Below are 63,235 nucleotides of genomic sequence, written 5' to 3'. Positions count from 1 at the left end.
TCCAGGTGGCAAGCAGACCAGAAGCAAAGGCATGGGCTTCCGTGGGAAACAGTTTGGCCCTTTTGTGAAAATGGAGGTAGCATGGCCAGAGGATGGGTGTGTGTGGCCAAGTGATGGGCCACGAGGCAGGGATCGGATCATGCAGGGCCTTGGGACCCGTGTGGAGGAGTGTGGACACATTATTAAGCAGTGGGAGACACCGAAGGATTAAGCAGAGGGAGCCACCGAAGGATTAAGCAGAAGGTGACGTGATCAGATTTGTGAGTTTAGAACTGGGGCTGGTGGATCAGAGGGGAGCCGAGCAGGAGGTAGGGAGGCAGATGGGAGGCTATTTGGATAGAGCAGGTGAGGGGTGATGAAGCAGCGGTAGCCTGGAGGATGGAGAGACATGTGGGTGCTGGGAAGGAGCCTCAGCATGGCTTGGGAACTGACCAGATGTGCCACCAGGATGCTTTCAGCCACCAGCCACCAAAACCATTGCCTCAACTGGCCTAGCCAAGGAGGGCATTTACCCACTCACATAACAAGACATCCAGATGTGAAGTGGCTTCAGGGCTGGTGAAGAGGGTAGGAGGAGAGGAATTTACAATGAAGTGCAGATTTCAAAGGGAGAGATGAGGAGTCCATTGGAGGCCCGCTGGGGGCCAGCAGGAGGAGGTGCCAGGCTGGATGTGCCATGTGTCAGTCCCATGCCAATGTGCCAGGCACTGGTTCAGGGGTGACCCCAAGCCCAGGCCTGTGAGGAGTCTGGTGGGGGGAGATAGACCACAGATAATCACACAAGGAGAGCATGAATCACCATTGACCTAAGAGCTGCCAATGTTGTGGCTGCACATGAAGGCGAGCCGTGACTTGACCGCTCTGGGGCCGTCAGGGAAGTGGGACCAGAAACCACGGAAAGGAGGTGGATGGCGGTTATTCTCGTGGCAGAGAAGGGCACGGGGAGAGGTGCCTGCTGTGAAAGGCAAACAGGGCTGCAGACCAGGCCCTGGAGAAGCAGCATCTTCCAGGGGCAGGAAGGAGGGGCTCACAGAGCAGATGTAGAGAGAGTGGCCGGAGGGGGAGGCCACGCTCTTCTCCTGAGAAGAGAGGCTGTGGCCGTGAGATGCTCGAGGGAGGGTCGGCTGCAGAGGAACCACTGGGTCTGACTGATTGGGGCCTCTGGTGCCTCTGGTGCCTCTGGTGAGGGCAGTTTCCATGGGTGCTGGGGCCCGAGCCAGACTGTTCATCTCTGGTTATCTGTGGTTCCACTTGGGCGCCTGCGAGGGACAGAGGGGGCAGCATCAGGCCAGAGGATTGTTGCCAAGCGGGGCAAGTGAGCTGGGAGGGCGCCGAGTGGCCGTGGTCCCGCCAGGGCCATCTGGCACGTCAGTGTCTTCTGTTTGGGCGTGGACGTGAGGCCAGTGATGGGGAAGGAGGAGCGGAGGTATGTGGCACGTGGTAGGTGCGGCTGTGAGGTCAGCGTGAGGCGTGGTTTCAGGCTGGGCGTGCGCTCTCGTGTGTCTGCGCTCGTGTGTACACGTGTGTGTTCGTGCACACACACTCCCACGCACACGATGGGGCCAATGAGCAGCTGAGGGACGGGGTCAGCAGGAATGAGCAGAGTCATCCCCGTGGAAACACGACTCCCCGGGAGGGAGCAGCTGGGCAGCCAGGCAGGGGGCGTGGCCAGCTCTGCCCAATGGCTCCGGCCACTCCCTGGGCCGCCCTCCCCACCTGTTGACCAAGTCTGAGGAAGTGCCTGCACTGGCCAGGGCAGGGGCACTGCTCAGGCTTCTGGGCCCGCTGTGACAGGGCTACCCTCCGGTGTAGCCCTTGGTGTCTCTGGGGGCTCTGTCTGAGGCCCTTTGGTGGAGGGGTGGTTCCGGGGCATCTGTCCGTGTGGGCCTAGTGATGGCTGTGTGTGACCAGGCTGCTGTGGTGTCCCTGTGCCCGCCTGCTGATGGGGGTCATTCCCCAGGGCCTTTGCAATAAGTGACCTACCGCCTTGCTTCCACAGGGAACAGGCTCAGGAGGGCTGCGCAGCTCTCACAGGCCTCTACAGCTCCTGGTGGGGACCCCTCTACCAGCCCAGTTCATACTGGGACCACCAGCCAAAAGCAGTCCCTGGGAGCTCTAGCCCTGCCCCCACCATTGAAACTGTCCATCTCCTTGTCTCCAGGACCTTTCCTGTGTGTCCTTCTCTTCCACGTTAGCATCCTCAGGCTCTCCTGACATGCCCCCCACACGCACACCCTGCATTTTCCCACTCCAGCTCCCCCTGCCTGCCCATGGGTTAGGTCCCATGGGTCCTGGGGGAGGGAGCTGGTGGGATCCTTGGCGGTGCCCGGGAACCTTCCTTCTTCCCTCTCCCCGCCCAACATCACACCTCCCCAAAGCTCAGGACAGGGTACTCCATATTCCCACATCTTCCTTTTCTCTTCCCTCCAGGCCAGATGTGGTGAGTACAGGCAGGTGTACCACATTCTCCTTTCTCGTGCCCCTGGCAGACATCACTAATCAATCACAGCAGTCTTTTTGCACTGAGTCTGGCTGCAATCTTTTTTTTTTTTTTTTCCAGGCTGCAATCTTGATAGTCTTTGCCCACATCTCCAAGCAGCCAATAGCAGCTGATCCAAGTCAGCCCTCCAGATGTAATCCGTTTGCCATTCCTGCTTTAGGCCGACCCCATCAGGCCCCTCACCTCGGCCCATCCTCAATCCACCCTCACATTTCACTTCTGATTCTTTTCTGCCTCACTGCTGGATAGAGGTCACATGGGCATAGCCAGCAGTGGTTTTCTCTGTCCCCATAGGCTGAAGCCACACAGTCCCCAGAACTTGGACCCAGGAGGCGGTTGAAGGCACTGGGGCATTGGCCCCAAGTCTCGAAGGCGGAAGAGGATCTGGTTGGTTTGCTGTCAGTCCAGAGGGCAGCCAAGCCCTTGCTGGGGAGAGTGTGGTGCGGGGCTTGGGGGTGATGCTCTTGTGTCCAGCACCTGTGCAGCAGCACCTGGGCCCTGCAGGCACATCTCCCAGCCCCAAAAGGGCCTGCACGCCGACCTCCCTGCCCTGGCCCCTGGTCAGGCAGGAGGTGAGTAGCGGACAGCAGGCCCAGGGCGGGGTGGCCGCCCAGCACCCCGGGGGCTGCGCGCTGCAGCTGTCCCGGCTGCCTGCCGCCCTGCTGGCCCCTGAGCCCAGGATGCGAGGATGGCCAACTCATCTCAGCCCACGGTGGTGCCTCTGGGCCCTGAGAGCCTGCGCCCCTTCACCCGGGAGTCCCAGGCAGCCATAGAACGGCGGGTGATGGAGGAGGAGGCCCGGAAGCAGCGGAACAAGCAGATGGAGACTGAGGAGCCCGAACAGAGGCCGTGCAGTGACCTGGAGGCTGGCAGGAGCCTGCCCCTTGTCTATGGGGACCCCCCGCCGGAGGTCATTGGCATCCCCCTGGAGGACCTGGATCCCTACTACAGTGACAAGAAGGTCCGGGCCTGGGAGGCTTCCCTCCACCTGTCTGTCCATTGTCAAGCCGTCTGCCTGTCCCAGGCCTCACAGCTCTCTCCCTGCCGCAGACCTTCATCGTGCTCAACAAGGGCAAGGCCATCTTCCGCTTCTCCGCCACACCTGCTCTCTACCTGCTGAGCCCCTTTAGCACCCTCAGACGCTGCGCCATCAAGGTGCTCATCCACTCATATCCTGCCCGAGTGGGGCGAGCGCGGGGGCGGGGAAAGGCAGGGAGGGGCCGGGGGTGGGCGGGAGGCCCTCTCGCCACCTCCCCTCCCCACCTGCCCCCTCGCTTTCCTTGACTCTCCCCCCAACGCTGTTCAGCATGTTCATCATGATCACCATCTTGACCAACTGCGTGTTCATGACCATGAGCGACCCGCCTTCCTGGTCTAAGCATGTGGAGTAAGTCTCCCCTCCCCCGTCCCCCCGGTCCCAGGTGTCTGCCCGTCCCAGGTGTGTACTCTGAGGACGCCCCGAGTGAAACTGCTCTTGTCTTCCAGGGAGACAAACACTGTCACTGCCACCCCCATCAACAAACACCTTAAGTCCCTGGAATGGCACACACTGTCACGCTCACCAATGTCCTCAGCCCCTGGGTGGCATATGTCATTTCTGTGCCCTCCTTCCCAGGAGGTCCGTCACTGCCACCCACACCCCGGCCCAGGTGTGACACGGCTGGCCCTGGCCGGCCCTCTCCCTGCCAGGTACACCTTCACAGGGATCTATACCTTTGAGTCCCTCATCAAGATCCTGGCCCGAGGCTTTTGCATCGAAGACTTCACATTCCTCCGGGACCCCTGGAACTGGCTGGACTTCAGCGTCATCATGATGGCGTGAGCAGGGCCCTGAGGGCGTCCTGAGGCTGATGAGGGTGAGGGGTGGGGACCAGGCCTCAGAGAGGGCAGCTGAGTGGGCCAGCCCTCAGAGAGTGGACTGCAGGGCTGTGGGTCCAGCTGGCAGATAGCGGGCTGCACAATCCTAGGAGCTGCCATTCCCGGGGTCTGGCTGCGAGGCTGTCCCGGTGCCCCTACACATAGCACGTATGACCACACACAGCAGCCCTGAGCCCTAGTCCCACGGGCCCCCACCCGGGAGAGCTGGGCTACCCTTGCTAAGCCCACTCCTCAGCAAAGCTCCTGCACTGTCTTCCCCACCTCTCAGGCCCCGATAGGAAATTTGCTGTGCCTGACCTGTCCCCCTACATCTCCACGGTAACCCCAACTACGAGGATTCCTTGGGAATCCTCATTCTGGGCCTGGAGAACCTGTGACTTCTGCCCTACCGCCCACCCCTGGCTCTGACACAGCCCTTGCCCCAACCTCCCCACCCAGGTACCTGACGGAGTTTGTGGACTTGGGCAACATCTCAGCCCTGAGAACCTTCCGGGTGCTGCGGGCCCTGAAAACCATCACAGTCATCCCAGGTACTGGGGAGGATCAGGGACCCTCTGCCCAGGCCATCAGGCCTCCCCTCCTCACCCAGGCCTGGAACCAGGCACTCAAGTTCTACGGCTCAGGGTCACAACCCTCCCAAGTGGTGTAGGACCCACACAAAAGCCTGGACATAGAGAGGCCCCTGTGGCCAGAGAGGAGAAGGGGCCGCAGGTGGGAGGATGGGTTTTGAGAGGCAGCATAGCAAGGTGGTTAGAGCACAGATTCTGGAGCCAGACTGCCTGGGTTCAATTCCCACCTCCACCACTTCCTAACTTTGACCTTGGGTAAGTGGCTTCCCTGTCTGCCTCAATTTCCGTATCTCTGAAATGTGGATAATAACAGTACCACTCATCCGGTCGTTATGAGAATTCAAAGCCTTGATAGCAATAAGGTGCTTAGAACAATGCCTGGCACAGGGTATGTGTATTCAATAAAATAAGCAGACTGGGCAGAGCAGAGACCTCCACCTGAGAGAGACACAGAGAAACAGTGATGGAAAGTCCCATCCCCATGGGCTCAATAATGAACACGCCACATACCCACTGAGCAATCAGGCCAGGGCAATTCCAAAGTAATGCATCAAGAAGCATGAAATAACTAGAATCTGGATCATCCGGACCCTCAAAAAAGCATGTGGAGAAACTGGAGAAGGTTCATGAAAGGAGAGAAAGATGATCTGAAAAGGCGTGGAGAACGGACTCTGGGAGGAGGGAGAAATTGTGAAGTCTTAGTGCTAGAAAATACCTTAGTTCTCCTCTAGTCCAAAGCCCTCGTGAATTGCAGTTGAGGAAGGAGGGACCCCGGGAGGGAAGAGCTTACTGAAGGCCACACAGCACGTTGGCCCCTGAGTCAAGGCCACAATACCTTCCCTGGTGCCATGCTTCCAGCATCCTCAGAGCTCAGAGGGCTTTTATAAGGAGGCTGCTGAGCATCTGTTTTCATACCAAGACAAGAAGAAGAAATAAACTAATACTGAAGCAAGAGACACACTGATTAGGCCCAAGGAAGAAGTTATGGTGCTTCTATAAACGATGGAATCTGAGCCTGGAATTCCATATGATTTGGCTATGCCTTTGCCCGTCCAGAGGAGTGGAATGCAATATTGCAAAGTCAGCCTAGAGCCTCTCAGAGTGAACCCTGCTGTTCCTTGGGTGTTAACAGGCACTAAAAGAGAAAGGGGGCTTCCCTGGTGGCGCAGTGGTTGAGAATCCACCTGCCAATGCAGGGGACACGGGTTCGAGCCCTGGTCCGGGAAGATCCCACATGCCGCAGAGCAACTAAGCCCGTGCACCACAACTACTGAGCCCACGCTCTACAGTCCGCGAGCCACAACTACTGAAGTCCACATGCCTAGAGCCCGAGCTCCGCAACAAGAGAAGCCACCGCAGTGAGAAGCCCACAAGCCCGCGCGCAGCAACGAAGACCCAACGAAGCCATAAATAAATAAATAAATAAATAAATAAATTTATTAAAGAAAAAAAGAGAGAGAGAAAGGGTTCTGTGTCAAATAAGGTGAAACGTGGCATTAAAGTTTTTGTTTCTGTAGGACTTTTCCGAGCCTTTGATAGGCTAATCTACACAAGGACCCTCCAAGAGAGCACTACAGAGCTCAGCCTTCCCACCATGATTGAACCCCTTTTGTGTAGGGCACAGCTTGCGAGATGAGCGTTCTAAGGAAGACACTTTGGGAGTGCTGACTTAGTGACACTTATTAAGCTCCACTGTGTGACTGGGTGTTGCTCTCTGAGTCGGGCAACACACTGTGAAGGCTTCATAGTCCCTTCTTCTAGTGGCTGAGGTTCGGTGGCCATTCAAGGCTCCAGATGGAGGTTGTAACCAGAGAAGGATGGGGCTAATTTGGGAAGGCTTCGGGCAAGCAGTGCCCCAAGTAAGTCAAGGCTTGAAGGAGGTGGAGTAGGCAGAGGCTCGGAGGGGCTAAGTCGGTGAGTTACCCCCTGCCCTGCCCAGCCCCAAGCTCTCACCCTCTCTGTGATCAGGGCTGAAGACCATTGTGGGAGCCCTGATCCAGTCGGTGAAAAAGCTGGCAGATGTGATGATCCTCACCGTCTTCTGCCTGAGCGTCTTTGCCCTGGTGGGGCTGCAGCTCTTCATGGGAAACCTACGGCAGAAGTGTGTGCGCTGGCCCCCACCCTTCAATGACACCAACACCACGTGGTACGGCAGTGACACCTGGTACGGCAATGACACCTGGTACGGCAATGACACCTGGTACGGCAATGACACCTGGAACAGCCAGGAGAGCTGGGCCAGCAACATTACCTTTGACTGGGATGCCTACATCAATGACGAAGGTAAGGACGGAGGGTCGGGAGGCCAGTGGGGTCTTTCCCAGCCCCGATGGCAGCCCCTTGTGAGACAAAGAACATGGAGAAGACCTGAGTGTAAATCCATCACTTACCAGCTGGGGTAACCTCTGACAAGTCACTTCATCTCTCCCTCCCTCAGAATCTTTACCTATAAGATGGAGACAACAATACCTTTCTCAAAGGGTTTGTGTGACAACAAACGCCAAATTGCTTTGAAAATCCTAAAGCTTTTGCTCTAAAAAGCAGCAGTCCATAGTCCCTAACCTACGTACTCCTTGTTCTCCATCACACCACATGCTCGCACCCTGGCAGGGCCACCACCAGGCCCCCGCATCCTATTCACATACCCAGACTTCATAGCCTCACACGCACAAGGCAACATTCTCATGAAGCCGCTATTACTTCACACTGTGCCTTCTGGCAGCTGAGAAAACGGTACCCCTCCTTCAACCTGGCATCCTGGATTCTAGCTGCATCCCCCCTTCAGCTGAGGGTCCTGCACAGGCACATGGTAGCCCCATCCACACGCATGCATGTCCCCCACCCCGTATCCCTCTGTGCCCCTGCTGCACCCCACACTAGGCACTGAGCTGACAGCAAAGTGTATCTACCCAGAGACCTTGGAACTTGGAGCTGCCCTTAAAGGAGAGGGAAAGGGCACCCAGAGAGCATCCATTTGGTGCGTGTGGTCCACACAGATGTGTCCACAGGTGCACAGTGGGTACTGTGCCCACAGTGTCCATGTGGTGACATGTTTCCTTTGTGGCCTCTGACTCCCAAAGGGAACTTCTATTTCCTGGAAGGCTCCAATGACGCCCTGCTCTGTGGGAACAGCAGCGACGCTGGGTGAGTGACACTGGCGGGGGAGGTGGGGTGGTGGAGGGCAGACGTCCCAGGGTTGTCAGAAGATGGGGGATGATTAGGGATGAGAACCTGGGGTGGATGGAAACGTAAAGAAAATTCATGGGTATGGGGGGAACACTTTCCATTTCTCGGGATGCAGACAAGACGGAAGGATATTTTTCTCTTGGGATCCCCCCATCTATCTCCCGGCTGGAGCTCTCCTTTCTCCCTAAAACCAGCCCCCATCCTATCCCCAGGCGCTGCCCTGAGGGTTACGAGTGCATCAAGGCCGGGCGGAACCCCAACTATGGCTACACCAGCTATGACACCTTCAGCTGGGCCTTCCTGGCTCTCTTCCGCCTCATGACACAGGACTATTGGGAGAACCTCTTCCAGCTGGTACAGCGGCCCCCCGCCCTGCCCCTCAGGCCCACGGCTACCTCCCTCCATCTCCACAGCCTCCTCCGGGCTTGGTGGGGCCCCTAACAAGGCTGTCCCCTCCATGGTACCCCCTAAATGCCCCTACATACGGGTTCTCAGAGCCCTCTGACGCTAGGTACCTGCCCAGATCTGAGCCCCAGCCCTTTCTTCCTTTTCCTCATTTGACTTAAGAGCTGAGGTCTGAGCCGGGCACAGACTCCCAGGCCTCACAGTAACCGGTAGGGCAGCTTAGACTCCAACTCTGCCCATACACAGTTATTTACCTTCTGCTGTTTGCAGGTGGGCAGGTTGGGTCTGGAGCAACAAGGCCTTCTGGTTCCTGGCGATGTTTCTGACATGATGATGTTAATAATAATATTTAGTAATAATAATAATGGCTACTATTTGCTGAGCTCTTACTAGATGCCAGGCACTCTGGGAAAGCTAGGATTCAAGCTGATCCCAAAGCCCATATTCACCAATTTTTATCCTGGTTCTCTGATCTCGAGTTGTCTGGCTGAGGTCCTCTGGGCTTTCTGAGCCAGGAGACCAGGAAGGTCTGGGTCCTGAGTATATATTTTAAAGCACCCCAGAATGTGGCTTAGCCTGCCAAGGGTGGCCATACCTTGCCTCCAAAGCCCTCAAACTGCCTGGCTCTGTGAAGGACCCTCTCTATTTACCTATCTGGGCAATGGATGTATGGAGATGGGTGTGGGTGAAAGCAGGCGGGTGCCATGTGACACTTTCCCTCCCTCCCCCACTCCCAGACCCTTCGAGCAGCCGGCAAGACCTACATGATCTTCTTCGTGGTCATCATTTTCCTGGGCTCCTTCTATCTCATCAACCTGATCCTGGCAGTGGTGGCCATGGCATACGCTGAGCAGAATGAAGCCACCTTGGCCGAGAATCAGGAGAAAGAAGAAGAGTTTCAGCAGATGCTGGAGAAATTCAAAAAGCAGCAGGAAGAGGTGGGGAAGGTCTGGACTCAGGGAGAGGAGGCCGAGGACCCAGGGATCTCCCTGCCCCTCAGCCTCGGTGCTCCTGGGCAGGCTGAGGGGGGTCGGGGGAGGCATGGGGTAGGGCCTGCGAGGCAGAGGACGGGGAGCAGAAGGCCCAGGCTGGAGCTTTGGTGGGGTGGGAGGCGTGCAAGCAGTAGAAAGAGTATTTCTCAGCTCAGTGCCTCAGTTTCCCCATATATAACAAGGAATCTGGAGTAGTTAAACCTGATGTAGCCTTCCAGCTCAAATTCCTATGGTTTTATGATTCTTTATGGGCAGCGTACAGGTCCAGGCTGAGGGAGAGGTGGGTCCTGATGAGGCCCCAGGGAGCAGCTGTACATTTACCCATCATCTCATGAAGGGTCATTCAAGGCTTCAGAGAGTGAAGGGTCTTCAGGATGTGTGTCCTCAGTCACTTTGGTCCCTACCCTGTCACCCCACCACCACCGAGGTTGCTGCCCCTGCCCACAGTAAGCTGGGTGCAGGCCAAAAAGAGGGGGCCCCAGCCTGAAAGACTCAGGAAGAAGCTCTGAGAGTCCGTTAGTCCATCACCATGGCTCAGCGATGGACTTTATGTCCGTCACCCTTGCTGGTCCACAGGCCAAGACCGCTCAGGGGCTGGAAGGTAGGGAGGCAGACGAGGACCCAGCCCACGGCAAAGACTGCAACGGCAGCCTGGACACATCGGCGGGGGAGAAGGGGCCCCCAAGACCCAGCTGCAGCGCAGACAGCGGCATCTCAGATGCTATGGAAGGTGAGTGCCTGGCACCCCCATACCCACCCTACTCTGCCTTTCCTGCCCATCAGGCCGCTTGGGCTCCTGGGGTGGGGGCCGGGAGGGCCTGGCTGGGCCCAGCTTCAGGACAGTAACTTAATATTGGCATCGAAGAAATGGCCGTGATAAATATAGTCCTGGCTTACTCTGGCCCAATTCTGGCTGCAAGGCCAGGCTGTGGCGGGAACTGGGGGCTTCCGGGAGGCCTTGGGGGCTGCCAAGACAATGGGGAAGGACAGGATAATAATACTAACCAGGGAGGCCCGATGTTCCGGAAACTGGAGATCCTGTTCCTCAAATATCACCTCGGTAAAAGTTAAACATCAAAGGTCACCCTGCCCAGATAGAGTCACAGACTCCCCCAAATCCCTGTGCTGCCCCCCAGGCCTCAGTGGGAGACTAGGATAAGGTAACGAGGAGAGGGTGGATAGACATACAGATGGATGGATGGATGGATGGATGGTTGGGTGGGTGGGCTGAAAGATTAATGAATGGGAAGAGACATGGGTGTGTGGATGGATGAGAGGGAGGGAGGAAGGCAGTAAGCAAAGAGGGAGGAAAGGGGGAAGCAAGGGAGGGAAGATGCAAGGAAATCTGACATAGAAGGGATCGGGTCCCCTCCCCAGGTGGCTCGCCTTGTGCCAGGAAGGACTTGGAGGACTTTGCAAACCTCTAGAGGGCCCCATCCCAGCTGACCTTGTGTGACGGGCATCCAGGTGTCTGTGTGCCCTGCCAGAGAATGCCCCAGGGAACGCTGGGCAGCGCTGGCCGAGGAGGTCACTCAACGCTGTCCTTGCTGGGACTGTGGTGGGAAGTTTGGGGCCTCAGACACAGTTTGGGGCACCTGCAGTTAGCACCCGGGTTGGGGGTAGGGGTGTTGCTGCCAGAGCAGAATCTGCAGCCTTTGAGAGGTCCGGTTTACTAATTCTTGGATGGGGGTGCGACTCAGCCGCCCCCAGCCTCTGGGGTGCCCCAATCACGCACTCACACCCAGGTGTCTATGGGGCTGCCCCCGGCTCCAGTCCTCTTTCCTCATCTATGGTGTGGGGGCACTCATATACTTACCTCATCCATTTCCGGTGGTAATTAAATGAGAGCACGCCCAGGCTGAGAACCCCCATGGGCAGCAGAGGCCTGGAAGACCAGGAGGAGAAGCAGCGTCACCCATGGGCCTTACGGAGCCCCAGGGGTTTAGAGCTGGAGTGGCAAGAGCAGGGGATGTTTCCCAAAAGCTACCCTGGGGGGAAAGGAAGGACTGGCTGGGGACAGTCTGGAGGGGCCGGCGTACTGGCAGTGGGAGGGAGAGCCCTCGGGGGGAACCATGGTTTGCTCCTGAGTGGTGCTGGCCAGCAGCAGGTGGAACTGGGACCGAGCCCCCCTGCAGTGGCCTCCCGCCTCTCCCTGGGGGCCCTCGGGCCCCTCCCCAGCCGAGATCGCAGCCCTGGGCCGTAGGCAGAGGACGGGAGTCACCCCATCGCGTTGGGGGGTGGGGAGCTCCAGGAAGGCGGGGCTGAAGTAGAACGCTGGGAGAGGAGCTTGGGGTAAGGCTGCTGAGGGTGTGGCTTTTTGAAGGTCAGCTAAGGAACAGCGCGTTGGGGGGCGGGGCACTGAGGGGTGGGGCCATGTGGGCGGTGTCTAGAGGGATGGGTCTTGAGGGTGACCCACTGAGAGGCGGGGCTTGGAGTAGGCCTCCCTGAGGGGGCGGGGCTTGAGGTGTGATGCTCTAGGGGGCGGGGCTTGGAAGGTGGGACCAAAGATCTAGGTGGAGGAAGGAGCATGTGAGGGGGGGACCCTCATCAGGTATCTGTTTCCACCCTGCTCCCAGAGCTGGAAGAGGCCCACCAGAAGTGCCCACCATGGTGGTACAAGTGTTCCCAGAAAGTGCTCATATGGAACTGCTGCGCCCCGTGGATGAAGTTCAAGAATATCATCCACTTGATCGTCATGGACCCCTTCGTGGACCTGGGCATCACCATCTGCATTGTGCTCAACACCCTCTTCATGGCCATGGAGCACTACCCCATGACGGAGCGATTTGACAGAGTGCTCAACGTGGGCAACCTGGTAGGGAGCGGACGAGGGAGAGGCTGTCCTTCCCGCGCAGGACAGGAGAGGGGCCGCGGGGCCCGACGGGCTGTGTGGAAATACGGGGCACGAGTAGGGGGCATAAGGGGACAGGCCGGGGTTATTTTCCCAGCATATGGGTATGTGGGGGCATGAGTTGATGTACCAGGGATGTACATGGGGTGATCCATGGGATGTGGAATTTGGGTTTCAGGGTACTTGGGGGCAGATAGAATGGGGATGAGGTGCTTGACCTCTTATGATCAGGATTTCAGGGGCTTTGGGGTCCAGGCCATGCCCTGGAGGCAGAGATGGGGGAGTGAGAGCATAGAGGGATGGGGGGGCTGGATGGCAAGTCTCTCCACTTTCAGAGGTTGTTGTGGGCCTAAGAGGGACCAAGGGACCTGGAAGTGGGGGCGTAAAGCCATGGACACCCAAGCTCAAGGGGCCCCAGCTCACCCTGGAGGCCCCAGGGCATAGTCCCCCAGCCCTGAGCCCCCCTGCCCGTGGCCACTTCTCCGGCTCGGCCAGGCCGGCTCCCCTCTCCAGCCCTTTCTGCTCTGCTATTGTTGACACACACTGATCCGCCTGCTTATCCCTGCCCATTAGGAGCATTATCACCTCGTTGCCAGCCCCTGTGGAGCCTGACAAAGGGCAAAAGCTGCCTCCTTCTCCAGCCCAGCCCCACCCTTCCCAATTGCCTTTGCAGGATGGCGAATGGGCAAGACGCTCTCCCTCCCCTGAGGGCGTGGGGAGCCCAGGAAGAGTCAGATTTGGGGCCTGGGGCAGGACGAGGACTGGGTGGGCAGCACAGGAATCAGACCCTGGACTCCCCAGCCCGTGAGGCAGGCACGTCCACCCCACGAAGATGCCCGAGGCGGCCATGGCCAGGCCGGGCTGGAGGAGCAAGGGTGTGCTCTGGACCCGCGGTGCAGCTGCTGGGGTGTGTGTGATGGGCCCGGCCCGCCGCCTGCCCACCCCCTGCCCACACTCTGCTGCTGTCTGGGCACCTGCTACGGGCAGGGACAGCTCCTGGGCGGGGCTCAGCATGTGCCCGGGCAGGCTGTGGACCCGGGGCAGCTGGTGCCCGGCAGGAGCGGGGGCTGTGCCCAGGGAGCTTTTAGAGGTTCTGCAGCTCTCAGACGAGTCCAGGGCTCTGGGGGCTCAGCTCTGGCTTCTCACTGACCCTCCGCTTCATCCTCTTTTGGGCCCTGCCTTAGACTTCCAAAGCCACCAAGATTTTCTGGGTCCTGGGACCCCAGCCAACCAGGGTAGAGAGGCTGTAGGGTGTAGGGACAGGAGAATGAACTAAGCACCCCAAGACCTGGTTTGAGACATGCTTCTATATGGGCAGTGACCTCTCTGAGCCTCAATTTCTCATTTCTGGGATGAGCGTGATCAACCCTCCCAACTTCACAGAGGTTGGGATACCGACAAGGTCACAATGTGACCCACAGCATGCTCTGTGAGTGCTGAATATTATTATGATTGGGCTGAGGCCCCCAGGAAGTCACGTGACAGGCCAACAGTCACAAGGCCAGGAATGGACGGGCCCCGGTCTCTGAGTGGTTCCCACTCTGCCCCGTGGCACGGTCGTTCCGCTCCTCACTCACTCACATACACACACCTGTGGGCCGTGGGTACCACTGCCTGCACCCCCAGGGCTCTGTCACCCTCCCCTCGAGCCCTGGAGGTGGGAGTGGGGTGGGAGACTCCCGAGGTCCTGTGCCCCTGAGGCTCTGTGACAGGGGCTGCACCCCACCCTGCAGGTCTTCACAGGCATCTTCACAGCAGAGATGGTGCTGAAGCTCATCGCCCTGGACCCCTATGAGTACTTCCAGCAGGGCTGGAACATCTTCGACAGTATCATCGTCACCCTCAGCCTGGTGGAACTGGGTCTGGCCAACGTGCAGGGGCTGTCGGTGCTCCGTTCCTTCCGTCTGGTGCGTGAGACCCTGGCATCCGGGCTGGGGAAGGGTGTGGTGAGGATGCCCGGAGGAAGGGAGGAGAAACCACCAAGAAGCCAGAGGGCTGGAAGTAAGGCCCCCTCTGCCCTTTGGTCACCTCTTAGAACCTTTCTTACTGGAAGAAAGGAGAAAGGTGCCCTCCCCCTTATCACACAGAGCTGCTGGGGGACCAAAATGACAGCCCAGGAGCTGACATTTGGACTTGACTCCTAAGTGACCTTGGGTGGCAGTGGGGTGGGAACTTCAACCCATATTGCAGAGCTGAAAGTTGAGGCTCAGGAAGCTCATCAGTAGTGGAATGGGGACTCCGAATTAGCATCCTTTCCACTACCCCATAGGGGCCGCTCATGCATCCACAAAAGTATAGAGAAGGTAAGATACACCTCTGTGTACCTTTCACCCAGTTCCAACAGCTGTCAACATTCTATAGTTCTTGTGTTATCTGTCCCCCCCAATTTTTCTGTGGGGAGTATCTTAAAGCAGATCCTGAGATTTCATTTCACTTGCAAATACTTTAGCCTGTATATTTAAGAGATAAGGACTCTTTCTTTTGATCACTCGAAGAGGATTAAGTGGTAGGATGTGAGCATTCCCATTTAACAGAGAGGTAAACTGAGGCCTTGCATCCCTCAGTGGGTGCGAGTTGAGCTGTTCAAAAAGAGTTCTTTCTGGGAATTCCCTGGTGGTCCAGTGGTTAGCACTCTGCACTCTCGCTGCGGAGGGCCTGGGTTCAATCCCTGGCCAAGGAACTACTCTTTCTCCTGTAAGGATGGGGCTCTCTTGGGGCTGGGCCAGGGGTCCCCGGGCCTCACCGGCCCCTACCCTCCCCCTGCCCGGCAGCTGCGGGTCTTCAAGCTGGCCAAGTCGTGGCCAACGTTGAATATGCTCATCAAGATCATCGGCAACTCGGTGGGGGCACTGGGCAACCTGACACTGGTGCTGGCCATCATTGTGTTCATCTTCGCCGTGGTGGGCATGCAGCTGTTCGGCAAGAGCTACAAGGAGTGCGTGTGCAAGATCGCCGCGGACTGCACCCTGCCCCGCTGGCACATGCACGACTTCTTCCACTCCTTCCTCATCGTCTTCCGCATCCTGTGCGGGGAGTGGATCGAGACCATGTGGGACTGCATGGAGGTGGCCGGCCAGGCCATGTGCCTCACCGTCTTCCTCATGGTCATGGTCATCGGCAACCTGGTGGTGAGTGAGGTCGGCTGGGGGGCTCCCCCACCCTCGCCCAGGACATCCAAGTGTCCAACATGTGTCCATGCCTTTATTTCCTTTAAATCAGGCTGTCGTTGAAGGGCCCTTTTCCCATGAGGTTACACTGTGTGAAACCGCCGATGCTTGTTTTCTACCTAACCCCAGCCCCAAATGGCAGTTCTGTATGGTTTAACTCAGTGGCTCTCAAATTTTAACCTGCTTAGGAATCACCTGGGAGTTTCTCAAAACCTAGATTCCTGGCCCCATGCCCCAGAGTCAGATGCAGCAGCTCTGAGCCGTGGCCCAGGAACCGGCATCTCTAACGAGCTCTGGGTGATGTCACTGCCGCTGGTACAGGGACCACACTGCGCGTAGTACTGTTGAGACCTAGTGTTTTGGGTAAAGTAACATGATAACTGGAGTCAGACTGACCCATGTTGCAGTCCCGGCTCCTCCGCTGTCTATGTGACCTTGAACGAATCACTGCTCTCTGGTTGGCTGAGTTCTCTAACTTCACGTGGAAGAAAATGGTAGGCCCCTCAGGGGGTGGCCGGGAGGACTGTGACCGAAGCAGGCACAGTGTGGGGTTGGTACCAGGAGCTCCTGGCCCTTTTGTCCTCCTACCCTCTCACCCTCTGTCCCCAGGAATTAGGCCATGGGCGTTGGGAGGATCTGGAGATGGCATGGGCTGCATCCATCCTGCCACTTTCTGTGTGCGGAGCTGGTGCAGGGAAGGAGGTGCAGGGGCCCATGAGAAACGGGGTGTGAGGCCATGGCCCCGCTAACCAGAATTTCTGTGGCTGGGGCCGGGGGGGGCATCTCTCCTCACCCTGCCGACTCTGCTCCTCCCCTTCTCGGGGTGGGGTCACTCCTGCCAGGAGAGCGGCGCCCAGCTGCCCCCTGTGGTGGCCAACGCTGCCCCGGGCAACAGGAGGTGGGAAGACGCCCGTCCCCACGTTCCGCAAAGGCCTGTGGAATCCTTGAGCTGCTGGGTCAGCGCTTCTCAGATATGGCTGAGCTCCGGCGGGGCAGGGGCGGACTGGCGGCGGGGGGTGTCACCTTGACTGAGGAGGGGACCATGGGAGGGTGTCCCAAGCCCCCAGGGACAGCCAGACAGCAGAACCCAGGCTGGTGGCTACTGGGAGGGGGGTCTTAGGGAGTGGGGAGAGTGAGGGAAGATGAAGAGTGAGGGCAGATGTCCCAGCAGAACTTTGGGGCAGGATTCGGGATGGGTGCGTGGGAGCAGGCTCTGAGTAGAAGTTTGTGAGGTCAAGTTTAAGGGCCTGGAGGTGACTAAAAGGGTCTGCAGGGGGTTTCTGTCTGTGTGTGTATAAACTCAAAAACATTTCAGGCCCCTACTTTGCCACTTGATGACTGGGAAACCTTGAGCAAGTTATTTCTCTCTGGCCTCAGTTTTTCTCATCTGGAAAATGGGGATGATGGGAGTGGTGACCTACTCCACTGGGTGGTCGTAAGGATTACATGACACATGTCCAAGTGCTTAGCAAAGCACTTGGCCCAAGAGGCCAGGGGAGTCCAAATGTTACAGGCATCGGGGGAGCAGTGGCGGATTCAGTACCCATCACCAACCAGCATCACACTCCTGGTGTTGGGCTCTGCCACGTGCCGGTTCCTGTGCCAGGGGCTTTACGTGTATTATCCCTAATGCTCTTGACGACCCTGTGCGGCAGGTAATGTTGGCTCCGTACTTCCAGGAGGCACAGCCCAGAACCACACAGCTAGTGTGAAACGGAGCCTGGACTAGAACCTGGGTCTGTGTAACTCCAATAGCAATAGCGTCAATACCAACAGCAATGGTACCAATGATGAGGTTAGCATCAGCAGTACCAGCGATGACAGCTTGACCTCTACTCATGTTTATTCAGCATTCTGGGCACTTTCCTGGTATTGATCTCTTAATGCTCACCACCCCCTATGAGGGCTGTGCTGTTTTATCGAGCAGAGTCTCAGGGAGGTTGATTAGTAACCTGTGCAGGATTTGAACCCAAGCAGTCTTGCCCCAGAGTCTGGAACCACTGCACTGCACTGCCTCTGTGTGTGTGCCACCCGCACCCTCCCATCACACACACATGCACACGCCTGCACACACACACAGACAGACACACACACCTACCCACCCTGATGCCCTTCTCCGGCCCAGCTCTGTGGCTCTCCCACTTTGCTCAAAGGAAGCGGAGTGACCAAGGGGGGCGGCACTGCCAGGTCCTTGGGCACTGTCCCTGCCCACCACCCTCCCAGGCCTCATGGAAGCAAGTGTCTGCCAGAAGGCACCGGGGCACCCCGCCAGGCTGTGTGTGGGGACCCGGGTCCCCTGTGTCCATGGCACTCAGGCACTTCCTCGGGGCTACTGTGAAGAAGAGGAAATGACCAGGGCATAGGGAACCCACCCCTCAGAGCCCCCCAGGGGAACTTGCTGTCACCCCCCCTTCCCTCCAACCCACCCCCCATGCCTGGCCTGAGGCAGCTATTTCTGTCCCAGGCAGGAGCCGTGTGCAAACCCTGCTGACCCAGAGAGCAGCTAATTCCCATCTCAGATGTGTTTCTGGCAACTGGACACCTCCCGCCAGAGAGCGAAAGAAAACCCAGTAAATTTTGGTGGGGGGCAAAGGCAGAGAAGTAGCTAGAAGGCATGGCAGTGGGGACGAATACCCCCAGCACATTCTCCCAGAAAGAAGATATACAATATACTACATATATATATATATGTATATATATATAAAGACCACATTTAAAAATTTTTTTTATTTATTCTTAATTTTATTTTTGGCTGTGTTGGGTCTTGGTTGCTGTGTGCAGGCTTTCTCTGGTTGCGGCGAGCGGGAGCTACTCTTCATTGCGGTGCGCGGGCTTCTCATTGCAGTGGCTTCTCTTGTTGTGGAGCACAGGCTCTAGGCGCGTGGGCTTCGGTAGTTGTGGCTCGTGGGCTCTAGAGCGCAGGCTCAGTAGTTGTGGCGCACGGGCTTAGTTGCTCCACGGCATGTGGGATCTTCCCAGGCCAGGGCTCGAAACCATGTCCCCTGCATTGACAGGCAGATTCTTTTTTTTTTTTTTTTTTTGCGGTACACGGGCCTCTCACTCTTGTGGCCTCTGCCGTTGCGGAGCACAGGCTCCGGACGCGCAGGCTCAGCGGCCATGGCTCACGGGCCCAGCTGCTCCACGGCATGTGGGATCTTCCCGGATCGGGGCACGAACCCATGTCCCCTGCATCGGCAGGCGGACTCTCAACCACCGCGCCACCAGCGAAGCCCAACAGGCAGATTCTTAACCACTGCGCCACCAGGGAAGTCCCTATATATATATATTTTAAAGATATTATGTCAACATGATAGTTAAGACAATGACAAAAAGACTTTGGAGGACACTGTTGAAGGCCAGACAGTGAGATGCATGGAGAAGATGGCCAAGGGTGGGAGCTTCACATTACGGTCCTCCCTTGGTATCTCAGGGGATCGGTTCCAGGACACCCTGCAGATTCCAAAATCTGAGGATACTCAAGTCCTGTAGAAAATGGCGTAGTACGGTTGGCCCTACTTCCTCATGTCCACTCATACAGCCCCACCCTGAGACCCCCAGAGTAATACCTGCCTCTGGCTGACAGGCGACAGGACCCCCACCCCAGCCAGGCTGTACCTTCCTCCTCACTGCCCTGGGGGGGGAGTAAGCTGGTGGAAGTCAGGGCCACTGCACTGTGTAGCCTCTGGGGCAGCCATTCACATTGTAGTCTAAATAAATGATGTCCTCTGAAGTTGTACAATGATTGGAAACCTGGGTTCTACTTCTGACTGTGCTGTTTGTCCTCAGGCAAGTCACTCCACCTCTCTGGGACTCAGTTTCCTCAGTCATAAAATGCTGAGCTGGCCTCAGAGTTCATCACACTCCTCCCTGTACCTTGTAGAGTCTTCTATTATCGCACACATAACAGCCAACAAGTTTTGAGTGCCTACTGTGTGCTCTACTTGTATTGACCTTTTAATCCTCACAACAACGTGAGGAGGTAGGTATTGGAATCATTGCCATTGTACAGATGAGGAAACTGAGGCACAGAGCAGTGATAGGACTTGCCTCAGGACACACGGCTAGTAAACTGGGGTTCAAAGCCAAGCAGCGTGGTTTCAAAGCCCGTGCACCCCAGTCTCTGCTTTGTGCATACCCACTGCATTGTATCTGTCTGATCAAATGTCTGTCTCTAGGCTGAGGGCCAACTGAGGCCACTTGCTTCTACACGCAGTGGGAGGGGCTCAACGAATGTCTGTCCGCTGGAAAATAAAGTTGACAGGGGTAGACCAGTAGCCTCTTAAGTCCCTTGCAGTGGGGCTAAGAGAAGAGAACCAGGTGGAGCAGGGAACCCCAAAGGAAGAAAAGGGAGTGAACAGTGGTAGGTGAGATGCCCCTTCTACAGCAACAGGGGACATGCATCTGGGTATCGGGAGCACAGGGTCTATTAAAAGTCCCATTTACCAGACAAGAGAAGAAGGCTCAAAAGATTCAGGCTCCCAATAAGTCCTGGAAGCTTGGAGACATGAGTCCTGTTTTTTGTTCCACATCCCCTGGCAGTGGAGGTGGAGGACAGAGTCACAGAAAGAGTCCCTGTCACCCAGTGGGCGTCCCCGAACCCTGCCTCTGCCTTGGTCAGCAGAGTCCTATCATGTGCGTAAGACTCAGTTTCCCTATCTGTAAAGTGGGCGTGACAGTAGCACTTCTCACCTTCACAAGCAGTTGTGAGGGTTCCGTTAGGTGACGTCCTCTTCACAGCCCACCATGAGGTGGGTCTGGTCTGGAGACCCGAGGCCCCTCGTGCTGGCTGAAGGTGGCACCCTCAGGGGCCTAGAGGCTGAGCTCAGGCTCCCCCCACCCCCGCTTCCCAGGTCCTGAACCTCTTCTTGGCCCTGCTGCTCAGCTCCTTCAGCGCGGACAGCCTGGCGGCCTCGGACGAGGATGGCGAGATGAACAACCTGCAGATCGCCATCATGCGCATCAAGTGGGGCATCGGCTTCGCCAAAGCCTTCCTCGTGGGGCTGCTGCATGGCAAGATCCTGAGCCCCAAGGTTATCATGCTCAGCCTCGGGGGGATTGGGGAGGCTGGCGAGGCCGGCGAGGCTGGGGAAAGCGTCTCAGAAGACGAGAAGAAGGAGCTACCGCCCGAGGAGGATGAAAACAAGGACCTCAAGAAGGACAATCATATCCTGAACCACATGGGCCTGGCTGACGGCCCTCCCCCCAGCATTGAGCTGGACCACCTCAACTTCATCAACAACCCCTACCTGACCATCCACGTGCCCATCGCCTCCGAGGAGTCTGACCTGGAGATGCCCACAGAGGAGGAAACGGACACCTTCTCGGAGCCTGAGGATGGCAAGGTGAGCCAATCGCAGAGCCTGGATCGAGGGATCGGGAGTCAGACAGACAAGACTCTACATTTTTGTGTGACCTTGAACATGGCACAAATCCTCTCCAAGCCTCAGTTTCTCCATCTATAAAATGGGGTAATGGTACCTACCTTGTGGTATTACTGTGAGCATTAGATGAGATGCTGTGTGCAAAGCACAGTCAGCTCTCTGTGAATGGTGACTGTTATTACTATTAATCCAATTACTATGGCATGCCCTGCCTGTCCTAATACCCTAGGCCTCTCCCTTCACCCCTGCCCCACAACTCCACCTGGGTCCCCTCTGCCCAGCAGGTGGCGCTCTGAGACAGCATGTTCTCACCTGAGGCACCCTAGCTCCAGGGCTGGAATCCAAGAGGCCTCTCTTAGACCCCCTCTGGGTTTGAAGCTCCTGCCAAGTCCTTGCCATTATCATCTGTTTCTGTTTAGACCCCACCTGGAGGGCTGGGCCCAACCTCCGAGTGTGGGCCAAAGCGCCAGGTCTGGGCTGAGGAGAGGGGTCAGGGGCCCAGTAGGGTTGGGTTCAAGGGGAACAGAGAGCCGGGAGCTGGAGCCGCTACCCCCCCCCTCCTCCATGCAGGGGGCCTGCTGCTGGGTTGAGGTTCCCTTCCCTGCGAGGGTGGGGGAGGCCCTGGTGGTCGCCCCCAGGAGCTCAGGCTGAGCCCCTTTGCCCACCCTCCAGCTCCAGCAGGGGAACGACTAGCACATAAGCTCCGGTGGGGCCCCCTGCCCGTCCCCTGCCCGTCCCCACCCTGTCGGCGAGGGCCCCGCTGGCACCAGAGCCTGAATAAACTTTGCCCTGAAAGCTCTTGACTCCTTGTTCCCCCCAAATACGTGGCACACTGACTTACCAGGGAGCCGAGCGCCTGCCAAGCTATAAATACCCAGGGAAATGTGGCAGTAACTTCGGTACGAGGAGTGCGGGTGGAGGAGGGCTGGACAGCAGCCGGGGCCAAGGCTCTGGGGACTCTCACGGGGAAACAAGTGCGGCTCCCGGGGGGCTGTGGGAGTTGGGGTGCATGGGCAGGGCAAGTGGCTCAATGGGTGCCGTGCCCAACCTAACGCCCGGTGCCTCGGTTTCCCTTTCTGTCGACTGGGCACAAGGCCCTCCCTGGTTTTCTGGCCGCTGTCGTGACAGCCGCCCCCTGCCCCTCCAGGCTACCCTCTCCATCTTCCTCTTCGGGGACCTCACCCCCAGCCATGAAGGGGGCCCCTTGAGGAGTGGAGGCTGGGGGCAGGAGGCCGGCCTAGATGCAGCACTGGGAGGAGGTGGGAGAGGCCTGGCCAGGCTGGAGCACCAGCCGTCCCACCCAACCCACTCCCGTTAGGTTCCCTTGGCCCCGGGCTGGAGCTTTGGCTGCAGAAAAATTTCCATCCTTTTTGGATTTCTCAGCCAAACAGACCCTGAGGATAGGAAGGCTCGGACTTTGCTCCATCCTGATCTCCTTCCTTCCCCAGGCCTCATCCCTGTCCCACTCCAAGGGCAGGACCAAGGCCTGTGGTTCTTCTGCATAGGCCCCAGTGGTGGCTGCGTAATCCAGGGCTGAATGAATGAGTGAATGAGTCTGCTCCACCCTCTCTTTCCCTTCTCCCTTCTGGTCTCCCATCTTGACCTCCCCCACCCCACCTTGTGGGAGGGCCTGGGGTCACGTGACCCTGTGGCCTCTGCAGAAGCCGCTGCAGCCCCTCGACGGGAACTCCTCCGTCTGCAGCACTGCTGACTACAAGCCCCCCGAGGAGGACCCCGAGGAACAGGCCGAGGAGAGCCCTGAGGGGGAGCAGCCTGAGGAGTGCTTCACCGAGGGTGAGGGCCAGCCCGCGTGTGTGACCCCACCTCTCCTGGGTGCCTCCCCTAGCCCGGCAGACCCCGTAAGGGGCCCGAGGCCGGCAACAGCCCCAGCCCCAGCCCATTGCCCCCTTGGGGACATCTCGGGGACACACGCATCACCAAAAGCAGGCAGGGCCTTCCTCCTCTGATGCTCTCCTGCCCTACCCTGCGGCACCCCAGGAGAATAGAATGCCGGGAAGGGGTGTCAGAGCTGGGGATGCCTCCCAGCCCCTGAGCCTCTGATCCCTGCAGTGTCGGCGGTAGGTGACTAGCATCAGCCCGAGGGCTGCTGTGCAGAATCCCCACAGAGCCCTGAGTACGGCCAGCACTGCACGAAGCAGGCGCTCAGCAGTGGCTGCTCTAAGACTGTCCTACTCCTCGGCTTCGTCTGCCAGATAGAGGCCCGCCTTGCCCTTCAGGGACATTTTTGCCCGGAGGGCCTGGGCTGTGGCATAGTGAAGGCTGCCTGGGCGAGGTGGGGGAGGACGGGGGCAGCCTGACAGCTATAGACCTGTGCTGGCTGCCTGCACCCCTGTGCTCTGGAATGCCTCTGCATGCGGTTGTGTGCCGGGGTGGGGGGTGGGGGATCCTGGGCAGGTGGCGGGACTGTGCCTCCTAAGGTGGCCCCCAGGCCCGTGACCCGTGCCCCTGCCACCCGCCCTCCCCAGCCTGTGTGCAGCGCTTTCCCTGCCTCTACGTGGACATCTCCCAGGGCCGAGGGAAGATGTGGTGGACCCTCCGCAGGGCCTGCTTCAAGATCGTTGAGCACAACTGGTTTGAGACCTTCATTGTCTTCATGATCCTACTCAGCAGTGGAGCCTTGGTAGGCGCTGCCCTGGGGACCGGGCACTGGGCAGAGGCAGGGGCCAGGCCTGGGCAGCCCCGAACCCAGAGAATCCTAAAGAACTCACCAGTCTTCCAGGATGTGTTGTAGACTGTGTTAATTTTCTTAAAGAGACAGATGGGCTCTGAATCCCTGTGCATCCTTAGCTGACAGGTCCCAACCGGGGATCAGGTGGGGAAGGCCTTGGGAACTGGGGGTTGGGAGGGCAGGATGGGTCAAGGTGAACCCCCCATGACAGACCAGTCAGGGTTACTATTATTAGGCCTGGGGAAGGGGAGCTGAGGGGCTTCTCCCCACCGGGAACTCACGGGCTCACCCGCATGATGGGCACGGGGAGTCTGCCCACGCCTGGCCCCGGTGCCAGACCCCTGGGAACCAGCAGCTTCAGGCAGGTAGGGATGTGGCTGCTGCCCCGGCCTCCTCCGGGCCCTGACCACCCCGCCCTGCTGGTGCCCCCAGGCCTTCGAGGACATACACATCGAGCAGCGGCGAGTCATCCGGACCATCCTGGAATACGCTGACAAGGTCTTCACCTACATCTTCATCATGGAGATGCTGCTCAAGTGGGTGGCCTATGGCTTCAAGGTGTACTTTACCAACGCCTGGTGCTGGCTCGACTTCCTCATCGTGGATGTGAGTCTACCCCACCCCCCGCCCCGCAGCCAGATCCCAGGCGGTCCTTGTGGCTGAGGCCCTGCTCTCCCTGACCACCCTCCCCTCCCATTACAGGTCTCCGTCATCAGCCTGGTGGCCAACTGGCTGGGCTACTCGGAGCTGGGACCCATCAAATCCCTGCGGACGCTCAGGGCTCTGCGTCCCCTGAGGGCACTGTCTAGATTCGAGGGCATGAGGGTGGGTGCCGAGGGGGACTCTGAATAGGGCTAAGGACTGGGGGAGCAGCCACAGCCTGGAAGGGGGCTGGGGGTGTCTGTACTCCGGCCACCACCAGGGGTCCAGGTTTGGAGGTCCCCAGGCATCCTCCCACACCAGCCCAAGTGCCCATTCCCGCCCTCAGCCCCCTCCTTCGCTCATCTCTTCCACCACTGGGGGCAGCAGAGGCTGCAGCATCTCCCAGGAGGGGCCTGAGGGCACCGAGGCAGGAGGAGAGGAAGGAAAGCAGGTCTGTGGGTTTATAGGTGTCCCTCCCCAGCCTCAGACTGGGGCTCCCCAGGACTCCAAGCCTGCCCACCCCTCCCTCAGGCCCTTGAGGGCGGAAGTGACAGGTAAATACAGGGTTTGGGCAAGACCAAAGGGACTTCCCCAGGCAAAGGTCGGGGGTGGGGGTGTGTCTGTTAGGAGCAAGACCCACGCTGGAGGGACGGACTTCCGTGAAGTAGCTGGTTGCAGGTCAGCAGGGCACTCAGCCTGGGGGCTCCCTCCTGGTCATGCAAGAGGCCAGCCAGCACTGGGCCCTCCCACCCCTGGAGCCGGGACCCCTCCCCACCAGGGGAAAGTGACCTGGCAGCTGGTTGGTGCCCCAGCCAGGGGTAGAGCTCCCCTGGGCATCACCGGGCTTGTGCCACCCACTTTGTTTGGAGGTCATGGAACGGCTTCTCCTTGAAAACAGATAATTCTCAGATTCGGTTCAGCGTGAAATAATGAGGTTGGCCTCGGGGGTGGCCGCCGCTGGCAGGGCACAGGAGTCCAGTCCCAAGGGTCCTGCTGCTTCAAAGACTGTTGGCTTCTTTTCTGGGTCTGCGTCTCTAATCCTGCGAACAGATGAGCAGGGGAACAGGTCACGGGGACTGAGTTTCCTATGGGGGCCAAGGAAAGAGTGTTTGTCTCCTGCCCGGTGACCCGTGGCCGGGCTGCTTCCAGAAAAGCCCAGCCTCCACTCTGGGCTGATGGCTCCAGCCAAGCGGAGAGCCCTCTTCAGCCACCAGGCCGGCAACCCACTACCCCTACTCCCTGCTTACCATCCCCCCACCCCCAAGTAAAGCCCAGCAGACTTCTCCCCCAGGCCTGGCTCAGATGGGCCCTCCTCCAGGAAGCCTTCCCTGAGCAACAAGGCCCAGCCGTGTCTGGTCCCCTGGTTACTGTGGGTGGGAACCCTCTCCCAGAGGAGCCTGGGTGTCCCCGTGTGCCTGGGAGAGGATCTGGAAGTGACCCCCTCGCTGGCCCCCAGGTGGTGGTGAACGCCCTCCTGGGAGCCATCCCCTCCATCATGAACGTGCTGCTTGTCTGCCTCATCTTCTGGCTCATCTTCAGCATCATGGGCGTCAACCTGTTTGCCGGCAAGTTCTACTACTGCGTGAACACCACCACCTCCGAGAGGTTCGACATCTCCGAGGTCAACAACAAGTCCGAGTGCGAGAGCCTGATGCACACGGGCCAGGTCCGCTGGCTCAACGTCAAGGTCAACTACGACAACGTGGGTCTGGGCTACCTCTCCCTCCTGCAGGTGGTGAGTGTGACCCGCTGCCCCTGCCTGAGGCTGGGATGGAGGTGCCCCCGCATTCTCGCTGTACCTGAGCGCCCTGCCGCTCCTTGTTAGGGGGCCGCCCACACTGCTTCCAGGGCTGTGGGACCCAGAGGTAGTGTCTATACCTCTCCGGTCTCTATTTGATGCCTCCCCAGGGGAGCTCAGGGCAGGCAGCCTCTGGGGAGGACCAGGAGGGGGCAGGGAGGGAAACTCAAGGCTGGTGGAAGCAGGGGGCAGCCTCCTCCCCTCACCCCCAACCACACTCTCTCAGGCCACCTTCAAGGGCTGGATGGACATCATGTATGCAGCCGTGGACTCCCGGGAGGTGAGTGGGGGTCCCCGAGATGTAGCTGGTGAGTGAGCCAGGGGAGAGGACTCAGATCCATCCCCACCCCATGCTGCCTCCTCAGGAGCCCCTGAGACCCCACAGCCTGGGAGTGGATGGACCCACAGTGAGACGGGGAGCAGGGAGCAGGCAGCATGTGCCCCCAGCCCACCCAGCCCACCCCGTCCCATCCTGTGGCCCCTGCAGAAGGAGGAACAGCCCCAGTACGAGGTGAACATCTACATGTACCTCTATTTCGTCATCTTCATCATCTTCGGCTCCTTCTTCACCCTGAACCTCTTCATTGGCGTCATCATCGACAACTTCAACCAGCAGAAGAAGAAGATGAGTATCCAGCCCGACCTTCCCCGGGCCCTCCCCTCCCCAGGCTCCCTTCTCCCTCCCTCCGTCCACTCCTTCCTTCATATGTTCACAAATGCTGCCTCTGCACTTGCTGTGCTCTCGCTGGCTGGCGGCATGATTCAGCAAGGCTGGGTTCACATCCCACCAGACGACCTTGGACAAGTGAGCTGTGGCCACCTCGAACCTTGGTTTCCTTATGTACAGAATGAGGTTCGTGCCGCCTGCCATGCCGGCTCATTCTGAGGACCCAACGAGACATTGATGGAAGGTGGCCCAAAGCGGGCAGTGAGGCTGCGCTGACCCCTTGCCTCTGTCGGTCACCCTGTCCCCTCCCCTCCCTTCTCTGGATCCCTGAGTCCCCCTTCCCCTGCCTCCCTCAACCCCCATCTCTGGCCGCTCCAGGCAGGTCCCACCGGCACCTCTGCTGGGGTGCGGGTGGCTTTAAGGGTGGTGCCTGAGAAGGTGAGAAGGGGGAGGTCCTGGAAAGGGCGAACGGGGACACCCCCCACCGCAGCCTTACGGGCCCCATCCCGCTATACTTTGGAGGGAAAGACCTCTTCATGACGGAGGAACAGAAGAAATACTATAACGCCATGAAGAAGCTTGGCTCCAAGAAGCCTCAGAAGCCAATTCCCCGGCCCCAGGTACCAGCCTTCCGGGCCCCTCCCCCTGCAGCCTGTATGAGGCTCCTGCCTAAGGGGGCCACGGGGGCAGGGGGCAAAATGCAGCCTGCGCTCTGCCCACCAAGCTGTGTCCCTGGCGTGAGGCTGGGTCCACCTGCTGGGAGGGGCGCCTCTCTGTAACCGTACAGACACTCTACACACAAGCAGCAGCTACCTGATAAACTCCGGTCATTGGTTTACCCTTCGCCTGGCCCTGCACAGCTCCCCAGTGTCCAGTCAGCTCTTCAGCTGGTGGCCTCTGGGGCAAGGGCCCCTGGAACGGGGAGGAAGAGGATGTCCAGACAGCCCCCCAGTGAGCAATGACTTCAGGAGAAGGATGAGGGGCTGCTGGGGGACCTTGACGGGAGGAAAGGTCCCAGAGTGAGGAAGGATGCCCGCGGACCCCACAGATCGGCCTGTTCTGACGGGTCTCGCCGCCCCTGCCCTGGCCGACTCCACCACAAGACCTGACACCTCTCTCTCTCTCTCTCTCTCTCTCTCTCTCTCTCTCTCCCTGTCATGCTGTCGTGTCTGCCGGTCCACGTCCTGCCCCGACCACTGCCCCCCACACTCCTCCGCGTGCATCCCCGCACTCCCATCCCTGCTACAGAACAAGATCCAGGGCATGGTGTACGACCTGGTGATGAAGCAGGCGTTTGACATCACGATCATGATGCTCATCTGCCTCAACATGGTCACCATGATGGTGGAGACAGATGACCAGAGCCAGCTCAAGGTGGACATCCTCTACAACATCAACATGGTCTTCATCATCATCTTCACGGGCGAGTGCATGCTCAAGATGTTGGCCCTGCGCCAGTACTACTTCACCATCGGCTGGAATATCTTCGACTTTGTGGTTGTCATCCTGTCCATTGTGGGTGAGCAAGCAGGGCCAGGCTGGGCTGAGTCATTCAGGAAGGCCCGGTGCTCCCATCCTCATGTCCACACACACGCCAACTCATGCACCTGCCGTGCTCACACTCACACACATACACACATGCGTGTGCACCTGGTGTCTACACTTAATGCGCAAAAGCATGTACGGTGGGCTCCCAGGCAACCTGTCACCTTCACACGCATGACTACACCTGAGAAACATTTACTTGTCCAGTGGGGGCACACTCAGGTGCCCATGTGCTTCGGGAAAAACATAAAAAGATGGTTCCAGTATCCTTACACACAGGAGAGCTGTGTGTAATTGTGATAGTAACTAGCTATCATTTATCAATCATATACTGTTTGCCTGACACTGTGCTAGGCACTTCACAGGCATTAGCTCCCTGATTATTCCTGACAAATGTCCTGAGGCTGGTACTGTTGTCACCTCCATTTTACAGGCGAGGAAACTGAGTCACAAACCGATTAGGTGACACGCCTGAAGTCACACACCCAGAGCTGTCCTCCCCCGCCCTCTCATCCATGGCATCTGCAAACAGCCTTAGCTATAGGCCTACCACCATTTGCTTTGACACATCCCACCTCCATGCAGCTGTGTCAGGGCAAAGATGGAGCCCAGGCCCCAAGACCCCTGGGGGAGCCTAATGGGTCAGGCCATTCGGGCTGTGCTTTGTGCGGTGAGCTTCTACTGCTCCTTTCTAGGGAAGAGCCTAGCGGGCTGGGCCCCCCTGAGCCGCACATGCCCCCTGCTCCCCGACCCAGCCGCCCACCCTGAGGGCAGCAGTCCTCACCGCTTCCTCCCCGCAGGCCTCGCACTCTCTGACCTGATCCAGAAATACTTCGTGTCACCCACGCTGTTCCGTGTCATCCGCCTGGCGCGGATCGGGCGCGTCCTACGGCTGATCCGAGGGGCCAAGGGCATCAGGACGCTGCTCTTTGCTCTCATGATGTCACTGCCCGCGCTCTTCAACATCGGCCTCCTCCTCTTCCTGGTCATGTTCATTTACTCCATCTTCGGCATGTCCAACTTCGCTTACGTCAAGAAGGAGTCAGGCATCGATGACATGTTTAACTTTGAGACCTTCGGCAACAGCATCATCTGCCTCTTTGAGATCACCACGTCAGCCGGCTGGGATGGGCTTCTCAACCCCATCCTCAACAGTGGGCCCCCCGACTGTGACCCCACACTGGAGAACCCGGGCACCAGCGTCAAGGGTGACTGCGGCAACCCCTCCATCGGCATCTGCTTCTTCTGCAGCTACATCATCATCTCCTTCCTCATCGTGGTCAACATGTACATTGCCATCATCCTGGAGAACTTCAACGTGGCCACGGAGGAGAGCAGTGAGCCTCTCGGGGAGGATGACTTCGAGATGTTCTACGAGATGTGGGAGAAGTTTGACCCCGACGCCACGCAGTTCATCGACTACAGCCGCCTCTCCGACTTCGTGGACACCCTGCAGGAGCCGCTGAGGATCGCCAAGCCCAACAAGATCAAGCTCATCACACTGGACCTGCCCATGGTGCCAGGGGACAAGATCCACTGCCTGGACATCCTCTTTGCCCTGACCAAAGAGGTCCTGGGAGACTCTGGGGAGATGGATGCCCTCAAGGAGACCATGGAGGAGAAGTTCATGGCTGCCAACCCATCCAAGGTCTCCTACGAGCCCATCACAACCACCCTCAAGAGGAAGCAGGAGGAAGTGTGCGCCATCAAGATCCAGAGGGCCTACCGCCGGCACCTGCTGCAGCGCTCCGTGAAGCAGGCTTCCTACATGTACCGCCACAGTCAGGACAGCAGCGGGGATGCAGCACCCGAGAAGGAGGGGCTGATTGCTGACACCATGAACAAGATGTATGGCCCTGAGAACGGGAACAGCGGTTTGCAGAGCAAGGGGGAGTGGAGGGGCTCGACATGGGGCCCCAGACCTGCCATGGGGCTCCTGTCCATCAGACCCGCAGACACTGCCCTCCCTCCCGCCCCACCCCCGGGGCAGACGGTGCGCCCAGGGGTCAAAGAGTCTCTTGTCTAGCAGACGGCAGTGAGGTGGCACAGCCCCAAAGCTCCCCTGTGGCGCCTGCCCCTGAGGGAGCTAGGACTTTGCGTCTGGGACTGATCCAGCTCCCCGTCGGGGACAGGATTTGGCCGTGCTGGGCTGTCACCCAGGCCGTGGAAAACGGGAATTGTACCTGAAGTCTCCACTCTGAGCCCGAGGCTGCTGCCTCCATGATTTTACCTTCGAGTTGCTCTCACCTCCTCGGGGGCCCTGCTGCCCTCCTCACGGCCCCGGGGGAGGTCGGAACATCAGAATCTCTGCTCCCCACTTGGGGAGGAGCCGGCCTGTGCTGGAAGGATTGGCTGCCCTCCTGCCACCAGAGTCTTAAGGGCCACTGACCTCTCCCCAGGAAGTGGCTCAGGGCCCCCCGGCTCCCTCCAGGACAAGGAAGTCTTAACTTCAGTGAGAGCAGACGCCTGACCCCAGGGCCTGCCAGCCCTCCCCTGACTCTGGGTGCAGCATCACCCTGCCAGCTTAGGAATTCTCTGGGAAAGGGAAGCATCACTGGTCCAGAAATGGCTCCACAAACCTGATGGGTCACTGGATCCTGACTCATTGGGCCGGTGTGACCCCTGACACCCTTTCTGGATTTGTCCATTGCCCAGGCCCCTGGCTCCCTGGCTGGCCCCTGGGAGAAGAGCAGAAGGGAGGATTCCACTTGGGAATCATCTTTTTCTAGGAAGCACGGATGGGTAGCACAGGTTGGATCCCACCAGCATATCGCTGCACTGGGGGCTTTCTTGGCCAGAGCACCCAGATCTCGGGTGGTGTCTGGGACCCTGGTGCTCAGGAAGAAGGTTCCCTTCCCTCCCTCCTTCCCTCCCTCCTGCATCAGCACCACTGGGGCTCCTGGCAGCCTCCCCAACCCCAGAGGTTTCCTCCCCACCCTCCAGCACACCCATCTCTTCCTCCCTCCTCATCCTTCTCCCCGCCTCAAAGGGATCCTAAGAATGTTCTAGCTGAGCCCATGTTCGAGATTTCCACACTGGGGCAGGCACTGCTCACCTGGCTCAGACCCAACCTTCCCACTTCCTGCCGCCCGGAAGGCCAGGCGGCACTTCTGCTGGCGCCGCTGGCTTGGGCATGGCGGTGCCAGTCCTCCGCCGGCTGCCGAGAACAGACAGAGGCTGAGCTCGGAGGAGGCGGTGAGACGCCGGCTTAGGGGTCACTGGATTTACTCATCGGTGTGTATGTGCCTGTGTGCCAGCGTTATACCTATGTGTATAGCTCTGTTTGTGTGTGTGTGTGTATGTGTGTGTGTGAACCACCATGTCCCTCAGAGCCTGCATATGCATGTGTGTATGAGTATATTTGTGTACATGTGTGTCAGTGTGCCCTGCGGTGTCTGGCTGGGATGTGTGTGTGTGTGTGTGTGTGTGTCTTCTCTGTAGGCCTGTCTGTGTGAGCATCCCTGTGCTGTGTGTGTGTGAGCGTCCCTGTCCTGTGTGTGTGTGAGCGTCCCTGTCCTGTGTGTGTGTGTGTGTGTGTGTGTGTGAGTGTGAACACACGTGGTCAGGTTTTTGCACATCGAGTCCCCCATTACCCTTAGTTCCTCTTCTTTTTCTTCTTGTTTCTCGTGAACAGTTTGATTAAAACTCAGGAAGCAGCAAAACCTCCAAAACAACCTGTGTGTATGTGTGCGTGTGTGTGTGTGTGTGTGTGTGCGTGCGTGCGCGTGCACGCGCGCGTCTGTGCTCGCCCAGAGGCCAGAGCCTTCCCTTCTGTCTGCCGCGCTCGCCGGCCTCCTCACCACCCCGCCTGGGCCTCCCTCTCTCTCACCCCCGTGAGTCCACTCCTCTGCCTTCCTCCACGTCTCTTCCTCACCCCCACTGCCCAGCCCCGCTCCCCGGCCCCGCCTGGGTCCTCTCTGGAATGAGGCCCCCGCTCCTTCCATCTCTTCCTGCAGCAGTTCTGTCTCTTTCTTCAGAAGTTCATCCTGTAGGGGTCAGCCTCCTCTCTGACCAGCACTCCGCCCACTGACTAGCGAGGCCCCAAGAGCCTCAGCCCCTGCTGGACTGGACTCTCCACCGGACTGTGTGCAGATTGCAGAGCCAGCGTGGCTGAGCGGGGTCCAGGCCTCCCCCTACCTGCAGCCTCCTCCCCTGCAGACCCACACCCATTGCACCTTGTCCGGGTGGGAACAGGCCCAAGCCAGGCCAGTAGACAGGCTCCTTTGTACAGTTCTTATAATAAACCTCCCCGGTGCCTCTGACATGTGGGCTCTCTCCTTCTGTGCTTCTGCGTGCGGACATCGACGGGAGCTGAGGGCAGCAGGAAGGCCTGGTGGGGATTGAGCCAAGTGGGGAAGACTTGGCGAGCTGCCAGGGATTGGGAAGAAGGCAGGATAAGGAGAGCCCAGCTCCCTCCTCTGGCTCCGTCTGGCCGTCTCCTGCCCCCTCCAGAAGGAGACTGGGACTCCAGCCTCACAGCTGGAGTCCAAGAGGCCAGATGAGGTCAAGAGTCGTGCCCCGCTCCCTTCACTCCCCTAACAGGCAGTACCACACTGCGTCTCCCTGCCCACGACAGCACCCAGGAAATGGGTGTTGGGACCCGTGTCCCCAGCCCCTCCTCTCCAGAAGCCCCCATAACTTCTCTGCCCCCCAGAGACCCTAAGGTGCCTATGGGTACATGGTGTGGTCCCTCCCTCTCCCCAGAGGTACAATTCCCCCAGGATGCTGCCTCTGACCCCTGACCCCAGAAAACCCAGGGTCCCATGGACCTATGACAAAGAGTAATGTTATGTAGTGAGCTCAGGCCACAATCCCAGTGGGTGAAATATAATTTTAGATTTAATTTTGTTTTCTGACAGCCGAGACTGTATTCCTCCAAACTAGTGAGTATTAGTCCCTTCCAGGATTTCTGTATCCCCTTTTCCTGGGTCCTGAGGTTACGTGGCACCCTTGGGGGCTGGGGAGGGGAACCCCCAGGCCACCCCGACATCCCTCAGCCATGTCCTGGAGCCCCTTCCCACAGTGTGGTTGTCTTTGCCTGCAGGGGTGGGGTCTGACATCCCCGCAGGGCTCCCTGAGCCCCCCACCGGGGCGCTGACCCCCCTCCCAGAGGTGGCGGAGGGGCTCCTCCTCACATGAAAGTTCTCCAAACCTCGCCCGGGTCCCTCTCTGGCCCCAAGGACAGGAGAGCTTGGGGGTGTCCTGACCCACCCGTCCCCTGAGCCTTGAATGGTAAAAGAAAAAAGGCGAAATCCTGGGTGAGAAACAGAGATAACCGAAGTTCCTATTTCAGCATCAAGACCCTCCCCCAGGGAGGGAGACGCAGGAGGGAGGGGATGTGGGAACAGATGTATATGTATGACTGATTCACTTTGTTGTAAAGCAGAGACTAAAAAAGAAAGACCCTCCCCCAGTTATCGGTCCTACGCACCAGCTGCCTGAGGGTGAACCTGAGTCCCTTCAAGGCTCACGACCGCCCTACGAAGAAGATATTATTACAATTATTTCTGTCTTACCCAAATGAGGAAACTTGGTCTCTGAGAGGTTAAGAACGGGTGTTGCTTAACAGGGGTGCAGTTGACATGTGAGACAAGGAAATTCTGCTTTGTGAGAGGCTGCCCCTCCCACTGCAGGGTCTTCACTGCCCCCCTGGCCCATGAATGCCAGAGGTGTCCGTTGGTCATTTGACCTTGGCAATGGCCCTGGAGCATTTCCCAATGCTCTCGGCGTGGGGCAGGACCACCCTTCGTTGAGAAGCCCCAGGTGACTTGAGGCGGCTTCCTGGCCTCCTGCAGGGTCAGGATTCACACCCGAATCCTTCTGAGCCTGCAGGTCGCCCTGGTGACAGCGAGCCAAGCAGAGTCAGTAGGCGAGGGCCGGGGGGGAGGGGCAGAGGTCAGAGCCCTTCTTCCCAAACTGAGGTTTCTGCCCTCTCCCCCCACCCTCCCAGGGTTACTGGGGGTCCCTGCCCTCTTGTTCCCCAAACCCCCAAGCTCCGTGTCCCTTCTCCCTACACCCCCATCTCTTATTTTGATGCTGCCTTCCTGGAAAGGTGGGGTGAGGGCTGCCTGATGTCGGGGTGCACAGCCCAGGGCAGCCGGGGGCAGAGGCAGGAGTGGGCTGACGAGGCCTCCTGTTCCAGGAAAGAAAAGGCGTCACAAGCCCTGGACAGAGCTCAGTACTGTTGTCACTGGGGAGGGAACAGCATGGCCCCAACTGTGACAAATAACCCTGCAGGCGGCAGGGCCCCCACTGCCCCCGCCCCCTCCTGGCATGAATGGGAATGAAGTCCAAAGGACACAGCTGCATCCCTGCCCATGGGAGACGCAGATGTGTGTGTGTTTGGAGGACACCTACTGCGCCCCCAACCTCCGTGCCCCCTACAGTCACCCTGGGCCGCAGGACCAGCTCCTGAGCAGCCCCACCCCACGCAGCCCGGCAGCACACCCGTGTCAGCAGCTACATGCACACACACACACGTGTGTATCCCAAGCCTTCTCCGTCTTCCTCCCAACTTTGGGGGACGCTAGCCCCAAAGCTAACCAAGGCTTCCATCACCAGGAGGTACTTTGCTAAAGGAAGAGACCCCTGGATTTTCCCCCATTCCTCTGGGGGAGTCTCCAACCTCCCCCACCAGGGGCCCATGGGCCCCAAGCTGACCTCAGGTGATGTTTATATTCCTGGGCTGTTTGTTCTGTGAACTGAACATCTGACACCTTTTCAGAGAAATGTGTTGTTTTTTTTTTCATTTGGAACATCTGGAAACAACAAGAACATCTGGGACTGCCAGGAACGAGCTGTTCCTTGGATGGAACCTTAACCCTCCTGTCCCCGCTTTCCACAGCTCCAGTCCTGGCCCGTACTCCTCGGGGGGAGGGGGTAGACCCCACCATCGCAGGTCAGGCTTATGCTCAGGACTGAGGGGGCGGCACCCAGACCTCTGTCTTCCTCCCCACCAACCCTGGCCTAGGAGGAGGGTCCATGTCTCCCTGAACCCAAACAGACCTGCCAGCAGCACAGGCTGTTTGAAAACTGGCGGATGGTAAGGAGAATATGTAGGCAGAGGACACAGGATTTGCATCTTCCTTCCCCTCCTGGCAGTTGGAAGAAGAGAGAGAGTCAGGGGCCAAGAGAGAGCAAAGAAGCTTCCATAAAACATAAAACTCAAGAGTGGGCTCAGCTGTGGGGCTGAGGGATGCAAGCCTGCCATGTGCAGCTGTGCAGGTTGTGCACTGCACAAGGGCACCTCCCCCGCCCCGACCGAGCCCCCAAGGGATGAGGGATGTGTCTGATCCAGGGGCAGGGGCACAAAGTTGAGCTTAGACAAGCTCCTAGACTTATGGTTCCATCCACCACTCTGCTGACCGGCGAGACAAAGCCAGAGATCCTTTTTGTTTCAGAACCTGAAGGCTCCCCCATACTAGCCTCCTGTCCTCTGCCCAAGACCTCTGGAGCTGTGGATAACACTTCGGTGCCCTGAGAGTCCCCTGATTGCTGAGTGGTGGGTTTTCTCTAAGCTGTCAACACCTAAGTCCACCTCCTTTGGCAGCTCCCAGCAAACCCTCCCACCAAGTGAGGGAGGGGCCCTCTCGCCAGGTCCTGGACCAAATCTCCCAAGCGGCTGCCACTCTTGGCCTGTCCTTGCTCAAGAACCACTGTGGTTCCTTTCCTCCCCAGGGTCAAATCTCCATCAACCCCCAACATGGCCACCTGCACTCCAGCCAAGAGGCTGTGCTCTGGGCCCATGGCTGCCCGCCAGCACCCCTGCCCCATCCTTCCTGGGTGCCCCTCTTCCCACAGGGTGTAGGCTGGTCCAGGGTGGAGAGGCCGCACTCGCATTCATCCACAGGACCCACGTGTATTCAGCTAAGTGTGAGGTGGGAGGCTAGGGGGCCCCAGGGCACGGGGATGGGGTGGGGACTCAGAGGCTGCCGCCACCCGGGGCGTCCACCGTGGACCCCGCTCTAGTGCCCGAGCTGGGGTGACCCTTGAGCCTTAGCAGCACAGCTGACAAAAGAGCCTGCCCTCCCCCAGGGTCCCCGGAGAGCTGGTGCCTCCCCTGGGTCCCAATTTGCATGGCAGGAAGGGGCCTGGTGGGGAAGAGGCGGGGAGGAGACAGGCTGCAGCCCGGGCAGTTACACGTTTTCCCCCCAGGAGCCTCCGCTGTCACGGGCTTGGGGCAGGAGACGGAGGGGTGAGCATGGCGGGGCCGGCGCTGTGTCCCGGGCTCAGCAACTGGTTGGTGCTTCTGCTGCTGCTTCTTTCAGGTATGGCCCGAGCCGAGAGGCCTGCTGGTTCCGCTGTTTCCACTGGTTCTGTCTCCTGCTCTCTCATCCCCCTCCTTCTGTCTCTCACACTTTTCTGCCTCCTGTCTCCCTCTGACAGCCCTGGGGACCGGGTCTGTGGGTATCAGCCATGCTGATGGCTCAGGGCTCCACGGCCCCAGCCCCTCTCCCGCCCGGAGGGTGTCAGGCTGAGCTGGGCCTGAGGGGTTGGTGGCTCTGACCGCAGAAGAGCTAGGCCCAGGAGAGAGAAAGAAGAGCGTGGTTCACCCCCAGGCCGTGGAGGGCACTGCGTGGGGGGCGGGCAGTGGAGAGCTGCCCCCAAGAAGACCTGGGACGGGCATGTTCCAGAAGTGGTGCCCTGGTCTGGAAGGCGGTGGAGCCCTCCAGCCGTAACTTCCCTCCCGTCTCATCCAGGCGCGGCTCAAGTGTCTCAAGGTCAAGGGCAGAAAGGGGGCTGGGAGTGGGAGTCAGATCTTCTGGTGACCCCACCCTGCTCTAGTCTCTCCAGAGCAGGGCTGGGGGAGAGCTGAGGGGTCTTGATGCTGATGTCCTGGGCGGGGAGGACGTGGGTCTGGGAATGCAGGGGTGGGGCAGCCAAGTCCCAGTGACCGGCCCGCCCACTCCCTCCCACCCAGCAGGTGAGACGGTGCTGGAGGTCAACAAAACACAGGAGCTCTACCCGGATCCCAAAGGTCAGCAACTTCCCCCGCCCCTTCTGGGGACAAGTATGTCTGTGTCCAAAGCCGGTCACTGTCCTGGGGGCTGTCTCATGGTCGCCCTTGTGCCCTTGTGCCCCCTGGGTCTCCCCACCCAGGACTCCCATCCCCAGGCCTCCGTAGGGTCTGTCTCCCTCTGTAAGGCCTGGCTCTGAAGCCCCTCCAATCCCCACTCCTCCAGCTGTCATCCTCCATAAATTTCAGTGCTCCAGTCCCAGCGATCCGGGGCAGCGCCAAGCCCAGGGTTGGAGTGGGGGCCAGAGAGAAACCCGCTGAGGACTCAGGCCCGTTCTCCCTGGCTGGGGAGTTGGGCTTAGCCCCAGCAGGAGACCGTAACCTCAGGGGCCCCGACAGGTCGCAGGGGTTCCTGGGGGACCACTGACTGGGAACCAGGCAGGAGGGAGGCTTCTTGGAGCAGGTGGGTGGAGACATCATGGCAAACTGAGAAAGAAGGCTTAGGAATAAAAAGCGGAGCAGGTCCACACAGAAGGGGGGAGGGAGGTGATGGAGGAGAGACGGCCAGGAGATTGATGTGGGAGGCCTTGACTGCCAGGCTAAGGATTTGCGGGGTGTCCCTGAGGATCTCGGGCTGGTGTGGGTAGCCCAGGGCAGGGAGAGGTGAGAGCACCAGGCCAGGCCGGAGGCTGTGCTATGGGCCTTCTGGCCTCATGGGGTGAGGCTGGCATCGGGCTACTGTAATGTGCATGGAAAGGAATCAGAAGGTTCCAGGCCCTTCTAAAGGAAAATCAGGAGGGAAGGGTGGGCCGTCAGGGAGGGGCGGGGTCTGGCGGCCTGGCCTGTGGCTCCTCACGTGGCTCTGGCTCTCCCACACCTCTGCCTCATGTCTGACCCACACCCCGAGAAGCAAGGACAGACGGGGGGGCTGAGCCAGGGGTCAGTGCTGCCCAGGACGGGGGCCCACGGCTGAGGGCCTGAGCTCGGGCTGACGGTCAAGAAGAGAGGAGCAGGATTTTAATCCCAGCCTTGGCGCCCACAGGAAGCCTTTGTTCCCGGATCTGGCAGCAACCACGTTTCGTGGCCAAGAAACGGGGCTCCATGGTGGAAATCGTCTGCCACCTGGAGGTCCCGGGCAACGTGAGCTGGCTCCGGAAGCAGGAGACGGACTCGGAGGCCAAGTTATTTCTCCCCAAAAAGGGCCGCATCCTCCAGACCTATAACACCACCAAGGCCACGCTCATCATCCAAGACATCCAATTTCAGGACAACGGCATCTATTTCTGCGAGGAGGAGCGCTTCAAGGAGACCCCGAGGAGAGAGCGCGGCTGTGGCACCGAGCTTCGGGTCATGGGTGCGTGCGGGGCCCGCCCCCCAGCCAGGCAGGAGAGTGGGCGTGCTCGTGGAGCCGTCCACACCCACCCCACCCCAGCCCGGACCAGTAGGGGGGCCACAGTGTGGCGGTGACTGTGGCCCTCGAGCACCTGGGAGAGCCGCTGAGAAACAGGTCCTGAGGGGCGCAGGCCCGAAGGGGGGACCCCAGCCTCACCGCCCCCGCCCCACCTCCCCCCAGGGTTCAGCACCTTGGCCCAGCTGAAGCGGCGGAACACGCTGAAAGATGGCATCATCATGATCCAGACACTGCTCATCATCCTCTTCATCATCGTGCCCATCTTCCTGCTGCTGGACAAGGTGACCCTGGGGGCCGGGGAAGCAGCCACGGGGCAGGCCGGACACGGGCAGGGTCTCCATCTTCCCCAGCCCCAGAGCCTGCCCATCGATTTACCGATCCAATCACTCCTTTATTCATCAGCTGTTCTCGCAGAGTGCGCCTCACCCCGACCCCTGACCCCTGACCCCTGGCCCCTGACCCTTCACCCCGGGCCAATCTCCCCGGCCCTCCCCAGCCTGGCCCAGCAGTGGATGGGGTGGGGGAAGCTAACACTCTGCTCTCCGTCCCTCACCCGCCAGGATGACAGCAAGGCCGGGATGGAGGAAGATCACACCTATGAGGTAAGGAGTGGGGTGGACCCCGCAGCTCCCGGGGCCGTGGGGGGCAGGGGGGCCGGTCAGAGACACCATCTGTGTGCGGTCAGCGAGTGGCCAAGGCCTGAGCTCTGCTCCGTGTCCGCAGGGCCTGGACATTGACCAGACAGCCACTTACGAGGATATAGTGACTCTGCGGACAGGAGAGGTGAAGTGGTCGGTGGGTGAACACCCAGGCCAGGAGTGAGAGGCCGGCCCTCCCCACGCTCCTGGGCATAGCCCGCTGGGCCCTCACTGACTGCTTCAGAGCCGCCCGGCTCCTAGCCCATCCCCTTTACCCTGGACCCCCTGTCCGCCTCCAAAGCTGGCCCACCAGGTCCGCCTGACCCTCCAGCCCTTGGTCCCGATCTCTTGCCAAAGGGACTGGAGCGGAAGGGCCACAGGGCAGTGATTTGGAGCAGGGAGTTCTCTGGGGCTAGACTGGACCCAGCCTTCTGGGGGTGCTATGCGGGGATCCATCCCCTATTCAGGACGGGGAAGGCACAGACTTGTCTGGAACCTGCAAATGGACTCAGAACAGCCCGGCTTCCTGTAGAGCCCGGGAAGGGCCCTGGCCCACCCCCACGTGGCTACAGATGGGCCACCGAGAGCTTCATCCCTCTCCCATCCTCTCCTGCTCTCTCCCGCCCTCCCCCACTCCAGGGGGCTGCTGGCCTTGAGCCCTTTCTCCCACGGAATAAACAATGTGTCTTGAGAAATGACACACAGGCTTGTGACATCTATGGTTATGGGGTGGATGAGAGTACCTGTTTGGGCGCAAATCTTTGGGCACCCGTGGACCCATGGGGTGTGAGGAGGGATGGCTGCCATGGGGCTCAGAGCCCTCTCCGGGGCTCACTCACTGCTTCTCTCTGAAGGCCCAGTTGGGACCTGTGGCCATGTCTCCTGTTCTTCCCCTGCTCTCTGACCCTAGTGGGGCCCCGAGCAGTGGAGAAGGACTGAATGGACTGGCCCTTCTTCTCGGCGGGGATACCCTCACCCTGCATTCCCTTCAGCCGACAAGCAGCTCTTGAGTCCTGCTCTGTAGGGCAGAGGTCTTAGCCCTAGAAGAGTTTGCCCTCCCCCACCCACCCCAATCCTCTTGTCCTTTAAGGCCCTCCACCTACAGGAAGCCCTCCCAGAGTGCCCAGTCCCTGCCTAATCCTTGTTTGGACCCCGGCCTCCCCAGCTCTGGCGTAGCTACTACCTTGTGCTGCCCATACCGGCCTTGTTCTCCAGTTAAATTAGAAGCTCCCTGAGGGCAGGGTTTCCCCTGACTCCATCACACACCCCCTTGTCCCCTACCAAGCCTGGATATTTTTTTAAATTTGACCCAGAGCTATGCAAGAGAGATTCCTAAAGTGGGAAGCTCTGTGGTGGTGAAGTCTGGGCGTCCTTAGGTAGCCCCTTCAGGCTTTCCCAGCACAAAATCAGAGGCAAAATGGTCCCCAGCCTGCCAGCTGCAGGAGCGACAGAGAGCAGCTCAGGGCTGGGGGCTGAAGTGAAATCAACCTCTGTGTGCAGAGCCAGGCTGAGCTCCACTTCCTGTTGACCTTGGGGGGACCCCAGAACACCTCTTTGCCATTCATGCTCTGGATTCAGGTGGGAGAAATCCCTGCCCTCAGGGAGCTGCCCGTTTAACTGGAGAACCAAGGCCAGCATGGGGGGACCAGTGAGAGCAGCTCCCCCTGGCATTCCAGGTGGGGCAGGTGGCCAAGGCCCCCCAAGCCTGGGGTTTCAGGTCCATCTCTGCGTCATTCAGCAGTGCCCACTCAGAGCCAGGCAGGGCCAAGCCGGGGCGGGCCTCCTCCCTCCCTGGTGTCCGGGCTGCCAGAGGAAACTGGCTTGTTTTGGCATCTGTCTCCACCGAGCTGCAGCCCTTCCTCTCCTGCTGCTTTGCATAGTGGCGCTAATTCTGGCCTCGACCTCCACCAGGGACCCTGGGCAGCCGGCTGGGGGTGGGACGGAGCCTTCACTTCTCCCCCCACAGCAGGGTCTTCCCCCTGCTTGGGGCTGCCCTGACTCTGGGGAGGCCTTGGCTTTTTTGAAAGACAACTTAATATCTTTGAATAACTGAGTTTCCCTAATGCTTTGAAGTACTGTTGGCAGAGAATCATCTGAGCAGGGAGGCCTGCCTCGACCACCAGACACCCACCCCGCAAGGGCACTGCCTTCATGGTTACGATGTAGAAGCACTCCCTGGTCCGTTCTTCTGTCTTAGAGGCTTACACTACGGGTGTCCCCAGGTCTGCCTTATGGGTCCCTGGCCCCCGGAACTGACAGGCAGTGGAAACAAAGCTGGGTGATGCTGGCGGGGGTTGATGAACGTCTCAGATCTCAGTTGCTTTATCTACAAAACGGGAATCATAAATCTTATCCAAAGGAGTTGAACCAGATGCTGGTTTTTAGAAAATTATCCTACAGTAAAATTGACTTCGTTTTCTTTTCATGAATTTTAGATTTACAAGTTTGTATAACCACCACCACAACTAAGATACAGAACGTGAATCCGACTCTTTTGCTGGGTCCCCCAAATGTTTATATATTGAGAATCTCTTAACTGCCAATAAGATTTTATTGAACACCTCCATATTCATTTACATGATCTTGCCCCACCGTTACCCTGGAAGGGGGACAGCTGCATCCCAACTTTAAAACTGAGGAAATCGAGGCCCAGGGAGATGATGACCATAATTGGCCAAAAGTCACACACAGATCTTCTGACACCAAACTCAGCATTCTTTCTACTACATCACAGCTGCCTCCCTCGAAGGACCCTGAGCCAGAGGAGGAGGAGAGCCATAGGGAGAGAATCCTGGGACAGCTTTGCCAGCTCCCTTGTTCACAAGTCGCAAAGCCCTGAAGGCCCCACTCCTTCCTAATAGGCCAGGATGTTGAGTCACTGGGCCATCCTTCCAGGAGTCCAGCTCTGGGCCCCTCTTCCTTTAGAACGCAGCCCCGAGAGCCCTTGGTGGGCACATGCCCTGCTGCCCACTGGGGGAATCCAGCCCTGTCCCCCGGGGCCTGGGGTAAGCACAGGCTGGTTCCTCCTCCGTTCTAGCTTGACTTCCGGCCCCCTGGCTGCAGGTGTTGCTAGGCCGGGGGTGCTCTGACCCAAGGGTTTGGGTGTTTTTCCAGCAGAATTGGAGATTAGAGAAAAACAAAACAAAACTCGGAAAGCTGCTGCTGTTTGGGTGTCACTGGACCCCCAGCAGGTGTGCAGCCTGGCCGGATCTTCTGCAAAGGGCCTCAAAGACCATCCAGCCGGGGGACCAGGGACTCTGGTCCGCGCGTGCTCTGCTCTCTGCAGGCAACCTCAGCAGCTGGATCCAGAGCCCACATCTGTGAAATTTCTGGATTTGTCTCTGCTCTCCAGGCTGCACCTAGTTACGGCACCCTCGGGAACTGCTATTGACTCAGGAACAAACAAAAACCAAAACCAACAAACCTGCCACTTGGGGACACCTCAGCGGCCATCTCCCACCCCAAAGCCTTTACTTGGAAACTTAGGTGACTCCACAGAAAACAAAAATTAACAAAACTGAAACCCTGAATTCACAGTGTAGGTTGTTTAAACACATTTAGACAGATCCTAATGCACAGATCAAATTAAAAAAAAAAAAAAGACATCGTTCTCTCGGCCCTAAGACCACTTTCTCACATGGCAGGAGTGGGCGGGCCAGATGCCTCGTGAGGTCCTGTTTGGGGCTCAGGTTCTGCAAGTGTGGGTCTGCGTGAACATCTGTGTGTGCTCACCCTCAGCCTATGCATGCTGCCCTGTCTCCTTTTTACATTTAAATTTGTTCAGGTATGTATTGCTGTGCATGGCAAGATCCCGTATTATCATTTTTTCGGTACTTGTCATGTTAAGTTCATTCTACTACGAGGAGAACATCAAGACACGTCATGGCCTGCCTTGCCATTTCTGGGAGGGATATTTGAGTTCTTTCCTTGGCACTGTCCTTTCATCCATTCAATCCACTCAGCAGATGCTTGGTGAGTTGCTAGGCCTGGGATGGTGCCAGCTGCCAGTTCCCCCCACTCCCCAGAGCTATGCTCTCACCTCTATATCTTAGCTATTTCTTTCATGGTAGTTTTCACCATGTGAAATTTCTGTATAAATTTTATCATTCCGTATTTATTTGTTTGCTATTCTCTCTCCCGTAGACTGTAAACTCCAGCAGAGAAAAGATGGTGTCCTTTGTTCATGTAGGTATAATGAACTGGTACAATACCTGGCACCTGGAAGGTACAACAACTGCTTATTGAATCAGTTAATGCAGGAAAAAGAGAATGAGTGAATGAATGAAGAGGTGAAAGGCGTGAACCCAGCCTCCAAGAGCTTACATTCCCTTAAGGGGAATAAGATGGTCACAAACAACCACAGAATAAGGTAGAAGGAGGCAGAGGTTATTTCCAGCTGACAGCACCAATCAGGAAAGCACCTCAGACTTCCCACAGTTGCTGGACACACCCCGGTATTATTATATTTCTTTTTCAATGGGCTTGTCTCCCTGGGGAATAAGCCCCCAAGTGGAAATTACTTAGTCAGTCCCGTGATGTAGTTTGTTGTCTAGGTTGTTCAGAGATCTTCACCTACTGTAAACAGCATCCCCATCAACCCACAGGAGTGCCTGCCCCCATCCTGCCCCCCCACCCCAGAGCCCTCCAAGGCCCTTCCTCCATGCTTGAGCCCTCTGGCAAACTCAAGGGTCCGATGAGATAAAGGAAGTGAAAACGTGATGTACACTGAAATGTGCAATACAAATGTGAAGGATGATGCGACTTGGTTCATCAAATCGGGCTCCATCGAGTTGTTTTTTTTTACTGCCTCTTTTCTTGGTGTCTGTGGTCCTCACTCTGGGCTGAAGCTCCTTGCATTCAATTCCCCCCAGGCTTCATTGAACATCTTCTGAGTGGGGACTTGATCCCGCCCTGCTAGCTTTGCACTAAGGATAGTGCTTCCACGCCCAGCGGCGCCACTGTCTTTCCTAGATGAGGCTTCTAAAGAGCTCGTTGTGGTGGGAAGACTGGGGCCTTGGGCTGCCATCTTTTAGGAGCTGAGAGACTCCTGGCAAACTATTTATCTCTTTGAGCCTGAGTGTCCTTGTATGAATGCACCTCACCCTCTCTGCATCACTCAATACAGTGCCTGGCACATGGAAGGCACTCAGAAATGTTGGTCTCCTTTTCCACCTCCCCCTGGAGAAGCCCTTGGGAATCCCCACATAATATTCTCTAAAACCATTGACCCGATGAGCTGTGATCAACGCGGTCATCAGACTCATGCTGGAATCAAAGACAGAGTGGAGCGTATCCTGGGGGCAATCCCAACCTCTGGCCTCAAGGAAAGCAGGACAGAGCTAGAGGTGGGAAGCATGGACCTCAAATGACCAGGGGAGAATGGAAAGAGCTGCCCCCAGTCCCTCTGCGGCTCTCCCGAAGACCAGGGCAATCATGACTCTAAACAATGAGATGGACTTGAACCTCAGAAGTGCTCCTGAAGCCTGAAAGAGGCCACTTTCAGATCAAGAGTAGATCTTTGAATTTCCACAATAGGTACAGAGAACCCCAGAGATGGTCAAATCTGAAAATACGAAGGGCTTCCAAACACACTGCAATTCATGGATTCCAAGATGATGGGGGATTCCTCCCGAACCCTTTGAGGATGACCCCGGAGATGCTGATCACAGCCTCTCCTCACTGGCCACCATGCAGAGGCCATTGTGGGGCAGCCTCTGAATCTGGAGAAGCCAGGAGTCTGGCCCCAGGTCGTGCCCCAAGAAGGGGTGAGTGACTCCCTAGCAAGAGCACGAAAATCCCAAGTCTAATTCAAAGTTTGTCTTTTACTAGCAATGAATTATGTATGTGTCTCCATCACTAAAGACCCTGAAAAAGACCTTTTCTAGACTAGAGAGAAGGGTCACCAGTATCCACCCCCCACCCTCCAGTTCTTCCCTCTTTGGGTCCGATGGCTGCCACCGTGGTCACCTTTCATAAAGGTGTATCCCGGGGGTCCCCAGAATCCTGTGGGCCAACCGGAAGTGGGTTGGTGAGAGGAGACGCTCCCCTGCTCTGGCTGGTCCCACCTGTTCTTGGCAGTAAACTGCCTGGCAGGGAGCCTCAGCCACACCGCACCTGTACCCACCTTGTGTGGCTCTCAAGTGGTCCCCAAGTCGGGCTCCTGTACCCTCAGTCCTAGGGGAGGCCTGAGCTTCTCCTGTGGTCCACAGTTCACATACTAGTCCCCCCAGTATTAGCTAGAAGTCTGTCACGAGAGGTTCCACTTCAGTGTCCCTTCCCCCAGGTGACCTAGAAGGAAGAAGCGGCGGAGGACACAGGAGGCTGTGTGGGGCTTAGAGACCCTCCTCCACTTCCTGCCCGGCTCCTCCCCTTTGGTGGCTCTGGAAGGAGAGGAAAGGGGGTGTCCTCACCTTTCTTGTGGCCCCATCTTCCTCAGAGCCTGTTTCTTTAATGACACTCCCCTCTGGTCCTCCTATGGTCATGCCTGGGGACAATTCCCACAGGTCCCAGTGCCCTCCGTAGCAGATAAAGAATCAGGGGCATGGTCGGGCGATGGTTCAGGAGTGATGAGAGAAAAGAGAGCTCTATCTTCTGGTCTTAAAAGGGGGAGATGGCGAGGCACAAGCACTCAGGTTCTGGACCATGGGGGTGTGACTTTTCAGCATTGGCTGGCAACACTATAACCAACCACCTCTAGAAAGTTTTGCTCATTCGTTCGTTTGTTTCCCCACAGGGTCAAGTGCTAAATGTTCTTAGACTCAAGGGATGGAAGGTTTAAACGGAGGGCAATATGTTCTTTCCTGCTCTTATCCTTGGGGACTAGTTGACGCTGGTGACCTCCAGAGGCTGAAATAGCCCCAACCCTGGGCACCAGGAGTTGGCAAGACTGCAGCCCTAGCCTTCCTGACCCTGGCCGTGTCCTGCTATGTGGTCTCCACCATGCACCCCATGTCTCTGGGCCAGTCTCACCTGGAAAATCACGGACCACAAGCTGACTCTTAAGGGAGTACAAAATGAGGCAAAGGGACTCTTGTGATTAGGGGCAGGATGCTTGTGATCAGAGGGATTTAAAAGTTAAAAAAACCCAGAGTGGCGCCCACCCAGTCCGCTTTGAAGAAAGGGCTTGGGATGCTGCAACGTGGGAAGAGCGAGGAGCTGGAGATCTGCTGCCTTGGCTGAGGTAGCTCACGCAAGTAAGCCTCTCTGAGCCTTGGTCTCCTCCTCTGTAAAATGGGGTGATAATGATTCCTTCACAAGATGGTCCTGAGGGTCTAATGGGAGATTGCAGGGGCATGCTCTTCACAACCGGATAAGCTCTATACAAATATTAAAAGGAGGAGAAGAAAGATGGGAAGGAGACTGTGATGACTGGAGACGGCATCTTTCAGGGTGCTGTGCCCAGAGCTCCAGTGCTGGGGGTGGGACTCAAGTCCTCAAGGGCTCTTCCAAATTTGAGATTCACTGACGGTGACAGGGCTATGGGAGGAAGCAGTTGTAAGCAGTGTTTGTTCCCGGGGATCTCTGTGGCACATCCAAGGAGCAGGGACAATGCCTCAAGTTTTGGTCCTTTGCCCTATCCACCTGGGGGAGCCCCTATAGTCCGGCAAAGGGGAGGGCAATGTGTGGGGCTGGAGCCCTCTAGCGGTCAGGGTTAGCCCTGCATCCAGCTGCCTCAGGCTGGATCAGGTGGCAGGAGGATGGTGATGGGGCAAAGGTGGAATCTGTGCCCAGAAACCCCAGAATCTCTTGCTATCCTTGGCCCCCTTCCCCCAAACACACATTCTCTCTGGTGGTTGGAGGGGAGCTGCTCAGGGAGGAGGAAAGAGGTAGAGAGTGAGGAAGCATCCACACAGCTCTCAGGGTACATCCATCCTGACATAGCCCCCCTTTAGGGGACCGGCTTGGGCCCTCCTCACCCTGGGGGACAACCCCGCAATGACACCCTGCCGCAGTGTGCCTGGACTCGGGCTACTTCCTTCTGCTACCTCCCCCTTACAAAGAGGACGGATTGGGTGGTCTCTCAAGCTGAGACTCTGTGCGTACAGCCCTCGGGACAGGTGACAGTGGAGAGGGGAAGATGACAAGCCTGAGGGACATGACCCCAGAGGAGGAGCGGGAACAGGATGAGTGGGAGGGGGTTCTAAATTATCCATTAGCCCAGGCCCGCCGGTGGCCCGTGCATAAATGTATAGAGAAAATAGGTGGGGGCAAAGGGAGAGAGAGAAGAGGCCAGGGTATAAAAAGGGCCCACAAGGGACCAATTCCAGGACCCCAGGACCCAGCTCCCCAGACAGCTCAGGGTCCTGTGGACAGCTCGCCAGCTGTGATGGCTGCAGGTAAGCACCCCTAAAATCCCCTCGGGCTTGCTGTGTACTGAAGGGTGACAGGAGGGCCCTGAAGGTGGACGGGGGCACTAACCTCGGGCTTTGGGGCTTCTGGATGTGAGCACAGATATCTACCCCCAGACCCGTGACCAGGTTTTAAATGTTCTCATTCCCCGGGGGCAGGGGTGGTAGAGGGCTGGCAGGAGAACCAGGCCTCTTGCTCTCTGGACCCCTCCCTCTCCGACCCTCCTTTTCTCTCCCTAGGCCCTCGGACCTCCATGCTCCTGGCTTTCGCCCTGCTCTGCCTGCCCTGGACTCAGGAGGTGGGCGCCTTCCCAGCCATGCCCTTGTCCAGCCTGTTTGCCAACGCTGTGCTCCGGGCCCAGCACCTGCACCAACTGGCGGCTGACACCTACAAAGAGTTTGTAAGCTCCCCAGGGATGCGTACTAGTGGCGGGTGGCAGGAAGGGGTGAATCCGTGCCCCCTCCACGTAGCGGGAGGAAACTAAGGAGTTCAGAGGTATTTTATCCGAGTGAAGATGCTGTCATAAACTGAGGGGGGGTCCTGATAAAGCAGCGAGGAGAACCGCGCACCAGCCCAGACCCGGGCGCGTGTTCCTTCTCCCAGGAGCGCGCCTACATCCCGGAGGGACAGAGATACTCCATCCAGAACACCCAGGCTGCCTTCTGCTTCTCGGAGACCATCCCGGCCCCCACAGGCAAGGACGAGGCCCAGCAGAGATCGGTGAGTGGCCACCGCGGACCATCCTAAGAAGGCTGCCCCATCTCTCTGCATCGGGCCTTGGGCTGTCTTGTCCCCGAGGAGGCGCGGGGTGGTGGCTGGCGGCGGAAGGTGACGGAGGGAGGCGGGAGGCCCGCGGCTGCCCCCCCTCCCCCGCTCCCGCCCCCGACCTCGCGGCGCCCACCACCCACCCATCTGCCCGCAGGACGTGGAGCTGCTCCGCTTCTCGCTGCTGCTCATCCAGTCGTGGCTCGGGCCCGTGCAGTTCCTCAGCAGGGTCTTCACCAACAGCCTGGTGTTTGGCACCTCGGACCGCGTCTATGAGAAGCTGAAGGACCTGGAGGAGGGCATCCAGGCCCTGATGCGGGTGGGGATGGCGTAGTGGGTCCCCCAGCCTGGGCCCACGCTCGCCCTCTCCTGGCTTAGCCGAGGGATGGGGGGCTCACGTGGGCTGGGGGAGAGAGCTGCCTGCTCTCTCTGTGGCAGTCCAGCCTTGACCCAGGAGAAATCTCTTCCCCGTTTCCCCTTGCGAGTCCTCCCTCCACACCCTTCTCCAAGCCTGGAGGGGAGGGTGGCAAATGGAGGGGACGGGAGGCGGCCGCTCCCAAAGGCTCCCTGTCTGTCTCTCCCTCCCTTTTTGCAGGAGCTGGAAGATGGCAGCCCCCGGGCTGGGCAGATCCTCAAGCAGACCTACGACAAATTTGACACAAACATGCGCAGTGATGACGCGCTGCTCAAGAACTACGGGCTGCTCTCCTGTTTCAAGAAGGACCTGCACAAGGCTGAGACGTACCTGCGGGTCATGAAGTGTCGCCGCTTCGTGGAGAGCAGCTGTGCCTTCTAGTCGCCGGGCATCTCTGTTACCCCTCCCCAGTGCCTCCCTGGACCCTGGAAAGTGCCACTCCAGTGCCCACCGTCCTTTCCTAATAAAACGAGGTTGCATCACATTGTCTGAGTAGGTGTCATTCTATTATGGGGCGGAGGGGGCCGGTACAGCAAGGGGAGGGGTTGGGAAGACAAACTGCAGAGATCCTCTGGGCTCTGTGGGAACCCAGATGCTGAACGATAATTGACCCGGTTCTTCCTGGGCTAGAAAGAAGCAGACACATCCCCTTCTCTCTGTGACACACCCAGTCCATTCCCCAGGTCCGTAGTCCCAGTTTGCTGGGGACTCATAGGTCAGGACCACTCCCCTGACCCCACCCCCAAAGTACTTGGAGGCGTTTCTCTCTCTCCCCCACCAGAACCACAAGACCAAACCTAGCCCCCAAGGGTGGGAAGAAGTGAAAGCAAGACAGGCTATTAAGTACGGAAGTCCAGAAAACGCCTCCAACGTGTGAGGAAATCATAGAACTACCTTTGTGCAAAAATTTTAAGGTGAATACACGTTCAGCCCAACTACCCTTGGGAAATGGGAACAATGCAAAAATGGCTTTGGGACAAACAGAACCAGAACGTTTGGGATCTGAATCGGGGCAAGGGACGTGGAAGAGAGATTCTAAATGGAGGGCTGCAAATGCAGCGCCAACAGGTGCCAGGTAGGTACATACATAAGTAATAAGGGCTGCATGTAAAGGGAGAAATAGCAACTAGCTCTCAGCCTGCTTGTGAGGGATACAGCCCAGAGGGGTGAGGACCAGAGCAACCTAAAGAACTCAGGCCCCAGCTAAGGATGGGGCCCATCAGCCTTGTCAAGACTGCAGGAGCAGGGCTGCCAGACCTTCTGATTCTTCGAGACCGACAGGACATCCAGACTTTCATGTAAAATCTAATGTTTAAACATTGGCAACTAGTTCTTACTGAAAACACTTTAAGGGCAAAAGTTAACCCAAACACATGTGGTCTTCAAGCTGTCAGTGGACAATTTGTTCTTAGAGGAGTGGATTGGGATAACTTGGTATAAGGGAAAAAATCAGAAAGACTTGGACTTGAACTTATGTTCGGGAAGAAATTACTTAACCTCCCTGAGACCCAGTTTCCTCACCAATAAAATGGAGATGATAGTGTATCGCCTTACAAGGCTTCTGTGAGGATTAAATGAAATGAGGTTTCTGAAGTGATTGACACAGCACAGCACTCAAGAAGTTGCAGCTGGTTTTGCACTGAATTGTGGGACGCTCTGTGTTTTCCAAGGGAATGTTTAAGTACTTGTTATTGAATCACATTCTGTTTTCCTAATGGCACTTCAGATGTTTCTTTTTTATTTGCAAATGAACTTAAAAGGGCAGCTGTAGAGGTAAGTTTTTAGTCACCCAAGCACCTTGGCTAAGTAACTAGTGATCTGTAAATTAATAGTTAGATGCTCGAAGTAACTCTATCATCCAAACATGATTTTACAAAGTCAATAATTCTTTCACAATGCAAATAATCAATAAATCTTCCTGAAAAGCCAGACGTTTTACATGCCATAATGAATTTTCTTCAAAATGGGACTCACGTGTATTCATTTTGGATATTTTACATCAAGTAACTTATGTAAATGTAAACTTGGGGAGTGGTTGAAAGTTGGAATAATCAGAACCCTGGAGCTCCATTTCTTAACTCAGAAACCCTTCCTTTGCCTTAGGTCATTTTTGTCTGACTTTTAAATCATGGAGTTTTGGAGTTAGAAGGGCCTCACGGGTCATCCTGATTCCTTCTAATTTAGGATTCTTACCCTATAGCCTCCCTCACAGATGATACTCACTTGTGTAACACTGCTGTCAAGGGAATTATTATTTCCCAAGGTAATTTATTCTATTAAACCCCTCTGATTTCAGCAAAGTATTGCTTACATTCAGCTGAAATCAATGTCCCTGTAATATCCCTCATTTGACCTTAGAATTATTTGCATATCTCATGGTCTTTTAGAAGTTGATGTATTAAGCACAAATATTATTATCTATAAGAGTTTTAAAAGGAAAGTGAGGGGACTTCCCTGGCGGTCCAGCGGTTAAGACTCCATGCTTCCGCTGCTGGGGGCAAGGGTTCAATCCCTGGTCGGAGAACTAAGATTCCGCATGCGTGTGGTGTGGCATAAAAAAAAAAAAAAAAAAAAAAAAAAAAAAAAAAAAAAAAGAAAGTGAGCCATCTTAAGAAGTATGCGTTGAATGAATGTGGCAGGAGAGGGGTGCCTGCAGAGAGGGGTGTTACAGCCACTAGTAAGAGGGTTCTAAAGTGAGGTTGTCATGACAGCAGTAGCCTGCAGAGGGAGCCACACTCCAGAGAGCTTCCACTCAGCTCCTCCCGGGCGGGCGTAGCTGAATCGACTCAACCACTGCTGGTTGAGAATTACGAAAACGCTAGTGGATTTTGCAAAATTTTTGAATTTAAAAAGACCTTAAAGACCATCTACCCTAAACTCTTTGATTTGCCAACTGTTAACCTCCCTTTCAGCTCTCCATTTAGGCGTTGGATGACAAACTCGGCTGTAAATTAGAAATGCCGGGGGTGTTTGCTGTAGCCTTCACTCCCTGAGATTCTGATTTTAATGGATCTGGGATGGGATCTGGACAAGAGAATTTTAAAAACTCCCCAGGTGAGAAGGCTGAGAATCACTGAGTTGGGACCACAAAGATGAAATGTACGTGTCCACAGGTATTGTATTGGTAAAAGGGGGCAAAAGGAGATGAGAGACCTGGGCCAGTTTCGACACTTTCTGTTTCCAGTTCTAACCAGTCAATTTAAAAAATTCTAATAAGCCAGTAGCAAAAAGACAAATACTGGATGATTCCTCCCATGTGAAGTACTTTGAGTAGTCAAATTCATAGAGACAGAAAGTAGAATGCTGGTTACCAGGGTCTGGGGGGAAGGGGAATGGGGAGTTGTTTAATGGGTAGACTTTTAGTTTTGCAAAATGAAAATGAGTTTCTGTTGTGAATTACACAATTGTTGTGTAATTCACAGCAATGTGAATGTAGTTATTATTGAACTGTGCGTTTAAAGTGGTAAATTTTGTTATGAATATTTTACTGCACTTTTAATTTTTAAATTGAGGTATAATTGACATAAAACATTAGTTTCAGGTATACAACATAATGATTTGATATTTGTATATATTGCAAAACGAGCATCACAATAAGTCTAGTTAATACCCATCAGCATACGTAGTTACAAAAAATTTTTTCTTGTGATGAGAACTTTTAAGATCTGTTCTCTTAGCAACTTTCTAATATGCAGTACAGTGTTAACTATAGTCACCGTGTTGTACATTACATCTGAATGCATGATTTTAAATGTTTAAAAATTATTTTCTAGTGAAAAAATCTTCCCCAAGGTTAAGATTAGTGAGATTTGCAGAAGAAAGTGTTCAACAGGCAGAGCTCCAGTAATCCTAGACTCCTTGGGATAATGTTTTTCTGATGCCATGTAACCTTTTAAATTTAACCTGAAATGATCATTCTGAATCCCTCCCATCATTATTGCTGAAACACATATGGTGAGTTTTGTCCTTTTATACACATTTGAGAGGACTTACATTTTGCCCTTGCTTCACAAGTCCTCAGAATCACAGGACCTGGGCTTCTGGGATAAGCAAAAATGATACTGCTTTGTGACTTCTTTAATTCAGGCCCCGGCAAAGCTGAGAAACACTTTGAGTGATACCAGTATTAGGGTGACCAGTTTGTGCCAGTTTGCATGAGACCTTTTCAATTTTAGTGCCAGAAGTCCCATGTTTTAGGAACCTCTCCGCTCAATGCAAACTGGGACAACTGGTCCTCCTACTAGTAGTCCCAAATCTTAGGTAACAACAACAACAACAACAAAAACGGGAGGGCTTCCCTGGTGGCGCAGTGGTTGAGAGTCCGCCTGCCGATGCAGAGGATACGGGTTCGTGCCCCGGTCCGGGAAGATTCCACATGCCGCGGAGTGGCTGGGCCCGTGAGCCATGGCCGCTGAGCCTGCGCGTCCGGAGCCTGTGCTCCGCAACGGGAGAGGCCACAACGGTGAGAGGCCCGCGTACCGCAAAAAAAACGGGAAAGTAGAGGAAAGAAAAGGAAATGGAATAGAAAAAGAGGAAGAGAGAACACAGTGGAAAAAGAGAAAGGAAGTATCAGTGGTGTATATGACTTTTGATGGCCCTCAGTCGTTGCCATGGATTTCTGACTCTTTTATTTTTTTCAATTTTATTTTATTTATTTTTTTATACAGCAGGTTCTCATTAGTCATCAATTTTATACACATCAGTGTATACATGTCAATCCCAATCACCCAATTCAGCACACCACCATCCCCCACCCCCCGCGGCTTTCCCCCCTTGGTGTCCATACGTTTGTTCTCTACATCTGTGTCTCAACTTCTGCCCCGCAAACCGGTTCATCTGTACCATTTTTCTAGGTTCCACATACATGCGTTAATATACAATATTCGTTTTTCTCTTTCTGACTTACTTCACTCTGTATGACAGTCTCTAGATCCATCCACGTCTCAACAAATGACTCAATTTCATTCCTTTTTATGGCCGAGTAATATTCCATTGTATATATGTACCACATCTTCTTTATCCATTCATCTGTCGATGGGCATTTCGGCTGCTTCCATGACCTGGCTATTGTAAATAGAGCTGCAAAGAACATTGGGGTGCATGTGTCTTTTTGAATTATGGTTTTCTCTGGGTATATGCCCAGTAGTGGGATTGCTGGATCATATGGTAATTCTATTTTTAGTTTTTTAAGGAACCTCCATACTGTTCTCCATAGTGGCTGTATCAATTTACATTCTCACCAACAGTGCAAGAGGGTCCCCTTTTCTCCACACCCTCTCCAGCATTTGTTGTTTGTAGATTTTCTGATGATGCCCATCCTAACAGGTGTGAGATGATACCTCACTGTAGTTTTGATTTGCATTTCTCTAGTAATTAGTGATGTTTGAGCAGCTTTTCATGTGCTTCTTGGCCATCTGTATGCCTTCTTTGGAGAAATGTCTGTTTAGGTCTTCTGCCCATTTTTGGATTGGGTTGTTTGTTTCTTTAATATTGAGCTGCATGAGCTGTTTATATATTTTGGAGATTAATTCTTTGTCTGCTGATTCATTTGCAAATATTTTCTCCCATTCTGAGGGTTGTCTTTTCGTCTTGTTTATGGTTTCCTTTGCTGTACAAAAGCTTTGAAGTCTCATTAGGTCCCATTTGTTTATTTTTGTTTTTATTTCCATTCATCTAGGAGGTGGATCAAAAAAGATCTTGCTGTGATTTATGTCAAAGAGTGTTCTTCCTATGTTTTCCTCTAAGAGTTTTATACTGTCTGGTCTTACATTTTGGTCTCGAATCCATTTTGAGTTTATTTTTGTGTATGGTGTTAGGGAGTGCTCTAATTTCATTCTTTTACATGTAGCTGTCCAGTTTCCCCAGCACCACTTATTGAAGAGACTGTCTTTTCTCCACTGTATGTCCTTGCCTCCTTTGTCATAGATTAGTTGACCATAGATGTGTGAGTTTATCTCTGGGCTTTCTATCTCGTTCCATTGATCTGTGTTTCTGTTTTTGTGCCAGTACCATATTGTCTTCATTACTGTAGCTTTTTAGTATAGTCTGAAGTCAGGGAGTCTGATTCCTCCAGCTCTGTTTTTTTCCCTCAAGACTGCTTTGGCTATTTGGGGTCTTTTGTGTCTCCATACAGATTTTAATATGATTTGTTCTAGTTCCATAAACAATGCCATTGGTAATTTGATAGGGATTGCACTGAATCTGTAGATTGCTTTGGGTAGTATAGTCATTTTTACAATATTGATTCTTCCAATCCAAGAACATGGTATATCTCTCCATCTGTTGGTATCATCTTTAATTACTTTCATCAGTGTCCTATAGTTTTCTGCATACAGGCCTTTCGTCTCCCTAGGTAGGTTTATTCCTAGGTATTTTATTCTTTTTGTTGCAGTGGTAAATGGGAGTGTTTCCTTAATTTCTCTTTCAGAGATTTCATCCTTAGTGTATAGGAATGCAAGAGATTTCTGTGCATTAATTTTGTATCCTGCAACTTTACCAAATTCATTGATTAGCTCTAGTAGTTTTCTGGTGGCATGTTTAGGATTCTCTATGTATAGTATCATGTCATCTGCAAACAGTGACAGTTTTACTTCTTCTTTTCCAATGTGTATTCCTTTTATTTCTTTTTCTTCTCTGATTGCCGTGGCTAGGACCTCCAAAACTATGTTGAATAATAATGGTGAGAGTGGACATCCTTGTCTTGTTCCTGATCTTAGAGGAAATGCGTTCAGTTTTTTACCATTGAGGATAATTTGCTGTGGGTTTGTCATATATGGCCTTTATTATGTTGAGGTAGGTTCCCTCTGTGCCCACTTTCTGGAGAGTTTTTATCATAAATCGGTGTTGAATTTTGTCAAAAGCTTTTTCTGCATCTATTGAGATGACCATATGGTTTTTATTCTTCAGTTTGTTAATTTGGTGTATCACATTGATTGATTTGCATATATTGAAGAATCCTTGCACCCCTGGGATAAAGCCCACTTGATCATGGTGTATGATCCTTTTAAAGTGTTGTTGGATTCTGTTTGCTAGTATTATGTTGAGGATTTTTGCGTCTATATTCATCAGTGATATTGGTCTGTAATTTTCTTTTTTTGTAGTATCTTTGTCTGGTTTTAGTATCAGGGTGATGGTGGCCTCATAGAATGAGTTTGGGAGTGTTCCTTCCTCTGAAATTTTTTGGAAGAGTTTGAGAAGGATGGGTGTTAGCTCTTCTCTAAATGTTTGATAGAATTCACCCGTGAAGCCATCTAGTCCTGCACTTTTGTTTGTTGGAAGATTTTTAATCACAGTTTCAATTTCATTACTTGTGATTGGTCTGTTCATATTTTCTATTTCTTCCTGGTTCAGTCTTGGAAGGTTATACTTTTCTAAGAATTTGTCCATTTCTTCCAGGTTGTCCATTTTGTTGGCATAGAGTTGCTTGTAGTAGTCTCTTAGGATGCTTTGTATTTCTGCGGTGTCTGTTGTAACTTCTCCTTTTTCATTTCTAATTTTATTGATCTTAGTCCTCTCCCTCTTTTTCTTGATGAGTCTGGCTAATGGTTTAACAATTTTGTTTATCTTCTCAAAGAACCAGCTTTTAGGTTTATTGATCTTTGCTATTGTTTTCTTTGTTTCTATTTCATTTATTTCTGCTCTGATCTTTATGATTTCCTTCCTTCTGCTAACTTTGGGTTTTGTTTGTTCTTCTTTCTCTAGTTCCTTTAGGGGTAAGTTTAGATTGTGTGAGATTTTTTTTGTTTCTTGAGGTAGGCTTGTATAGCTATAAACTTCCCTCTTAGAACTGCTTTTGCTGGATGCCATAGGTTTTGGATCGTCGTGTTTTTATTGTCATTTGTCTCTAGGCATTTTTTGATTTCCTCTTTGATTTCTTCAGTGATCTCTTGGTTATTTACTAACGTATTGTTTAGCCTCCATGTGTTTGTGCTTTTTATGTATTTTTCCCTGTAGTTCATTTCTAATCTCATAGTGTTCTGGTCAGAAAAGATGTTTGATGGGCTTCCCTTCCCTGGTGACGCAGTGGTTAAGAATCCTCCTGCCAATGCAGGGGACACGGGTTTGAGCCCTGGTCCGGGAAGATCCCACATGCCGCGGAGCAACTAAGCCCTTGCACCACAACTAATGAGCCTGCGATCTAGAGCCTGCGAGCCACGACTACTGAGCCCTCGTGCCGCAACTACTGAAGCCCGTGTGCCTAGAGCCTGTGCTCTGCAACAAGAGAAGCCACTGCAATGAGAAGCCCAAGCACCACAACAAAGAGTAGCCCCCGCTCGCCGCAACTAGAGAAGGGCTGCGTGCAGCAACAAAGACCCAAGGCAGCCAAGAGTAAATAAATAAAGTAAATAAATTTATTTTAAAAAAAAAGAAAAGAAAAGATCCTTGATATGATTTCAATTTTCTTAAATTTACTGAGGCTTGATTTGTGACCCAAGATGTGATCTATCCTGGAGAATGTTCCGTGCGCACTTGAGAAGAAAGTGTAATCTGCTATTTTTGGATGGAATGTCCTATAAATATCAATTAAATCTATCTGGTCTATTGTGTCATTTAAAGCTTCTGTTTCCTTATTTATTTTCATTTTGGATGATCTGTCCATTGGTGAAAGTGAGGTGTTAAAGTCCCCTACTATTATTATGTTACTGTCAATTTCCTCTTTTATAGCTGTTAACAGTTGCCCTATGTATTGAGGTGCTCCTATGTTGGGTGCATATATATTTATAATTGTTATATCTTCTTCTTGGATTGATCACTGGATAATTATGTAGTGTCCTTCCTTGTCTCTTGTAACATTCTTTATTTTAAAGTCTATTTTATCTGATATGAGTATTGCTATTCCAGCTTTCTTTTGATTTCCATTTGCATGGAATATCTTTTTCCATCCCCTCACTTTAAGTCTGTATGTGTCCCTAGGTCTGAAGTGGGTCTCTTGTAGACAGCCTATGGATGGGTCTTGTTTTTGTATCCATTCAGCAAGCCTGTATCTTTTGGTTGGAGCATTTAATCCATTCACGTTTAAGGTAATTATTGATATGTATGTTCCTATGACCATTTTCTTAATTGTTTTGGGTTTGTTTTTGTAGGCCCTTTTCTTCTCTTGTGTTTCCCACTTAGAGAAGTTCCTTTAGCATTTGTTGTAGAGCTGGTTTGGTGGTGCTGAATTCTCTTAGCTTTTGCTTGTCTGTAAAGCTTTTGATTTCTCCATCGAAGCTGAATGAGATCCTTGCCGGGTAGAGTAACCTTGGTTGTAGGTTCTTCCCTTTCATCACTTTAAGTATATCATGCCACTCCCTTCTGGCTTGTAGAGTTTCTGCTGAGAAATCAGCTGTTAACCTCATAGGAGTTCCCTTGTATGTTATTGGTCATTTTTCCCTTGCTGCTTTCAATAATTTTTCTTTGTCTTTAATTTTTGCCAATTTGACTACTGTGTATCTCGGCGTGTTTCTCCTTGGGTTTATCCTGTATGGGACTCTCTGTGCTTCCTGGACTTGGGTGGCTATTTCCTTTCCCATGTTAGGGAAGTTTTCGACTATAATCTCTTCAAATATTTTCCCTGGTCCTTTCTCTCTCTCTTCTCCTTCTGGGACCCCTATAATGCGAATGTTGTTGCATTTAATGTTGTCCCAGAGGTCTCTTAGGCTGTCTTCATTTCTTTTCATTCTTTTTTCTTTATTCTGTTCCACAGCAGTAAATTCTGCCATTTTGTCTTCCAGGTCACTTATCCGTTCTTCTGCCTCAGTTATTCTGCTATTGATTCCTTCTAATGTAGTTTTCATTTCAGTTATTGTATTGTTCATCTCTGTTTCTTTCTAGGTCTTTGTTAAACATTTCTTGCATCTTCTCGATCTTTGCCTCCATTCTTTTTCTGAGGTCCTGGATCATCTTCACTATCATTATTCTGAATTCTTTTTCTGGAAGGTTGCCTATCTCCACTTCATTTAGTTGTTTTTCTGGGGTTTTATCTTGTTCCTTCATCTGGTACATAGCCCTCTGCCTTTTCATCTTGTCTATCTTTCTGTGAATGTGTTTTTTGTTCCACAGGCTGCAGGATTGTAGTTCTTCTTGCTTCTGCTGTCTGCCCTCTCGTGGATGAGGCTATCTAAGAGGCTTGTGTAAGTTTCCTGATGAGAGGGACTGGTGGTGGGTAGAGCTCAGATTTCTGTCTCTTGCTTTCAGTTTATTATGGGTGTGATTACCACCAGCATTATATAGTAAAAACTAATACTTGTAAATACATGTATATGATACTATGCTAGTGTTTTTACCAGTACTATGTCATTTCTTTCCAAATATAATTATGTAATAGATAAATGCTGTTATTATCATCCCTATAGTAAGAAGCTTCACTGAAGATTTTTGTTTTCTCAGGTCTAAAAGAAAGTCACCTTGACTTTCCTAAGACGATAAATTTTGGAGTATTAAAGGTTGCTCTCTTCACCTGGAGATAATCAGGGTAGCTGCAGTTAAGTGTGAGCTGGTTACTCTATTTTTCAGAAAAGGATTATGATCAAAACCTTTTAGGGGGTGGGGCCCCCGGGAGACACTAAAGGCAGCTACCCTTAGAAGGGTGAGCAGCGGCCAGCTGTATTATTCTGGAAAAAAGATGTAATGAGATCCTTTGTGCTTTAAGAATTGACTAGGAGGGGCCACCTAGCCCCTGGTTGTGTGGGTCCCTGGGGAGAGAAAGGAAGCAGAGGTTCCAAATCTACGAGGGAAAGAGCCTACCCAAATCTGAGAAGCCTTGGAGGACAGCTAATCCAAAGCATCCAGCTCTAAGAACTGTAACCCTGGAAATCCATGCAAGGCATCACCGAGGCCAGACCAAGCCCTGGGAAGCCGATCGTCCTCCCTGGAAGATCCTCGGCAGCCCACCCGGGAACCTGGATTTGTAGTACCGCAAGGTTTGATGGACTGTGTAGGACGCTGTCAACAGTGACACCGTGTGGCAGTGAGAAGCAATGGCAGGAGCAGGCTAAGCCTCCAGCCTCCCCAAGGTGGACCAAGTCCGAATGACCCTCTTCCTCCCTGCTGTTTAGGATTCACTGTGCCACAGAGCACTGGGGCCATGAGATGGGGTTTGCAGATATGAGACAGCTACAGACCCGATGCAGCTGATCCCAAGACACTGAAATGACACAGAAGAGAAATACTTTCGGAGGTTGTAAAATCACTTTTACTTTTTATCATTTCCAACATTTCAGTGACCCATACATGACTGATTTGGGAGAAAAGATCTGGTTTTACAATTCTTCACGTCTTCTCTAGGGGGTGAATATAATCTTTCCAAAGAACAGAGAAGGAAGCTCAATCATGTGAACATTGCCACAAGAGGAGTCCTCCTGAAGCTTAAAGGGAAGTTTGCAGACATATAAAAATATATACTTCTTTATGTAAAAGGAGAATAAACATTGGAACTCTACCTTAAGAGCTTGTACAGGTAAAAAAAATTAATATGTTTAATGTGAACTCACAGATGATTTACTCTATAATGGATTATGAAAAGGAATTCAGAGATGTTTGGAGTTCAATTTCATGGAAGAACTCTACCTTCCATTTCAGGGACAAAACACCGGGCTAGAAAAGCTGCTTGTCTGACCCAGTGTGGAATTTCTTATGATCTATATACTCCTCTATGGCACACAGTAGATGGTTAGTGAGTTGAAGCCTAACCAGACACTGAGCCTTAATGGTGTCAACAAGCTCAGCTCTGGGAGCCAGCATTCCAGAACCCCAGGCTAGGGGAGCACAGGAATGTGTAGGCGGGAATCGGGTTCTGATTCCTATAGCCCTTTGTTTGGTATTGACTCCCTTCAAACTCCAGTCCCCAGACTAAGAAATTGGTTCCCACTTAGTCATGAGGAAACCATGAGAAATGAGTTGTATTTCAGAGATATTTCTGGCTATCTCTTCAGTCTGATGTTTGGGAGCAAAGGGCAGTGGGAATGGGGGTGACAAGGCACAGGCAGGATCTGAGAGTGGGCTGTAGAGCACACAGCAAGGAGGAAAAGGCCCTCTCACCAGTTGACACGGAGACTGAATTCCTACTCAGAGGAGTTGAGCTTGTGGGTGGATTGGATCCACAGGACATGAGGGCCTGAAACACTGTTTTATGGGACCACAGAACACAAAGGATAATGTCTCTTCCTTTCTCTTCGACTCCCTCTTCCCTCCCTCAGGAAACCCCAGTAGTAGAGGGTGCCTTCACCCAAATAGCTGTTTCTAACTAACAGTTCTGTGCATTGTGCTTTTCCGCTTGTTGAACAGCAAACTGGCTTTCCTCTTCTTTGTTCTTCTCCTTCTGCCTATAGGGCAATTTCCTCCTCTCTATCTTGCAGGGCCGATAGTTCAAATACAGTGCTATGATGATGACACCCACTCCAAGGGTGACAATAATAATGACGAAGATGGTGGAACTGCCTCCTTCATCCAGTCCTGCCCAAGCACAGAAGACAGAGAATTGGGAGTGATCGAGGGCAGGAGAACCGCCCCACCCCAGCCCACAAGGCCCATTTGTCAGTCTCACCCTCCCCAGCCCACCGAAATCTTTCTTCTTTCCATGTTTGTTTAAGAATCCCAACCCCTGGGGGATTGCCATCCTGGACCTGGCGGCAGGGGAGCTGCAGTCACCTTGAACAGTGACAGCAATGTCTTTGCTGACAGAGCCCAGCTGGTTAGTGGCTGTGCAGCAGTAGGTTCTAGAGTGGTCCTGGGTTGCCTTCTGTGGCACTTCAAGGTCAAAGATCGTTCCATTCCAGGTACACAACAAGACTGGTGTTGGGTTTCCCTTTGGGACACAGGCAAGCATCTGCTCCATCCCTTCCAACCAGGTCTGATTGCCAGGGCAACCAGATTCCTCTAATCGTGGCTTGTCTGGAAAAACAAGTCCCCAGAGGGGCCAGCTCAGTGCGCCACATTCCCTTGTCTCCATCATGCTAGGCTCCCTGTCCCTCCCCTAATCCAGACGCTATGTCTCCTCCACCCAATAGCTTTCTTTCCCAAGGGGAGGACCATCAGTTCCCTGCTTTGAGCTACCCTTTTTCCTCCTTGGACGAGACTGAGATGCAGCACAGGGCATTTTAATGGATTAAGACTAAATGATCTGAACTGCTTGGTCAATGATGGCCCTGGGGTCCCTGCTTCCCATCTTTGCTTCTCAGTGAGTGAGAACATGGGTAGGGGTGAACCCAGAGACAACGATTTTTCTACTTTTCAAAATACAAGTTTTTGTGAGGAAATTTCCCTCCTCAGCATAGGCTCCAACTATCACTTCCTATGTTCTCAGCCTTTGGCCCTCAACTGATACTGCCTGATCACTTTAACCACTTTTTCTTTTCTCTTCCTGGTTTCCCCCTAGGGTTCTCCCTACTCACTTTCCTATGGGTAAGGTAAGCTTGGGGAGCTTTAATTTTATTTTCTCCTTTTTTTTTTTTAAATGAGAAAAATGTGGCAACTCTAATAATGAAGCTGCTGGCCAAGATCTCTGGAAATGGAAGACTAATAATCCTTGTTTTGGCAAGAAAGATCAGGCTTCTACTCACATAGGACATGGAGTTGGATCACAGTGGTTTTGCTCAACTGCTGACCCTGAACCTCCAAAGAGGCCTCACAGGAGAAATTTCGGCCATCATCTTCCTCCCTGGCGGTAAGTAAAAGCCAGGCAGGCTCCCCAGGGGCAGGGAGATCTGGGGCTCCCTGAAGCCAAAAAGTAGGGCTGGGTGATGTTAATACGTCCCCTGAGCAGGTCACATTAATTTCTGTCCCTGCCAATGGGTATAATTCTTCTATCTCCAGGATTGGCAGAGGGAAGCCTATAAAGAAAGGAAAAAGAGAATCAAACATATTTCTCAAAACTGACAGCCACTTCTGTACTCTTGCTGCTGGTGGCACCCCTCAGGTAGGCAGACAGCAGGGGAAAGACTCTGGATACCATTACTGCTTCTGTGCTGACTGGCAGGAGCGAGGAGATGGTGTGGGAATTTGAGAGCTTCTCCTGTAACAAGTGCCACATGCGCATATCTGGCTATGCCTCTGCTGCAAGGATAGCGAGATGTCTTTTTATCTTACACATTTCCTCCTCACTTCAAATCAATGTTCCTAGGAATAAGTTCAAGTATTCACAATCACTCTGTAAGTATGATGGCCTAAGGAAACAGGGTGAAGGCTAGATAGAACTACTGCCTCAGCGCATCCCTGCGCTTAGAGAAAGATGAAAACTAATGTTCACTTTGCAGTATACCTAGCAAAGTTTAGTAGGGATATTTGCAGTTGAATCACCAAGCCTTTACTATGGCTTGAGAACTGTCAATGGCAGAGAACTGTCAAGGGAAGGGAAGAGGCAGGTCACTTACTATAGACATGCACTGGCTCTCTTGTTTTGTGTTCCATTGGACCCAGAGATACAAGGCAAGACAGCTCCTGATCACCAGTCTCC

General features: G+C 54.7%; 4 protein-coding genes across 4 annotated transcripts in view; 3 read left to right on the top strand and 1 right to left on the bottom strand.

Moving 5' to 3' along the window:
• Positions 1-3,188: 3,188 nt before the first annotated feature.
• Positions 3,189-30,296, top strand: SCN4A (sodium voltage-gated channel alpha subunit 4; the record flags this gene model as incomplete). Its single annotated transcript, XM_079724648.1, has 24 exons — positions 3,189-3,461; positions 3,551-3,669; positions 3,798-3,887; positions 4,190-4,318; positions 4,817-4,908; positions 6,916-7,230; positions 8,028-8,091; positions 8,346-8,487; positions 9,276-9,485; positions 10,107-10,260; positions 12,107-12,345; positions 14,115-14,288; positions 15,153-15,509; positions 20,399-20,890; positions 22,591-22,723; positions 23,416-23,570; positions 24,051-24,224; positions 24,321-24,443; positions 25,717-25,995; positions 26,285-26,338; positions 26,546-26,687; positions 27,248-27,345; positions 27,974-28,244; positions 29,071-30,296. The coding sequence occupies 24 exons, from the start codon at positions 3,189-3,191 to the stop codon at positions 30,294-30,296; spliced, it is 5,505 nt and encodes a 1,834-aa protein (XP_079580774.1).
• A 6,174-nt stretch (positions 30,297-36,470) lies between these two features.
• CD79B (CD79b molecule) lies at positions 36,471-39,459 on the top strand (the record flags this gene model as incomplete). The annotated part of the gene is made up of 6 exons (XM_079725934.1): positions 36,471-36,537; positions 37,191-37,247; positions 38,269-38,580; positions 38,800-38,918; positions 39,198-39,239; positions 39,361-39,459. 6 exons carry the CDS (start codon positions 36,471-36,473, stop codon positions 39,457-39,459), a joined length of 696 nt encoding a protein of 231 aa, XP_079582060.1.
• Positions 39,460-47,370: 7,911 nt separating this feature from the next.
• LOC307067867 (somatotropin) lies at positions 47,371-49,185 on the top strand (the record flags this gene model as incomplete). Its single annotated transcript, XM_079725501.1, has 5 exons — positions 47,371-47,611; positions 47,864-48,024; positions 48,228-48,344; positions 48,547-48,708; positions 48,985-49,185. The coding sequence occupies 5 exons, from the start codon at positions 47,371-47,373 to the stop codon at positions 49,183-49,185; spliced, it is 882 nt and encodes a 293-aa protein (XP_079581627.1).
• An 11,842-nt stretch (positions 49,186-61,027) lies between these two features.
• LOC307067866 (intercellular adhesion molecule 5-like) overlaps positions 61,028-63,235 on the bottom strand; it is a gene marked incomplete at both ends in the record, with an annotated part of 5,487 nt that continues 3,279 nt past the window's right edge. The window contains 4 exon segments of the mRNA XM_079725500.1: positions 61,028-61,236; positions 61,432-61,674; positions 62,343-62,612; positions 63,153-63,235. The exon segment at positions 63,153-63,235 is cut by the window's right edge and continues 196 nt beyond it. Of these exon segments, the coding sequence (XP_079581626.1) occupies positions 61,028-61,236; positions 61,432-61,674; positions 62,343-62,612; positions 63,153-63,235 (805 nt within the window).

The sequence above is a fragment of the Hyperoodon ampullatus genome, assembly GCF_949752795.1.
Source record: "Hyperoodon ampullatus genome assembly, chromosome: 19".
Lineage (NCBI taxonomy): Eukaryota > Metazoa > Chordata > Mammalia > Artiodactyla > Ziphiidae > Hyperoodon > Hyperoodon ampullatus.
The sequence above is the reverse complement of the archived record's forward strand: the minus strand, read 5'-3'. Positions and strand labels throughout refer to the sequence as shown.